The 72089-nt window shown below is 39.0% G+C and overlaps 1 protein-coding gene and 1 non-coding gene across 2 annotated transcripts; one reads left to right on the top strand and one right to left on the bottom strand.

Annotated features, from left to right (window-relative positions):
• The first annotated feature begins 34331 nt into the window (after positions 1-34331).
• Positions 34332-35619, top strand: LOC139727311 (uncharacterized). Its single transcript, XM_071638268.1, has 2 exons — positions 34332-34512; positions 35295-35619. The coding sequence occupies exons 1-2, from the start codon at positions 34374-34376 to the stop codon at positions 35504-35506; spliced, it is 351 nt and encodes a 116-aa protein (XP_071494369.1). The 5' UTR covers positions 34332-34373; the 3' UTR covers positions 35507-35619.
• An 8787-nt stretch (positions 35620-44406) lies between these two features.
• Positions 44407-44480, bottom strand: Trnat-agu (transfer RNA threonine (anticodon AGU)). Its single transcript has one exon. It is a non-coding gene; the product is annotated as a tRNA-Thr (tRNA).
• Positions 44481-72089: the final 27609 nt, after the last annotated feature.

Below are 72089 nucleotides of genomic sequence, written 5' to 3'. Positions count from 1 at the left end.
ATTGGTCAAACCGATGAGTTTATACACGCTACCAGTCAGCATGAGGATAATCAATCAAATCTTATAATACATTTTTTTTTCTGCCTCTCTTCCATCTAGCTCGAAGCATGATCAACCAATAGCTTGCTCATGAGGTCGATAGCCGCTGGTTCTATCTTCCGAAAGACTTCTGCGGAGGTGTGTGTAAAGAAAAGAATATGTATTGGTGTGTGATTGACAGCAATTGCCCTAATGCAGCAGCTACGCAACGCAGGAGATCTACCGACACTTGTTTTAACAGCGCTTTGTTATATCAACTTACCGATTATGGCTACTTGACAGTTTAGGCGAAGCAAAGAACACTGGATTTAAGTGGGGATATTTACACGACTACTGTAGCCCTACCTGGTAATTGGAAATACTTCGTAAGTTATTGTGCTCATTTCAATGAACTTTTCAGTTTCATAAAGCGCACTGCGTAATTTACTGCTGATAAAAAGATTGCTAAAACGGAGAAAGCGATCCAGGAAATGGTTCTTACACGTTAATTCCTACACACGTCACAGTCAAAACAACAATCTACTTTGTCCAGTGTCGCTTTTTTGTTGCTTTAGAAGAAAATTAAAGTGCAAGTCATCGGAAAGAGACATCACCTATTGACTGCCAGCATGAATTTCTTCTTTTCACCACTAACCTCGGCGATTATTTTCGGCATTTTCCCCTTTGTCACGTTGCCATCATCTGGTAAGTTGAAACAAAGTTGATTTCTATTAAGAATGACCCTCCTATTTTTTTCCTATGGAGAATCCCCTTTCATTCAAAACTCGTACTTGAAGATTAGAAATAAGGAGAAATTTAAGCGTTATTGAAGTAAATAATTATTGTAACATTACATTATGCGATATGAACGAATATCAGTTTTCTACATGATGATATGAAACAAACTTGCATGGTAAAACATGATAAAAGCATTGTAGATATCTATAACTTTATATGTATTTCCTTTCAGATTTCAGCATTTAGTATTCAAAATAATGGAAGCACATGAGCTTTGATTTCCATCTGTATATAAACACAGATTGTATTTTAGTGACGTAAATTGTCACGAAATGTTTACATTTGCATCAAATTGGTTTCTCCCTCCCTCTCCCTCTTATCTTGAAACAAATGAATGAGATTAATTCCAAGTAAGCTACATGGATGGTAACGGTTGTGTTTAAAAAAAAATAATAATAATTCGCGAGGCACGTTAACAATATACCATGGAAAAATTTTAGAAATACTTCAGGATACTGTTTGGAATTTTCAAAGATTTTACATTTGCGCTTCACGCACACACGGACATATAATTATCATATAAGTGCTTATTTTCATTTCCCGTACATGTAAGTGACTGGATGCACGCTTCCTGAGGACCTTGACAGTGATTTGATCGTTAGTGATTCGGGCAGCACCATCTACATATCATGTCCTCCACCTCCTTACATCAGCTCAGTTGGTACGACTGTTGCATTCTGTACAGACTTTGGGTGGGTGCCACCAATCGATATCGACTGTTATGGTAAGACAACCAATAAAGAACTGAAGTACTGAAAGTAATATTATCAGACATTATCTTTTTTACAGACCTAATCACTTACTTCCATAAAATGATTCTCTTCCGGGTTTTTCCCCCAATTCCTCCATTTTAGCGACACCTCTCAGATGATTTGTGTTGAAATATAGGTTTGGATTGATCCTGATGCCCTTCTTTGGTAGGTTTCGATAAACATGGTCATGTTTCTTCCGATTTCTGGTCCAACTTCTCCAAGGATAGCGGAGATTTATCCTTCAGTAGAGAAGACAAAAAAAAAGAAGAAATCATGCTGAAATCATTGTAAGACCGTGAAGTCTAGACAAGAGGTAGTTATTACGTAAACCTTTCGGGTATTTTGAAATGAAGCATCTAGTAAAGCGTTTTGATCACCATGTTCTGTGCACTATGGGCATAATTTACCATTTGCAGATGAAACAAAAACCCAGCATTAGTGTTTTAAAATAGTTCTAAATTGTGAGTAAGGGATAGAAACAACCACTGTAAAAAATTGAATGAGTATAATTGATGTTAATTATTGATAAACAAAATGTGAACAATAGTTATGATAAAAATGTTTCTAGACTGAACCGTCTACAGTTTTGGTTTATTGAGATAAATACTGATATCTCCTTATATTTTTGACTTTGTTGCGAAAAATATGATATATAAAAATATTTTTTGTGATACAACTTACCCACACATATGCATGAAATGTGATATCTTGATTTTTTTTTTGTAATCACTGCTCCCAAAGGTAAGAAGGACCTTTAATATTATGAGGGTCAAGTTGTGAATATATGCACAGACACACAAATACGTAGAGTGACATGATTTGATATGTGATTTGAATTTTGATACAGGATGATGATATAGCAGTAAAATAGAATTGTCATTATTCTTCATATTTCATTGATTTTGTGATTATGTACATGTGTCACAGAGTTCAGATGAAAACGATACTTTATTCAATAGAAACGATCAGTTTAAAGTTTCTATGACGCAATGTAGTTCTAATCTCAATTCTGCGTGTGACGTGTGGCAGATCATAAAATCACGATGTAGCCCTCACGGTCAACACCACACGTACTCTATAAAAAAAAAAAAAAGATAGCAAAGGCTTAAACGCCCCCTTTGCTTTCATCTCTACCAGCTCCTTGCAACCGATCGGAGGTGGCGGGTTTGTCATCGTACTCCTTGCAGTCAAGGGAGGATTCCAGTACCATCGCTACTGATCCCCAATTTGCACATGGAGATGTACTCGACTACACCTGTTTAAGTAGCTATGAGTCAGCTTCGGAAACCATGGAATGTGTCGACGGCACATGGGTTTCGTCACCTCCATGTTTAGGTGAGAAATAATGGTTATTGAATTCATGGAAGTAATCCTGTCCAAAAGTAGTACCTGCTGTATGGATGGGAACTGATTTCCTTTTGATCGACAAGAAATTTCAATCAAATCTTCATTTTACAGATACATGTAGGCCTACATGTAAATTACTGATTCTGGATACTCACAATACATAATCCAATGACCCAAAGGAATATCTACATGCTCACAAACACCAACTGGAGGTTAAGAAAGAAAGAACCACAGAAAAGAAAGGCTAAAATAAGGTATAAACCAGAAAGCAAAGTAGGCTAACAACGTCTGAACTGTGGACGTGAAAGCCTGCAGGTAAATATTCAGTATGACACACTGGGATCGCAAAAGAAAAAAAAAAAGGAAAAAAAAGCGAGGAAAAAAGAAAGAAAGAAAGAAAGAAAAAGAACATCGCAATATTCGTGAAAATATCAAGAGACTGACGAAAGTTATATGTTCATGTTACTGAAAATGACTCCATGGATCATTCCATTTTTAGAGTAAAACCCAAAGGGCACCGTTCAAAAGGCAGGCAAAGAATGACTTAATGGACAACAACAAATTCACATCGTCATCTAACATTCCTGTTAAAAATGTACCAATGCTCAGATTGTGTGGGTTACCATTGATAAGAGTGTTCACCGATGCTTTTGCGTAGTATCTTACTAAATACATATATTGTAACATTTCATTTTGTTGTTATTCTTTCTCTATCTTTATAAATGCCATAATATTGCTATATTACCATATCATATATGTGGATGATGATGATGTAGAGCTGTTGAAGGAAAAGATATCGATATATATTTATCTGGAAGTTGAATGATTGTATAAAATTGACATATATTGATTCATTTTGTTTTACTAGTTACCCTGTGATATGTCTTTGACATATTTGTAATGTATTACTTCCTTATTCTGTTGTAATATCCAATGTACGAAGAGTTTTTATTGCCGACAATAATATCAAATAATCAAATAGTTTGAAGGAAGAATGATTATATGTGACCGTGCACCTCAAAACGAACATAAAGTCGCACACACTGATTTTGCGTGAGGACTGAAAATAAGTGAAATGGGTCAACCTAGCCGAACTTGACTTTTTCATATTTTCTGAAAGAGCGGGTCTTCTTTTACATTATGTTAAAATTTGGTATCATAAAACGGGAAGGAAAGTGTGTTTTTTAGCAGTTTATCTCGAACATTTTTGGTAGAATAGTGTAATTAAGTGTGTCTTTAGAATCCCTTTTCTATTTCTGAAAAACCTTGTCCACACTCTTCATTTTCAACTCTAATAAGTTTTGAAAGGATAGTGCTACTGCTTTGAAAGTTTGCATTGATTATGGACAGAATGTGTTAATGAGGCATGCCTAATTTCAGTTTAATCTGATAATCCCTTCATTGTTGTTACTCTGGTGGTTTACTTCCTGCTTTTTGTCCCATTCATCGCACAGCCAGCACGGTTTGGTATAGATTAAGCGCTTGAATAGACATTGTACTTCGGAGCCTCTTTTCTCAGTTCACACTTTTCCTAAGTTTGTGCTTTCTTTCCAATATTTAGATAGGTTAGGAGAGTCCATTTGATTTGAGTTATACATCACTTTAAGCTTAAAGTCTGCTCTTTCAGAATATGGTCTTAAATAAAAATTAATGTCTGGCGACTTTTTGTTTGCTTTGAGGTGCAGGGTTATATATATATATATATATATATATATATATATATATATCTATATATATATATATATATATACACATGGATATATATATATATATATATATATATATATATATATACATATATATATATATATATATATATATATATATACACTCAAACAAAGAAGTAAGTTCCCCACTATCATTTTTGGATATATCTCAACAAGTATTTTACCGATTTTCATAATTCAAACGGGAATGGATAGGGAATTTTGTTACTCATAACTTGAATGGCATATCATTGAGACCAGATACCATTATCGGTGCGAACAAATGCATTTTATGTCAAAATGCATGGAAAAAAGTTGCTTTAGTGATTTGCATAGAGTTTTACACAAATAATCAAACACTCACTCATGATTCTGAACTTTTAAGCATGGTTTATTGCATATTTCTCTATCTCTTTTCATGAGCATACAGTGAAGTATTTGATAATTGATACGTCCACCATCCGCTTCAATGACCAGCCGGCATCTCTTCCTCATACTGTTAACTAAAGTTTGTACTTGGCGCTGCTCAATGTTGGCCCATGCTCTCTGCAAAAAGCACATGGCTTCAACCAACAGGTTCATATCAAAAAGGCCTATTGTTTCAAAAGTATGCATAACATCTGATTAATAGGGAAGCACATTGTACCTGAATAAATTCATGAGAATTACATAACAATTTAAAAAGGTAATTTGCTAACTTGCATAGGAAATGTACAAAAATATACTTCTTTAACCTTAAGTGCAACTTTTTGTCCAATGCATTTTGACATCATTTACACCAATAATGATATCTGGTGGCAATGATATGCCACTAATATCATGAGAAATAAAGTTCTTTATTTATTCCCGTTTGAATTATGAAAATCGGTAAAATAACTTTTTAGATATATCCAAAAATGCTAGGGGGAACTTACTTTTTTGGTTGAGTGTATATGTCATAAATCTATTTCTATTTATTATGATAGCCTTTATATTTTTGTTTCAACGATGTTTTGAAGAATTCGCTATCATAATATGATAGTACATTCTACTTATTCTCTTAGTTACTCTCAATTGCCTTGAGTCTTGATCCAAATTTGGATACCAAGTGTACATATAGATTGCATTTACATACAATATTAACATATATGTTTTGTAAAAATTGCTAACAAACTGCAATATTCTCTGCAATCTAAAAGCGTTTTTTGTTTTGATGTAAATGAATAAATAAATATATTACAGATATATTAGGTGTTTTCTGTTCATATGTAAGTAATTGTGAGATATTACAAAATCACATTTAACGTATATTCTCCCCCGATTGTATGAATGATTGCAGCACCATGCCCCGTTTCTGAACTGGGCCCACGCCTCTCGCACAGCGTGGTTACGGGCGAGTTGATCGATGATCATTACCGACATGGGTCGGTTGTTTCATTTACCTGCTCCAGTGGAACTCTTGTTGGAGACTCATCTGCAGAATGCGTGGATGGTTCTTGGAGTCCCAGCCAACCCACTTGTTCAGGTGACTACTTTACTGACTTGAGTTTTGCTTCACTCCTACAACCAAAACCCAGCAATAATAGATAAGATAGATAGACAGAAAGATGGATAGATATGATATAATAGAGAGAAAAACCGTTCAAATGGATGGCAGGGAACAAAGTGGTCCTAATAAAACATGGGACCCACCTTTTACAAAGATCAATTTGTTTTTACATATCTCAGCTATTTCAAAACCGATGTTCGTCAATTCATATAAGTCATTTCTAATTATCTCGCAAAAAGTTACAACCTGAATCTTCATCCCAACATGAACTATACCATCCCTTTAACATATCATTTTAACATATCACTATTTTTCTTTTCTGTTTTTTTTCTCTCTAGCAAAATGTGTTTCGTGTATTAAGATTAAGAGTTTTATGAGTACATAATGGTGTTGTATTATATTGGTATCACATCCACGTCAAGCTCTGCTTATGATGACGGTCCCCTGTATTGATTTCTCCTTTGTTAATAGATACAGTATGCCTGAATATGTTATTTTTTATTCATATGTCACTTCAGACTGATGTTGTTACGCAAATGATATTTTTTTTATGGATTTGTATGTATTTGTATCATTTTGTTTTCATTTGCAATTGTATTCGGAGAAAGAAAATGCAGAAATAAACCAACCAAACAAACAAACAAACAAACAATAAAGTGCGGAGTTTATGGTGTTTCCTGTTTCTAAGGGCTTCCCTGTTGAAATAAAACGTTGATGAGTAGATAAATGAATTTCTCTTCCCCTAAGTTTGTTTAACACGTGGCAATTGTGCCCTACGTGTAAAGTGCAGAACAAATTACCAACACTGATCCATGTGATGACACCCAGAGTATTATTCGTGATGGAAATGATTAATATCAGTGCAATCAAAGTTGGGCGTGGTAGGAAATATTATGCCCCCCCCCCCCCCCAAAAAAAGAGAAAAGTGGCAATGACACTCTGTTAATAAAGAGGGATCTGTGTAAACATTGCTGATCATTTCATATCAATATATCATTCATATCATTATTCCATCCCAGCGTAAAAAAACCCCAAACAAAAAAAATTCGCATGTCTTTCCCCGCCTTCGTCTTATCAATCTTTTTGCAATGTTGACTGAATCCCACAATAATATATTACAGGAATATTTATGAGATTCATCTGGCCTAGAATGTGTTATGTGGTAATTTCTTATGAGACCTTATATTCAAAATTAATTTCAATTCACATTACCTGAAGCTACGTAAGCGTTGTTAATGAGATCAAGTTGAAAAAAAAGACGAACAATACACAATGGACATTTTCTAATGCGGAAACACAACAGAACTATAAATAAAGAAACTGAAATGCATTCATGGCTGACCTAGAATCAATTAAAATAATCAAATTAAACTGCAGGGAATACCTGTTCTGAAAGAGAGCTTCCTAGCTGCGGACTTGTTTAGGCATGAACTAAGAAACACCTCGATTTTTTTTTATATATTCATTATCAAATTGTGAACATTTGTCGGTTACTGTCAGTGGTATAGGCAGGGGCATGAAGGAAGAATGTAGAATGTAGGAACAAAAGCCTGTAGTACAAAGTGAAGGCAATTTTCTTATGTGTTCTAGTCGGTATAGATACAAAGTTTGTAAGGGTCGTCAATCTTCAGTAGATATCTCTCCCCCTCTCTTTTCAATCTGCACTCTATCAGGATAAGAAAGAGAAACGAAATTGCAACAATGAATTGTGATTCAAGTCATAATCAGGGGATTCAAGCGCACCAGGGAAAGCCTAGGTTGACTTCTTGTACTCTTGTAATACGCTTGTTTTGTTTGTTTGTTCGTTCTTTGATTATTCATTTGTACTTTCTTTTTGAAATACCCAATGAATAATGATAATAATAATAATGATAATACTGTAATGATAACGATATTAAAAATAACAATAATAACGATACTAATAAGAAGAATATTAACAATAATGATGATAATAATAGTAATAGTAATAGTAATAGTGATAGTGATAGTAACAGATATAGTAATAATAATAATACAATGATAATAATAATGACAATAATAATTTGTTTTCCAAACTTCATAGTGGGGCATATTCAGACCCAAGTGTGGCTGTTTGTATAGTATGAAGTTATGATGTATAGTAACACAACAAAGAGAAATAAAAAATACGGGAAAGGAAGTTTCACGAAACTAAAATCATTCTAAGATTAATGACATGTTATATTTCCTCGTTATACAAGTCTATAAATCTAATCTTAGAGTACACAATTGTATTTACATGAATAGTGTGTCATTGGACGTACCAAGCAGTAATATATTTTGATACCGGATACTAATAAACAACACTCTTCACTGAGATATCGTCACCATCTGTGACATATAGATTTTGCCGTTCATTTTCTTACTTTTCATAGACAAACATGTAAATGTAAATGAGAGTATGAAGGTTTCCTGATCACCTTTTGGTCCTGCTGGAGCAAGAAATGGAAATTTTATGAATCATGGATGAACCATAGATATTCCAATTCCTCAGCAGATTATGCTTGTATGATTTGTTGAGGTTTGTATTTCGGTGACGCAATGACTTATAACAATATAATTGAATGGACCGTTGAAGGTTTGATTTTTCAACAGCAATGGAGCAAATCATTGATAGTCTATTCAAAGACACGATGTTTTGCAGTTATGTGACCGGACGTTGAAACCAAGTAAAGCGACGAGGCAACACAAAGGACAGAAGATGTGGGTATTTGATAGATAACCAAGTTTTGACGAATGAAATATCGAATGTAGACATGCACTTCGGCGAAAGTGTTCAAGACAGCTTTTATTCATTCATTAATTCATTTCATTTCCGCACAGATACTTGCTTCATTGAAACGCTGTTCTTTCATAAAGTACGTTCATCTAAAAAACAGTTAGCACTTGACACAGGAAAATACCCTTGATATAAAAAAAACCACCCTGAAATATACACGAGAAAATTTGAATCAATTTTTGAGATTACAAGCTACAAATCACAATCCCTAACCCCCTCACCCACACACAAACACACAACTCACCCTTCAAAAAAAACCTAAACAAACAAACGAACAAAAAGCTTTCACACACACACACACACACACACACACACACACAAATCTATATTTACAAGTCTATATGCATAAAATATTTGCGTTTAATGATACTACGACTAAAACCACTCTCATTGAATTACGACTACACATTTAACTTAAATCTGAAAGATATGTATTTCAGATCCCTGGGCAATCAGTTCCATTCATTCATTCCTCGATATGAAAAAACAAACAAACAACAACTCTGATTCTTACAATTGGTACGTGGCTTAGAATAGAACTGGAATAAGAACTCGAGGCAATTCAGAGATTTCAACATTTTGTTGTTGTTGTTTTTTGTAGATCCGACTACAGCAACCCCACCAGAAAGTCTCACAACACCCTCAGGGACAGAAGCTACCACAGGGAAGCTTCTTTCTGAAGCAACATCTAGGAACAGTGTGACGACAGTTGATTTCTGGACTACAGTGGAGAGTGATACTACGCCACATGCCGAAACTACGGTTCAATCAGTGAGCACGGCGTCTACACAATCTACAGAGAAATTCTCCACGGAGGATGCGACGTTTCACACTGAAGACACCGTTACGACCTCCGACCTCCCATTGACCACTTCCGGGTCAATGACGCTGACCACTTCCGGAGGCACTACGGGAGAGCCGACTCATCACGAAACATCAATGGAAGGTGACCGCATGATCACCGGGAGCAGAAAAGAAAGAAAGAAAATTAGTAGCACAATTCTATATCATAAGTGATTCATGTACTTACAGCTAAAGAATGAAGGTGCGATGCACTTTGAGAATTCCTTGAAATTTTCCCTGTTAAAGAGTTATATGGTTTTTGTAAGAGCGTTTTTTTTTTTGTTGTTTTTTGCAGAGATACACGAATGCAATTCAATCGTCAATCACGCTCTTCATATTACATGTATTTGTTGCAAATAAGATTTATATGACCTAACAATACACAAGTAGGCCTACGGATACTCAACACAGAGGACATGCATATCATAGTTTTAGAACACGATGCTCATCTTTTTTTAACAGAGTGGGCACAGAAACTAAGGAAGTAGGCCTAAGAAATATGTGAAATTTTACTTGATGCCGACTTATCATCAACTTGTACTTATTGCATTTAAAAAAGATACTATTGGAAAAACAGTCTGAGTTGAATTGAATATCGAATACTGGCATGCATTTAACGTTTCCGCCAAAGTGTTAAAGACAAGTCGTGACTGAACTCATTAATCTATTTCGATGAAAATCGTTTTGTATTTCCAGATTCGAGTACACCTAACCCATCAAACACTCTCACGACATCTTCAGGAACAGAAGTTACCACAGGTGAACTCCCTTCCGAAGCGACAACTACTAACAGTATGACGACGGCTGATTCCTGGACTACAGTGGAGAGAGATACTACGCCACATTCCGAATCCACGGTTCAATCCATGACCGCGGCGTCTACACAATCTACACAGACACTCTCCACAGAGGATTCGACTCTTCACACTGAAGACACCTTTTCGACCTCCGACCTCCCCTTGACCACTGCCGGGTCACAGACGCTAACCACTTCCGGAGGCACTACGGGTGAGCCGACACATCACGTAACATCAATGGAAGGTGAGTTGCATGATCAGTTGGAAGAGAGAGAGAGGAAAAAAAGGAAATAAGTTACACAATTCTATATCGCAAGTGATTCATGTACTACAGCTAAAGGAGGAAGGTGCAATGCACTTTGAGAATTCCTGGCAATTTTTTTCCTTTTAAATGTTTATATGGTCTTTGTAAGAGCGTTCGTTTTGTTGTTGCTTTGCAGAAATACACGAACGCAATTCAATCGTCAATCACGCTTTTCATATTACATGTATTTGTTGCGAATAGGATTTGTATGACACAACAATATACGAGATGGTAGGCCTACGGATACTCAACACAGAGGACACGCATACTAGAATTTTAGGACACGATGTTAATATTTTTAACAGAGTGGGCACAGAAACTAAAGGAAGTATGAAATGTGTGAAATTTTAATTGATATCAACTTGTGTATAACGTATATATATATGTATATATATATTCATTAACTTGTACCTATTGTATTTAAAAAAAGATACTATATTGGAAATCAGTCTGAGTTGAAATGAATATCGAATACTGGCATGCATTTAACGTTTCCGCCAAAGTGTTCAAAAACAAGTCAAAACTGAACTCAAGTTAACCCAGAATTTCGATGAAAATCGTTTTTGTATTTCCAGATTCGAGTACACCTAACCCATCAAACACTCTTACGACATCTTCAGGAACAGAAGCTACTACAGATGAACCCCCTTCCGAAACGTCATCTATTAACAGTATGACGACGGCTGATTCCTGGACTACAGTGGAGAGAGATACTACGCCAAATGCTGAAACTACGGTTCAATTCATGAGCACGGCGCCTGCACAATCTACAGAGACACTCTCCACAGAGGATTCGACTCTTCAGACTGAAGACACATTTTCGACCTCCGACATCCCCATGACCACTGCCGGGTCACAGACGCTAACCACTTCCGGAGGCACCACGGGTGAGTCGACACATCACGTAACATCAATGGAAGGTGAGTTGCATGATCGGTTGGAACAAAAAAACACACCAAAAAACCAAAAACAAAACCGAAATAAGTTACACAATTTTATATCATAAGTGAGACATTTATTTAGGCCTACAGCTACTGGATAAAGGTGTAATGCATACTGTTCTTTGAACTTTGACAAATGATGCACAGGCCTATTTCGTGGATCGGTGATGAAAATGGGATGCTCTGGTTTAACTGTGGAAGCAATCTAAATCCCAATCGCGACGCTCGTGAGTTTACTTACAGTTCCAAAGCTAAACTCGCGCATCTAGTTCTCACCGATCCACTCTGTTGTGTGCATTATTTTATATACTGACATGCATTCAACATTTTCGCCAAAGTGTTATAGACAAGTCAAGCTTGAACTTAGGTCCCGGACTCAAGATAACCCAGAATTTCAAGGAAAAACGTTTTACTTTTCTCTTTCAGATTCGAGTACACCTATCCCATCAAACACTCTCACGACATCTTCAGGAACAGAAGTTACTACAGATGAACTCCCTTCCGAAACGTCATCTATTAACAGTATGACGACAGTTGATTTCTGGACTACAGTGGAGAGAGATACTACGCCAAATGCTGAAACTACGGTTCAATCTATGAGCGCGGTGTCTACACAATCTACAGAGACACTCTCTACAGAGGATTCGACGCGTCACACTGACGACGTCTTTGGGACCTCCGACCTCCCCTTGACCACTGCCGGAGGCACCACGGGGGAGCCGACACATCACGAAACATCAGTGGAAGGTGGGTTGCATGATCGGTTGGAACAGAAAAAAGAAGAAATAAGTTGCACAATTCTACATTATAAGTGAGGCATGTACATACAGCTATTGGAAAAAGGTGTAATGCATGCTGTTCTTTGAACTTTCACAAATGATACACAGGCCTATTTTGTGGATCGATGGTGAGAATGGGATGTTCTGGTTTAAATGTGGAAACAATCTAAAACCCACTCCCGACGCTCGTGGGTTTAAACAGTTCCAAAGTTAAGCTCGCGCATCTAATTCTCACCGATCCACTTTGTCCTGTGCATTTATTTGTATACTGGCATGCATTCAACATTTTCATAAAAGTGTTTGATAAAGACAAGTCAAGCTGGAACTTAAGTCTTGGACTCAAGTTACCTCAGAATTTCAAGGATTTTTTTCTTTCTTTTCCAGATTCGAGTACACCAGCTAGCCCATCAAACACTCTCATGACATCTTCAGGAACAGAAGCTACTACAGATGAACCCCCTTCCGAAGCGTCATCTATTAACAGTATGACGACAACTGATCTATGGACTACGTCGGAGAGAGACACTGCGCCAAATGCTAAAACTACGGTTCAATCCCTAAGTGCGGTGTCCACACAATCTACAGAGACACTCTCCACAGAGGATGCGACTCTTCACACTGACGACGTCATCGCAACCTCAGACCTCCCCTTGACCACTGCCGGGTCACTCACGCTGACCACTTCCGGAGGCACCACGGGCGAGCCGACACATGACGTAACATCAGTGGAAGGTGACCGCATGATCAGTTAGAACAGAAAAAAAACCTACGCTTTTCATTTTACATGCATTTGTTGCAAATACGATTTATATGACACAGCAAGACACAAATAGGCCTACGGATACTCAGCAGAGAGGACACGCATACTAATTGTTTTCGATGACATTTAATTTTCTGATTTTTTTTATATAGCAAATACGTAAATTCGATGGAAGGTAAAGACAGGTTATGATGGTATATATACAAACTACCGATAGTCCACATCATTAGTAGATTTTGCATGTATGATTGATTGAGGTTTGTGTAGCCGTGCGAGAGTTGTGTTGACAGTATTTTAAGACACGATGTTTTATACATAATAGAAAGTAAGTCTGAATTGAATTGATTAACGATTGCCAACACTGCATTCAAAATTACTGCCAAAGTGTTCAAGACAACTCGAGACTAAACTCAAGTTAATCCAGGATTTTAATAACTTTTCCCCCAGATTGGAGTACAACTAGCCCATCAAACACTCTCACGACATCTTCGAGAACAGAAGTTACCACAGATGAACTACCTTCCGAAACGTCACCTAGTAACAGTATGGCGACAACTGATTTGTGGACAACATTGGAGAGAGATACCACGCCAAATGCTGAAACAACGGTTCTCCCCTTGACCACTTCCGAAGGCACCACTGGCGAGCCGACACATCATGTAACATCAGTGGAAGGTGATTGCATGAACGGTTGGAACAAACAAACAGAATTTAGACTTAAAAAAAATGTCGCACAATTCGTAGTGATTTTAGATCACTCTGGTGATACTTCACTATTTTTATTCATTGAATAGGTTCATTGGATTCAACATTTTCAGACACTTGTATAAGTTACACGATGTGTAAAAGTCTCTACGTTCTGAAAAGGTGAAATAATGCAGCTTTAGTAATCATTTCATACGACTGTTGCGAATGTGGTTCATATGACATAATACAGAAGGAGGGAAACCCAACAAAGAGAACGCGCATATCAAGTATCCCCTTGTGCCTCATTTTCTAATGGCTAATCAAGGAATGTACGTATATCAGTTAAATTACCGAAATCTTAATTGAGAGATTTGATTTTTATCCCCAAAAGTAAGAAATACATCATTATAATGATTACATTGAAAGTGAAAAAAAATCCAGATCATTCTACAAACGATGTTGGCACTATCAACACTTTTTAAATGTGAACGAACTGCCAATTGGTGTCCGTTCTGATGGCATCAACACTTCGTCATAGATGTTCATTAACACGTTTTTCTCTCCCCATCCCAAACCACCTTCTGCATTATCTGTTCAAGTCTCAACATTGGAACCGAATACATCACCAGTGCAAGACAGGACTTCACTGGATCCCTCCCTAGCATCTGAAAGGACAACCTTGAGAACCAAAGATTCAACCTCTCCTTCTACCGAGACTTCTTCCTCTCAGTCAACTGCAACAGAACCTCTCCCTGACATCACGACTCTCCCGACAGATTCTCACAGCTCTTCTCGTTCGCAAACAAGCTTGTCAACTGGTACTAACGACTACCCTTCTAGTCAACATGTAGAAACAGCGTCACCTCTTGGTTTAACGAGTTCATCGACAGATAGTCCAAGCACAACTGACTATGAAATTAAGCGGACAACAGCAACTACTGAAACCGTAACAAGTCAGGAATCCACAAGTTCTTCCGCAACATCTGATCACTCAGTACAATCGGAAACATCATTAAGCTCTGACAGAACAGATTCATATTCTACACACTTTGCAACAACGAAACCTTTACGAGAAGCAACCACACACTCAACAGAACTTCAAAGCACTGGTACTTATACAGAACCAACGAGTTCTGCACGTGAAATCTCTTCAGCTCACTCTACACTGACGGGAACTCCTCGTGTTTTGACAACTACGCCAAGCGACAGCCAAGGCACAACATCCATGGAAACAGATTTTACATCTGCTACAACGGACCTATCCACGTCTGAGTCCGCAACAACTGCACGTCAACAAGATTTGACGACGTTGATGACAACTGATCCAGGGACAAGCCCCTCGTCAACGTCAGATACAACAGAACTCTTGTCCACTCAGCAACGCACAACTGAAACCCTCACAGAACATTCCACTGGTGTACAACACGTGACCACCTCTTCCCTTCCAGCGCTTACAACGAAGAATGAAGACGGAGCTACAACGGCGGACGGTGCTACAACGTCACAGGTTCGCGAAGAAACTACAAGGGCTGGTATGTCAGAACAGAATTATGAGTCCTAACTTCACCATTGACAAGAACAAAGAAAGATGCAATCCTTCTCCCTATTAATTCTAGATTTCCTGATTTCATGGATGTGTTAAAATATGATATCAACAATGATTATGAATTCACCATAAAAGCTGCACTCATATTGCAGGTAACTTGCATGTCATATCATGCTAATAAACTACTTTGTCATGATAAAAGTCCTTGCATTCCTTGAACAACTAGTATAGAAGTACAGGGCCACCAGAATCAAATACTGGGAGGCTTTTTACTCTATATTTCCTTCTCTTAACATTTCAACCCCGAAGAACTTGGCTGCGTACTCCCTGACGATCTGGATATAGACATCACACTGAGCTCGATCAAAGCTCGTTATGACGTCGAAGACTTTATTCTGCTCTACTGCCCTCCTCCGCCGTACATTCAGGTGGGAAACATCTTCTCCTCGTGCACAGAATTTGGTTGGGTGCCGAGCATTGCCGACAACGCCTGTTATGGTAAGAAGCTTTGACTTTTATGATTTAGAGAGAATATTGTACACTCTTGTAGTGTCTTTAAGCATTGCGTGTTGACTCATGTTCATCATTTACAAGAAATACATAGAGACGATTACGTTGGGTGCAGATCTACTTCCCAATTGGTACAGGACTAGTGATTCCAATCAATCACTTACTAAACTAGTTGCCAAGTTTTGCCTTATCACTCCCAGAGTATGCTATAAGCTTTAATACTAATGAAACAAAATGAAATCGTGGCCATGTTGGTTCGTGATATTGCCCTGGAAAATTAGGTTATTGAAGTCAGAAGAACACGCATTTTCAGGCTCTTAACTGATGAAAGTTACAATACAATGACCACCATGAAAATACCGATTTCTCCATCCATTAAACTTTCTACACAGAATTTGTCAGGACATTTTTGTCTTATTGTTCAGTTTGCCACAAAGTTATAGCTGATGGCAAAAGTTTACTCTAAGGTACACTAGACGTTTATTCCTTATTTTGAGAGATGTTTGAGCTAAAGTACTATCAAATCCAATGTCAATTTAAGCCCCCTGCTCAGCCCCGTCAGTATCGGCCGACATAACCCACACCGACTCGGAGACCGGAGAAACCGACACCGAGTACGAACACGACGTCATACTGGACTACGAATGCGTCGACGAGTCCCAAACGATCAGCGTCGACATCCACCCCAAGTGCATTGACGGCGTTTGGGACAACACAGAAATTCCTAGCTGTGAAGGTGATTAGATACAAGATAGGCTTGGCACAAATGTGAATTGGTGTATATTCCAGCGTACCCCGCGCGATTTTGGGGATGAGGAACGACTTAATGGGCACACAGCCTGCAACGTTGTTTCTTTTTTGTTCACGTGTGTGTGTGTGTGTGTGTGTGTATGTGTATGTGCGTTTTTGTGACTTCAAAACGAATATGCATTTTATTGTTGAAATCGATGAAAGTTGCTTGCCTGCAAAAAGTCGAAGAATGGACTATGATATTTTGGTCATAAAAAAGGAAGGATTGCCTGCGTTCATCAGAGTCACACGTTTCCTGCACCTACTGTAAGCAACCTTATATTTGCAAAATTTGAGCAAAAACATTAAATTAGGGCCTACTTGTTTCGATTCATCACAGTAAAATGGACACGTGTCAAGACACTTGTGCGACACTCCTTTTGACTGAAAAGCTCAAAGAGACGCACACCCTTTGAAAAGAGGTTATACTGTAGTTTTTGTCGCTCATGAAACAACTGTATTAATTAATACTTTCTATACTATACTAACCCTAGCTCTGCTACTGAATAGAGCCCGGCGTTCACTAGAGCTCCGACAAGACGCGGAATGCAAATCATTAAACTCGTTTTCATGGAGCAACCTCCCCTCATGTTCTTGCAAGATCCCAGCCGTCCAAGTTGGTCTATCATTCCTAAACACTCCCCGATGCTTTTTGTTGCGCTTTCGGAAGAGGACACGATTTCCAAATTTCATTTTTTTTTTTCGGTTTCAATCCAAATTTGGAAAGCCGGCGGAAAGCTTCACCAAGGCTGTAGCGAAAGTTAAACGAAATGTTATAGCCAGACGAAATGTTTTGAGCAGCCGATTCGGATCTCTATATGCGAGTGTGCGAAGCCGCTGCGGACATTTGCGATCAAGACATGGAAGGGTGAATATACTAGGTGTTTCAAAAAACATTTTCCACTTTTGATCATTAATAGCTCAAAAACTGTTCATCCGATAAAACTATCATTGATATAAATAATAGCTGAATAGTGTACAATTTGGTTGGAAGTAATTTGAATGTGAAAGCATAAATCAGTTTCATTAAATCTAAGATTGATTTTGAAGTAAGGTTTCAGATTTTGATCAAATTTTAACCCTCTGTACAAAAATGAACTTTGCACAGGAACCAATGGTGTGTATGTGAGTGTGTGCTGACAATGGCCCTGAACAATAGACATGCCTGAACCACCTGTTGACTAGGCGTCAGTCTCGTGCACCCAGGCACATGAATGCTTAATCAATAATTCATGTGGATTGCCCTGGGCACTGCTAGTCTGGATTCATGCACAGTGAAGGGTAAACTGCATGCACATGGGAAAAGGAAGCACACGTTTCCATGTGCTTGCAAACACTTTCAATTTTTGCTTCACATATCACTAAATTTGGGATATAAATAAGCATAATTTAATGATCTAAAGTTCCTCATTTTAATACAACTGTCTACTAATCAAATAGTCAGACAAATTTTTCGCTTTTTGATAAAAAGAAATCATTTTTGGTAAAGAGTTCAGCAGCATTTATCATTGGGGCGATATGTTTCACAGTAGATTTATTTAAGGCTCCTTTACACGAATGTATACTCTAATTGATTTTCTTTGCTTCCTGTCACCATTTTACGATAGAACAGAAGGTATTCATTGTAATTTCGTTTTCAGAAATAGGGAGAGCACTGTCGAGACCCAACGACAGTATCAGCAGGCGTTTGACTTTACACAGATACTGCCAGAGGCTGAATAAAGACTAGTTGTGATAGTGGAATTTCTCATGAATAAATAATGAAGCATTCAAACCCTAACCATTGTTTAGGACCATTGTCAGGGTGTTAACCACACACTCCCATACACACCCATTGACCCCTGGGCAAAGTGAAATTTTGTACAGAGGGTTGAAAATAGAGCAAAATCTGGAACCTAACTGTGAAATTAATCATGGATTTCATGAAACTGATTTATGTTTTCATATTTAAACTACCTCCAACCAAATTGTACACTATTCAGCTATTACTCATATCAATGACATTGATATCTGATATATAATAGTTTATGAATTATTAAGAATCAATAGTGGAAAATGTTTTTTGAAACACCTAGTATATATATATATATATATATATATATATATATATATATATTCTGAGTAATGGAAGGGTTAAATACCCACTTAAGTAAATTCATTTTTATTCAAATAAAATAGAGGATGTTAAAGAAGGGAGGGAAGGCCGCCATCCTGCCCCGAAGCTAACATTTCTTCCTCTGGTATAGTAAACCGATGAAAACCATCATTCTCCAGATTCCGATGAAATAGGCATAGCCAAAGAGGAAGCAGACCTCTTCACTTATTGGTAAGTGTGTGTTTGTGTGCTTTTTAGTTTATTAACTTTAAGATATATATCTTTTTGAGTGATTGTTGTAGTTTTAATCATGTGCTCTGTTTACTAGTTCCAATCGTTAATTTTTTTTTTTCATTTTTTCCGTTATGCATTAGATTATTTTTCTATTTGACATTCTGTATCTGACATGACGACTAGCAGACAAATGAGAAAAACCTGAAGTCGGTGCCGAATTTACAACAGTATTTCCTCTTATTGTCCGCATATATACCTAAACAGTTGTCGGAAAGTCATCCTGGTTGATCTAGTCCATATTTCCGCTTGATCTCTGATCTACGGTATGTTCATGCTCTCTTACTTTACGATGGGCATTTTCCGCGGCATTTCGCGCCCTTTGCGATATAAACCCTAGGACATTTCCAGGTATGCCTGTAATCAATACGCAGAGTTAACTGATATGTGATAGGAGACGACGATTAACTCACCTTGTCCGCGTCTGTAAGAATGCTCTAGTGAACGCTAGGCTATAGGAGGAGGAGGAGGAGGAGGAGGGGAAGAAGAAGAAGAAGAAGAAGAAGAAGAAGACGAAAAAGCAGAATAAAACTTGTAATGGTACAGTGAAAGACCAAAATGACTCTTTCATCTCCCAACAGCCGCATTCTGCAGTATTCCAGATGATTTGGACGACGACATCTTCCTCAGTCCCGTCAAAGACGAGTACGACGACCAAAACGTTCTGCTCCTTTACTGCCCACCTCCGCCTTATACCTCAGAGGGAACGTCTTTCTCCGTTTGCAGGAATGGCGAATGGGAACCAAGCATTTCTGAATCTACGTGTTACGGTAAGATACACTAAATTCCGGCAACGCGGTCCCTTTGGACTTAGGTCTTAAGTTGAGATGGACAGCATGTGACAAGTCAGCGTAGAAAAGTATTGTCCGATGGGAAATAAATATTACTTCCAGGGGACTTTCTGTAAATATAAGGAATGAAAGTCTTTCCTGCGTAAAATCTTTCTCCAGTCACTGGCTGACTATCTCGAAAATAGAGGAGATTGTCAACGAACATTAAATGTTCGTCGGTCACAGAAATGGGTAGTCACTCAAACAATTATCTTACAATGTTATATAATGAGTTTATTAGACTACTTTTCAAAAATAAATGCGGCATTGATTAGTTGATTGCCGGTTGATACAATAAAGTATGCTAGTGTGAGTACAACATTAATATATTAAGAATTATAGATATTCGCCTCTTCTGAACTTCCCCTTCTGAGTTGCTGTTTTGACGACGTTCTATCTTTGGTCCTTAATAAAACCTGGTATCCAGTTATTGTTTGACGTTAGACCTGTTCCCTCCCATGTAATATGAAGTGATGAAGGTTTGCCCTTTATTCTATCGCAGGACATTATAAAGTATTGAGTCAATGACAACGATATTGTATCATCTTAATACTTTTTTATATATTTGTCCATCGGGATTTTATATGGATTTTTTTTCTATGAATATATCTATACACATAAACACACACATTTACACACAGAGACATTTGCAGATACACATGTTTGTGTGCATTAATGTATCTATATATTCATTTATTTGTTCCATTTACTGATTAATTTATCCATACATTGTTCACGTCCCAGCGCCATGCGATCCACCAGAGACACCCGATGAGTTAACCTACACTCTGAACGACGGCGGTATTTTCTACAAGGACCAGTACGAGCACCAATCTATTCTTACCCTCTCCTGCTCGGAGGGCCTCGTTCTGGACGGTAACACGAACATGGTCTGCGTGGATGGCACGTGGAGTCCTAAACAGCCGCCTGTATGCCAGGGTAAGACGTTAAATTACTTACAATGGGTTCCATTTTGTAACCACTGCACCACCACCACCACCACCATCATCATCGTCGTCATCATCATCTTCATGGTCATCACCAATAATGATCTATAATCACTTTAAGATTTGAAATTATAAAAGTACCAGTGTCATTATGATTCTTAACATTATTGTTTTTTGCACTACTTGCAAGACATATATTATTGAATGCTCGAATTGTAAGTAGATAAATTTGGATACACATGAAATATGTACAGTATATTTTTCCAAGTGATCCACGATTCAAACGGTCTCCTTTTATGTATCCCTCTTTTCCGTTGCTATATTTATTTTTGTGACCATTGCAAAGTAAGCATCGTTTTTATTATTCATTCCTTCATATGATTTGTATTAGACATAAGATTTGTATGTCTTATGATTTGTAAATAACGTGTTGTATCAAATGTATACTTTATATTTGTACCATAAATTGAATTGGATTGAATTGAACAGTTAAGACCACGGCGCGGTCAACTACCTTAGAGAAGAGCACCTCGGCCGATCCCACCACCATTATGACAGAGTCGCCGACTACGTTGAATCCGTCGACGGAAGGCCCACGCACAACCCTACCTCGACAAATGACGTCTACAGCAGTGAATGACGTCACATCGCTCCCGCAGTTTACCGAACGGGGCACGACGGCTCCAACCCAGGACAGTGCTACCACTTTTCAAGACTCCCTTACGACGAATCGTGTTACTGCGGCACCGCCAAAACCGACCACAGAATTGATAGGTATTTAAAGTGGAACCTGTTGCGGAGCACAGATTGTGCGTCTGTTCAATATGCGTCTCCTTAAACATGGTAAAGTACATGACTAGACTTATGTGTTTTTACAGTGAATGATAGAAACAATGGGAGTGTTACGGAAGTTGCATTATTGCCTTATGTACTCTGCATGAGTTTTTGTCATCTAACATGGCTAATGTGATTGTTTTTGGGAAAATCGAATTGTTTTTTATTTGAGTGCTACGAAACAGTCCACTGTGCGACTTGTTTTACTTTACTCATTTTATTATAACAAAGCACATCATGCAGCGAGGTGTTCCTTTTGTAAGTACATAATTAAGTCCCGTACAAACATACTGCATTCATTTACTATTTTAATCACTCCTTGTCTACAGGATGTAAACTGCCTGATAACCTCGACCCTGACATCACAATTAGCGATGTGAAATCCCGCTATGACGTCACTGACTTCATTCTGCTGTACTGCCCTCCCCCGCCTTACATCCAAGAGGGAGTCGTTTTCTCGTCTTGTACATCCTTTGGATGGGTTCCAAGCATTGACAACAATGCCTGCTACGGTATGAGTTATGTCCATATCAGTTCTTGGCGTAATCTCTCTGAAAATGTAGTTAACAAATCGAAACCACATAGGTCACACTGCAAATTATCTTCACACCGTAGTCTATTTCCCAAACAATTATTCTACAGCCGACTCACTAACAATAACAGTGAAGCTAACTCTGTCATATGCTTCTCAATCTTTCACTACAATAAACGGAGTTTATTTCAGTAAATCCGGTTTCCAAACATCGATGTTGATAAGAGATAAGTTGAACCTGTATATCAGAAGACTTATTACTAACTATAACAGTGAACCTAACTCTGCCATATGCTTCTCAAACCTTCACTATAAAATAAACGGAGTTAATTTTAGTAAATCCGGTTTCCAAACATCGATGTTGATAAGAGATAACTTGAACCTGTATATTAGAAGATTTATTGCAGCCTGTTGCCTGAAATGATGAATCAAACATAAGTCAGGAAAAGCAAACATAAATCAGATATCAGCCACTCAATGGTGATAATTGGAAGATTTATGTTTGATTTTCTGACTCATATTTGATATCAACCATTATTCAACTGGGCGCTGGTGAGTTATTAAGAAAAAAAAGAGAGAAAAAAGTCTTTTCACGTTTGCTACTACTTGTAGACCTAGTTTAAAAAACAGTGTCTTCGACTATCGTCTAACTTTCATTATTGAGTGCCTATTCTTCTGGACTGACATGTTGATAAGAGCACGAAGAAAAACAAACCGAATTGAGCAAACATTCTTATTATAAAACTTAAGGAACTACAACTTCTCCACTACCGTCCAGATATGTCTGATGTGTAAGCTTGCTAATCACCTGGTTAACTGTCTTTGTAGCGCCCTGCACAGCTCCATCAGTTCCAGAGAGTCTCATCCATTTTGAATCGTCATCGGGGGAAACCCTTGAAACGTACGAGCACGAAGACGTTCTCGAATTCGCCTGTGCGGACCCTTCAAAGGATGTTGACGTCATCATCAACCCGACCTGCAATGACGGCGATTGGGAAGGACTCGTGTATCCTTCATGTGAAGGTTAATGCAAAGGAAGACCTCGTCTTTGTAGATATTGGTTCTGAAGTTATTTGATACTTCAGATAGCTTGAGATGTGACTAGAAGGGTGAAAGAGATGAATGCATACTGTTATTTCAAAGGGAGCCTCAATACCCTCATGTCTTAAAAACGGATAAAACTGTCTGAAACTGAGTCCTTTCCAAAATCATAGCTACAAGTCGTCATTTCCTTCTCAGACAGGCTTTTTATGACGCTTTCCCTAATGGAATTTGTTGTCCCACATATCACCAACCTATATTGGTGTACCAGCTGTCTTCAAAGTTCGTGCCTTTTCTTTCCTTTTTTGAGTTGTCTTTCAGTCCAAACACGCCAAAGCGATAGTTTCTCCACAACAAAATGAATGTATAGATATAGACGTGCATTACAAATAATGATGTAAATCATCATTATAATAAGAAATGAATAATGTGATATATATGGAATTTGGTCTTCATTTCAGACCCTGTTTGCACCATTCCGGATAATCTCGATCCCGACATCCTTCTGAGCCCCGAGGAGGGCGAATTCGTGGAGGACGATGTTCTTCTCCTTTACTGCCCTCCACCTCCCTACACCAGCTCGGGAACATCCTTCTCCGTCTGCAGGAATGGCGTATGGGAACCAGATTTGTCCGAGAACGCCTGCTACGGTGAGGAATCAGTTTGGTTTCTGGCTCTCTTCAGAAATGCTCTACTTTTCTTGTACTTACTCCGCTGTCCTCGTGAAATTTAATTTCCCCATACAGATTTCACACGTGGATCAGGTGGATTGTAAGGTTCTGGGAAAATATGATTGGATGTTCATGCGAGCTGTATGATATGTTAGTATAGAGAGGTTAATAGAAATTCAACCATTTTATACTTAAAAGGCCGTGATTCTTCATTGGCTGTTAGGCGCTAATGAGGTCATGAATTAGCAGAATCACAAAACTCAATGAATGGGTTATTGTTAAGTAAAATATAACGCACAGTTATACTCAGGAGAAAGTGTTCTTAAAATAGGATAAAACTAAACATCAATCACTGTGAATGTATCAAGATGAACTATGCATTAGTAAAAAATTGAGCAAAGAAAATAGGATTCCATCTGGAATCGAACCCGAGAACTCCGGATTGCCAGCCCGGTGCTCTACCGACTGAGCTATAGAAAGCCCTGGTTCAGTGTTCGTCCCAGAAACCATAAATTCTCAATTCTCGTATGGTCAGAAGCTATAGCAGTGTGTTTGTGTGTGACACACACGTACACACTTGAACCTGGCATAAACCCGAAGGATGATATTCAACTTGGGGATAAATGCGAGGGATCACTGAAGTGATGCAGCTTTTTGAGTATGAAGATGAACTATGATAAGCTGAATGACATGAAATGTTATAATGTACCTTACTTTATACAGCCCCATGTGAACCGCCAGAGGTCGAGGAGAGAGTCAAGTACTCATTGCAAGGAGGTCTGCTCTATAAGGGGCAATATGAACACGAATCCGTCCTCTCCTTCAACTGTTCACAGGGCGTCTTAAACGGCGCCACAAACATGGCGTGTCTTGATGGATCGTGGAGTCCCGCCACTCCGCCTGTCTGTGTAGGTAAGAAACACAATCACAAAAATAAGATGGGAAAAAAGCAAGAAAGAAAGATAAGAAGACAAACAGCAACAATAATATGAGATATGATACAACGAAAGCTGTTATAAAGAATTAGTGTATTGTACGATTTCACCCTGTCTCTTATTGTCTAAGGTATTCTATTAAATTGCTCTTTTCCCTGAAGCGACAGTGTATATGGTTCGATACAATACAATGTACATGTAAATCGTGTTCTAAACAATTAACTTTCAAGCTAGTGACCATTTCAGCAGCGTTTATCAGATAAAACGTGTTTCATTAATATGGTGTCCATAGTTTTCGAGAGTAATAAGTAATAATTCTGAGAGGGAAAAAAGCTTCCGTCTTGGCCGTACATTTCAGCATCGTTGAAAGTCGCTGACGTCTCAACAATAAAACGCATGAGTGTTTATGAAGGCTACTCATCAATGCAGCCGTTAATTTTCTAATAACTAGAGATACAATAGATTCATATTAGAATGGAGGTGATGCAGATGACGGTTCATCACGTTATTGGTTTTAGATGTAACCACACCCACCGAGTCTACAACAACGTTGCAAGAAACGACAGAACAGACAACAGTCGTGACAACCGCCACTCTTGATGTCACAACTGAGAGAGCAACAACGGCGCAACCGACAGTCCACACAACAAAAGCAACGAAGACGCTCCTACCACAAGCCGCAACAACTGATCTCACCTTCCCCACAACAAAGCATGAAGCAACGAAGGAGTCTACAACCCTTGCAGTACCCACAACTACAACTCCAGGTATCTTGCAGTGGCTGTTGTTGTTGTTGTTGTTGATGTTGTTGTTGATGTTGTTGTTGTGTGCATGTGTGTGTATGTGTGTGTGTGTGTGTGTGTGTGTGTGTGTGTGTGTGTTCGTGTGTATTTTGTATTGCGTCGTACAGGGACAAAATATATGAGAAGTCACATACACCGGCTAATGATCTTTGATGTAATACATGTAATATGTATTTGGTTTCCATGTTTAAACGTGACTTGGTTTCCAAGCCACGTGTGTATTGCTGCTGCTGTCTGGACCTTTACTGGAAACTCAACAGTGATGCGTAAACATCTACTATATTGCTGCCGTCTAAATGTAGACCTATATCATAGAATAGGTATTATTTATTGTCATTAGGTTATTATTATTGTCATTATTGCAAAAAAACAACAACCCATAATTGTGTTTATTAACATCATTAGCATTACGTCCGCTCGTGTGAACTGTTTGTTTGCTTGTTTTTACAGAAGCCGGCTGCGTACTTCCCGCCTCTCTCGACACAGATTTTTCAGTAAGCATCGTCAAGTCTCGATACATCGTCGGAGACTTTATTCTCATGTACTGTCCCCCTGCGCCTTATGTTCAAGTCGGAAACGTCTTCTCGTCGTGCACAGAGTTTGGATGGGCTCCAAGCATCAGCGACAATGCCTGCTACGGTATGGTTGTTAACAAAATCAGTAGTCCTTGTTTGGTTGTATTCGGTATATATCAAGAAATTGCGAGACTGGGAATTGTTGGTATCAGACCTAGAGTTCGGCTGCACCACTGGAGAAGGAATAAAGTAAAAGGCCTGTCAGTATTGTGTGAGTAGTGTGTTGCAGCGGATAAGGCTCTCGAAGCTTTAACCGCTTATGTGATTTTAGTGCCGATTGTAACAGTAGAGTCTATAGCGTTGTGCATACTGTCCAAAGTCCCTGTCATTGAAAGAGTTAACAGGAGTCCGTGGGTTCAAATCTTTCCCTATGAGTAGTTGCATTGCAACATACCTGCTTTTTCCCGCCATATGTTAGTTGGCTCAACGGAATACTTCACAATCCGGTGATGGAGTTATGCCTGTGATCACTACATGGGCCTCCGGATCGCACTTTATGACAAAGTTTGCACTGTGCTGTCCAAATAGTTATTACGTTAATTCTCGTGCAGTTTTATTCAATAATTATTGAAGAGATTATGTAATATTTGGGCACACGACGACTGATATATCCTGATATTAAAGGAAGAGTACGTGTATGTACAAAAGTATTTGTTTTACAACTTTAAAGGTATTAGCCCACATTTGCAAACCAACAAAAATCAAAACTGCGTAAAATAGGTCCAATATGACTTCAAGTACAAGTTATAACAGTAACATACCTCACCTGTTGCTCTTTGTCTATACCATTCGATAAAAGAGAGAAAATCATCGTTTTAAAATCAATTTTCAAACCGGGTCAACCCGACCCAAAATCGAATTACGAGCGCGGGCTAGCTACGTACATGTAACTTACACATGTATCGCATGCATGTAGTACGTACGTGGACCGGAGCTAGCGAGCGTTATACGCATGCATACGGTGCATTTTCATTTATTTTTATGAAAGTAATGGACTAATTGGAACGAAATTTTGCACAGGTGTTACTGCAATCATACCCAAACTCCATGCTAACTATGAGACCAATTGCTGCAGGTTTACAAATGTGGGCTAATACCTTTAAGATGCTCCTTTTTGCTTGGTTTGGCTCACCCTGCAACCAATGGGTTTCAATGTATCATTCATCTATCTATCCATGTATGTATGTATGTATGTATGTATGTAGGCCCTATGTATATACGCATTTCTCTATCTATCTATCTATCTATTTATCTATGAATTTTTCTATTCATTTATTTATATATTTATTTATCTATTCATTTAGTCAGTCGTTCATTTATTCTAATTAATTAATTAATTAATTAATTAATTTACCCATCTATCTATGTACCTACCTAGCAATCTATCAATAATCTATCTACATAGTACCATTATGATTGCATTGTGCTTTGTATGTGAGAAAATTTCCACAGAAGCAAGCAAATATTAAAATTGCGACTGAACTGATTAACTTGAATCTCACTCTGAATCGGTCAGCTCCGTGCACAGCGCCGTCAGTTCCAGATAGTCTCATCCATTTCGATTCGTCATCGGGAGAAACCCTTGAAACGTACGAGCACGAAGACGTTCTCGAGTTCGCCTGTGCGGACCCTTCGAAGGATGTTAACGTCATCATCAACCCGACCTGCAATGACGGCGATTGGGAAGGACTCGCGTATCCTTCATGTAAAGGTTGGTGCATACAGCGATCCCGCCCCACGTTCTAGTTACATTTTGATCAATTTTCATCAGGACTTTAATCAGGCGAAGCAGTATTCAAACTGTATAATGCAGAATAGGTATTGAAAGTGTGTTTTTAGGCCCTATGTGTATTATTGTTTTAATCGGGTTATGTTCGTTATTTCTTATCTGTGAAATGTATGATTCTCATTATTTTATCTTCATCCTTTGTTTGTTTGTTTTTTATGGGAAAATATAACTAAATTATTTAACAATAATTACAGATTAGCTACCAACATCTGACTTCTCAAGAAGAGTAAGACAAACTTCTACCGTCGCCCCGAATGAAATACATGCAATCTTCAAATTCCCATTGATACACTAAGCAGAATAAGATACTCTCAACCTTGCTTGGAAAAATATTAAAGAGATTGAAAAAGACAGCGGGCAAAATGACGGAGGGGGGGGGGGGGGAGAGCTGGAAGAAGAGAGAGGGGGAAAAGCAGAGGGAAATACAGATCAAAAGACTATTGGAGAAGCTGAATGAAATGAAAGTGCAAAAGACACAAAGACGAAGAAATGGGGAAAAAAAGAGAAAAGTGGTAGCACGAGAAAAATTTTGTGCATACAAGAACATGACTAAGGCAACAGCTTTACTCGTAGAGCGGTGCCAGATTAAACGTACACTATCAATTCCAAACATATTACCAATTTAAGCTAACAGGCGCCGCCATCGGTAGAATGATGACACTAAGGATGTAATGAAAAGAGAAAATTACTTTTGTAGCACTTCCATTGTGCATCTTCAGATCCGACGTGCACGATTCCCGATGGCCTTGATTCGGACATATTCCGGAGTCCGGTTAAAGACGAGTATCAGGAGCAGGAGGTTGTTCTCCTTTATTGCCCTCCACCACCCTACATACAGGAGGGGATGATCTTCTCCGTTTGCTCTGGTGGTGTCTGGGAACCAGACGTCTTATTGACAGGATGCTACGGTGAGATTCTGTGTTTCTTTGTTTGTTTGTTGGGATGTTGCCTGCTTTCTTTGTTTGTTAGCTGTTTAAGTGGATGTTTAATGAAAAAAGGTGGAAGACAAAAACCACCACCAACAAAGAAAAACAAAGAAAGCTAAATCACAAATATCGTTTATAGAAAGTTCTCTAAATCACCAATTCTTGAATATATATATATTTTTTTCTTTTGTAATGGACTCCTAGAGTCGGTGAATATGGAATCTTATGTGTGTGTTTAATTCAGTCATTCATTAGTACTAGGGATTATCATGATCGCATGGAAGTCTTTAGAAATCGTACGAAACACCATTTTTATTCTTTACGATAACAAGTACAGATTTTATGATAGGGATTTTCACTTATCTTCTCTAAGTGCGTATGTGTATAAACTGCCTCTTAGAGCGTCTGTATATGTGTTAATTAAAATTTATGAAGTGACTGGCTCCTGAACATTTTCTCTAACAGCACCATGTGACCCACCAGTGCTGTCAGATGGAGTGAACTTCACGCTGACAGATGAGAGCGCCCTCTCAGACGGCAGGTACAAACATGAAGCGGTAATCACTTTTGGCTGTATCTACAGCAACGCCCAGCTGGACGGAGAAGAGAACATGCTGTGCCTTGATGGCGTATGGAATCCAACTGACCCACCGGTTTGCCTGAGTACGCTTCCGACACTTTTCATTGCATCTCTCTCCCCCCGTCTCTCTCTCTTTTTCTACCGGGAAACCGTAAGCCGTCATTTTACGAAGGATTGATCAAGAGACGCCTAGTGTAAGCAGAAAAAAGAAATAAAGATTGGGACACGACTTGTTTCTTGAATTGATCTGTATTTCATACGGCATTATCTTATCGTAATTGTAAGAGGTTGTTAGATTGTTAGATCACATTATTAAAATGATGTTTACCTCTATAAAGCAAGTCGTTTACATAGAACGAAAATTGGACGCACTATGGTTTGTTTAAAGTGTTTGTAAAATTCCATAATATAATTTAATAGTTTTATTGCAGCATTGTAAAACTGACGAACTATATGTCATTGCTTCTTTCTATTTACGCGCATTTATGGCCAGAGGTGCATCGTCATCTGAATTGACATCGTTTTATCTGTCATTCTTCTATCATCTCTTTCTTCTCATCGATGTTTTTTTTTTTCTACTTCCTGTAAGATACGAAGCCCCTAATTGTATCTTCTCTGGACAGTCTTTCATTTTCAGTGTACCCTCTTTTCATATAATATCAAAGAACCAATCGTGAGGTGATGTACCAAGATAGGGCACACTCTCTCAGTCTGAACGCTGATACCACTTGAGTATTTTACCCGTGTGTTCGCTTTGTTTCAGACACAACGACAGCTCCCCCTACGGTCATCACGACTGACGCAATAACGTCAGAAGCGACAGTAACTCTGACAGATACATTCACGCTTCCCGCCACCACGGACATACGGACAACCGATGTGCCCACGGAATTAATGAGCACGCTGTTGGCAACGTCGGAGATTGAAACAGATGTTGCCACAGATTCCCAGGGTCCATCGACTGAAGTATATTACACATCCCTCCAAAATACTTTTGAAACTGATATAACCGTGAGTTACAATCCATCGACCGAAGTGTATTACACATCAGTTCCAAATACAATGAACACTGATACCTCTGAGAGCAGCAGCTTCGCACCTTTGACGGAACAAACAGAACAATTGGCCACTTCAGCTCGGTTGCCAACCGTCGTAACTGAGATGAATCCTCAATCGACTCTGATGACGACTGAAGATTTAACAACCCAAACAGCTACGGACGCCATCACTACACTGATCTCCTGGCTCACCTCAGCAATCAGTTCTTTTGCGACTACAGAGGCAAACCCAACGAGTGTGGATATCAAGTCAACACCTGATGTCACCCCAACGTCAGAAACATGGACAACCACATTGGACCAGACCATGACTACTGTAGGAAACCCACAAACTCAGAGCGCCTCATTTTCGTCAGTAGAGCAGACACGCTTATCGTCCATGTCGACTCCTATGAACTTCAAGTCATCAACTGACCGTGCGGAAACAACTCAAGTCATCAGTAGTTCGCCTTCCACCTCTTCGTCTCAGGCCTTTACATCAGAACTTAGCGATGACTGGACGGCCTCTGAGGTGACTAGCGCTAGTCTTTCAACAAGCTTTGCTCCCACCACCGCCACCACAACAGATCTGCTTGTGTACACCTCTGAAGAGCTAGTAGAATCATCAGAACCATCTACTCTACGATCATTAAGCACAGCAACGACGCCTGAAACATCAACGGTGGACGCCGATGAGTTCACAACTAACTTCGGAAGTCCAACCACGGAGACTCGTTTGCTTACGTCAGAGGAAGTGATACATGCTACTTCAGAATCACCATCGCTGGAGACGACGCCCTCTGGTAGGGAACGGAGATCCTCAACAACCGATGAAAAGGGCACGACCATTAGACTTCCTTCGACGGGTGGTACAGACCCGACGACAGGTGTGCCCACTTCGGCGCACACTACCCAAGATGGGATCTCCACGAGCGATGGTACCACGTCTCCACCACAGGGCACAACCTCACCACCAGAACTCACTGCAGCTGAATCTACGATGCCAACGACAGAGCGGATGTCCACTACGTCGGCAATAGGTAGTAACAATCTCTGTCAGGCTTTGTATGCAAAGTAAACGAGAATAACGTAGGATAATGATAATGGATTAAAAAACCTGGCATTACTTGAACAATATTGTTTAAGTAAATTTTGAGACCAGAATACACTTGATTTCACTGCGAAAAAACAAAAACAAAAACATGACGTTAGCCGAAATCCATTATTTTGAGTCGGCATGAGACGGCTAGTTCAATTCATTTTGTTGAAAACATTACAGAGTAATTTGCATGATTTTTGGTAGCCTTGTGCTCTAAATCTCATCATATTTTCCTCCCTGGAACTCACAATGATTAGGAATACCTCCCCATGCTGGTATTTCGTAACGGTGTCAGAAGCCGATGTCGAACTGGCCAAAGTTCGCGAAGTCAAGTTTCTCGAAACTCCACGAAATTTAAGATCCCGAAGTTTTGCAAGTGTGACCTCGACAAATCTGTGTTCATTTTATTTATTTTTTATTTTTTTCTTCAGAAGAGCCCGGATGCGCATTACCGTCTGACTTTGACTCTGACATCACTGTCAGTCCAACTAAGAGCAGATACGAAATCAGCGACTTTATCTTACTGTATTGTCCTCCCCCACCGTACATCCAAGTTGGCTCCTTGTTTTCGTCGTGCCTTACCACAGGATGGGGACCAGATATTTCGGACAACGCGTGCATCGGTGAGCAGTGGCGCGCTCGAATGAATGAATGAATGAATGAATGAATGAATGAATGAAGAAACCCAGAAAAAAGATATTCACACCAACACCATGTTGTAGCGATGTGGAAAGAATTTGTCAATAATGTGGCAAACTGATTCCTGTACGTAAATCTATTATTGTTTTTAATCTAATCGTGTAGTCTATCGAGCTACTATGCTATCTGTACATCACAACTGAAATTTAAAACGATAGTTAACGAATCCTGTTTCATATTTTTTTACGTACGCAGCTTGTATAGAATAATGTTATACTAGTTATGTCTCAAATCAAAGCAGATTAAATGGTCGATGCCTGTGTAAAACTTATCGTAACTTTTTCGAAAGTGAACATTTTCTTCGTTAATGTGGACAAACGTTAAGAATATGATATCTCTATTAACTCTTAACTACTATGTGCTCATGCGTCTGATGCAGGTGTTTTTTTTTCTCCATTAAAAGTATGTTGCACAAAATGTTCACATCATTGCTGTGAGATTAGGGCAGAAACTAATATTTTCTGTGCAATATTCACAGCTCCCTGTGCGGCTTCCGACATACCGACTAACTTCACGCATTCTGACGAATCGACGGGTACTACGTCAGAGAGTTACCAACACGGCGTCGTGATAACACTGACCTGCGTGACAGCGGGCAAGGTCCCCAGTGAGAACATCTCCCCGAACTGCTCCGACGGAGAGTGGCAAGTTTCCGCATGGCCTACGTGTATAGGTTTGTAGGATCGCACAGATGATCATTCTGCCATTGTATATCATTAGTGGGCACTGACATCACTATAGGGGACACTGTGGCATAGTGGATAAGATTCCCGACTCCCAATCGGAGGACTTGAGTTCGATTCCTGCCCTGTGCGTACGTCCTTGGACAATATGTCTTACCTACCATCTCCCTCTCGACCCATGAGTATACATGGGTACCTGGTAACGCTAGGGTAATAACAATGGCAGGGCCCTCTGAAGTCTGGTAGCGCAGTGGCACCACTGAAGAGGCTCTCCTGGATAAAGAAGACCTAATTATTGTTATTATTATCATCATGAAATAATTAGTTCATTACTGAATGTTATGTCCTTTCGGTTTGATTTTGATAAAGCAAATGTATATGAATGTAGCATAATTTTAGTAGACAATACATTGCGTTGGACGAGAACCCATAAATATGGATGGAAGGAGAAGTACCAATAACGACTGAACGTAAAGCAAAGCCTACAAAATAAACATGACGTATATGAGCTTAATATGCATTTGTACCTGGAATTGTGAGAAACAAGGACATCCACTACTCCCAAGTTCAAAGCATGCATGTTGTATAAGTTTAGATTCTGGACTACCTTAATACACATATTTCCTTCTTTTTTTTTTCAATCGTAAAGGCGCGGTACGCGTTCCGTGAGTCAAGAGGCGTGTCGCACGCGAGATTCGATCCGACATTTCATTTTCTTCGGACAGATTCTCGGGATTACGCGAGTACATCGCTTGACAAATGTTGTACTTGTTTTGCATGACAGAATTATACTGAAAAAAAAAAGGAATGAAACAGTCCAGAGTTTAAAATAGCGTGTTAAATGTGCACAGCGCTTTTCAATATTGAACTCTGATATTGAGGACACTCGATTCAACATCTTTGCCATAACATTTTGCTTTCAGATTTCAGTCAAACTGCCACTTAAAAAAAAAATCGATCTCACTCTGTTCATTGAAATCATCTTCTAGATAGAATTTCCCTTTAACAGCGCAAATCCTGTAACTCAGTGCATCCTCTCCTGGTCACAATTCAGACCCAGTTTGTAGGGTTCCGGACAATTTCGATGAGGACATCATCATCAACATGGTGAAAGACGTGTACGTCGAGAACGACTTCATCCTGCTGTACTGTCCTCCCCCGCCCTACGCCACCGTGGGCACGGCCTACTCGGTGTGCAGAAGTGGCAACTGGGAACCTGACATATCGGGCAATGCATGCTACGGTAAGGATGACTTTTCTCCTTCAAACGTAGTGATCAAATGAAAGACATTGCGTTTTATTCTTAGATCATTAGACCTAGAGGCATTTCATTGACCTGTGTGCAATTGTTAGACCTAGTTACTGGGAGTAGTTGTTATCGTTGTGGCAGCATTGACCGCAGCCGGCCGGGAAACAACCAGTCAGCCTAAAGCCGAAACGTTATTGCATTTGTCATTATATTCAAACGTCTTCCTGAATTGGGCTCACGATGTCATAGGTCATCATTTTCTAATCATGTTGTCAAATCGTCCATAGTTAAATCACCTTCATCGTGATTTGCATTATTGTTTCACATGCCTTTTTCTATCATTGGAATAATTCGTATCTTTACCAATACTGTGTAATTATGATAATTCAGGAGCGAGATGTCTATAAGAAAAAGAGACAAAAACCATGCGATCCTCGGATAATCCAATGAGATGAATAGTCACAATAATTACGTGGATGTTAAAGAGCCCACTGCTATTTGGGAGAAACGATACTTGCGCATTCTACGTGGAAAGCGTTTGTAAAACGAAACGTCTGCGTTTGTAAACTTTGTCTTTGAAGAAGAAAAAGCGAATGCATACCTTTACCCATTGGCTAAAACATAAAATGACAGTCACATAAGTGGAAAAGTTACAACATTCGCACCTTGAAAGAACTCACGGCAATGTAGGCAAAATGGAACTTGTCGCGTACAATCTGTAAAGCGTATGTTAAATAAAAAAGACTGTGTTTCAAACGTTTTGTTCTTCACGGCAGAGCCATGCTACCCCCCTACGGCGGGTAGCGCCTTACAGTACACTATGAAGGAGGGCTTGGTGACAACCGGTTTGTACGTCCACGAATCTATTCTGTCATACACCTGTTCCATTGGGCAGCTATCTGGAACAGACGAAGCCACCTGCGAGGATGGGGATTGGGACCCGGATGTTGTCCCCATATGCTTAAGTACGTGTGTTTTCATATTTTAATAGTGTCAGTTTTCTTTGGCACAGTATGTAAGCTAAGATGTTGGCACGCGTTGAATAGGTAATAGGTATTTGTGATTAGTTTCATGCCCTTTTTCGTTGCTCTACGTTGCTCTTCTAATGATAGGCTACCAATAGACCTAAAAAGAATTAATTGTAGGCTTAGCATTACTTGGCACGAAAAGAAAAATGTACAAAGTATAATTATGCATGACCACACAATAACACATCTTGACACATTTATCTATCAATTATCGGAGACTCATTCGTTCACTGCAAATGTGCTCTGATGATTTCAGTTTGCAACATTTTTTTTTTATTAAGTCAAGGAATATTTCCATTTTTTTTTTGCTGATATGAGTGATACTCAATAGACTTTTTCATGTGACCAACGACAGAATATGATGACTTTTTTGTGACCTGTTTTGTACCTTTCGATTACAGCATCCGGATCGACATTGGAACCAAATATGTACACTCAAGAAGAAATCATCTTGCCCCCATATGGAGAAAGTAGGTGATACTAGTTTTATAATCGATCCTCTCATAGACAGTAATTCTGTAAGGGCTCCTTTCAAAGGTCCGAAAAGTGTTATACAAAAAGATGTCTGCGAATGGAACAACATGGATTTAAGCTTTGTAGACAGTCCATTCAGCATCGAACGGGAGAACGCACACTGCAGTGGTGATGTATCACTTGATCTACTTCCACTTCGTCTAATAGACATTCAGTCTCAACCCTCATGGTCTAATCCTGTTTCGTCTACAACTAGTTCGTCTAATGACCACTTAGCTAGTCCAGTTGCCACCTAGCCTCATTACCAGTTCGTCTACTTTCCAGATGGGCTATGCCCATTTCGTCTAATACCCACAGTTTATTAGGTACAGTGGGAAAAATCCGAGGACACAAAATTGGAATTAGACCATCTGGTCATTAGACGAAACGATAATTAGTCAGACTGGACATTAGACCAAGTGAGGATTTTATCAAATGTGCATGAGACGAAATTGATAGTAGACCAAATGAGTTTAGTCGTAGTGGTGTTAGACGAACTGGGAGGTACACCATTTGATAGTAGACCAAGTGGCAATAAACCCATTGTAGCTGCAGAAGGTGTCGTAAGGTGCACGTAACCCAAGATAAATTGTTGGAAAAATTAGTCAAACCTCTCGCACTGTGAGCATAGTATTAATATGACCATTCATTGACAAAATGCAATCATAATAAATTTGACCAAGGTTTTTGCACGACATGACTGTCTCGCTGTAGGGTTTTTGCGTTGTTTTATAAATCAGAAAGTTCGTCTATATGACTGCTCATTACAGTAGACTCCCGTTATAACGAAGTCCTCGGGACCGGCAGTTTACTTTCGTTGTATAGAAATTTCGTTGAAAACGAAAAAAGAAAAAAAAACCAGACCAGATCATGTTGCAGCGTAAATTTTTACTTCTTTGTAACCGGAATTTCGTTATAACCGTGTTTGTTATAAGTGGGAGTGCACTGTATGTGTTTGTATGTAGATTGCACGTCGTATCCCACAATTCTCGACGACGACCCCATCGTCATACCTCAGCAAAGCAGGCCCGACAACCATTTCATCCACGGCGACAGCTTCCTACTCTACTGCAATCACACGATCTCCACACCGAGGATCTGGTTCACCTTCTGCTGGGACTCCCGATGGTTTCCCGACCCAGCCGAGAGATTTTGCTACAGTAAGAACCTTTAGAAAAACATTGTGTATTATAGAAACATTATTGATCATTCTTTATGACCTCTTCGACTGGGCCAATGGGATAACACTGAGACCTGTTTATGATAGAAGACATAAAACCTGATTAACAGAAAAACCTGATTAACAGGAACTAAGAACAGTAAACATAAACAACAACAACAGCAGCAACAGCAACAACAACCTGTAGAAATAAACAGTGTTTCGTGATACGTTTCATAATATTTTGTTTGCTAATTAGTTCGGGCATGATTCGTTTATCCTCTTGGATGTTACTTGTCGTATTTCTTTCCTGATCATTATGTTATTCTTGATTTTTCGTATTTCTTAAAGAATATTGCGAGCTTCCCGCGGTTTCATCGAATGTTGTGCATTCGTCAGACGGCGTGACGTCAACCACATTTTACAAGCATCTGACTGAAGTCAATTTCACATGTGCGACACCTAGCAGGCAGGATTTGACAGATCCCCAGAGCGCGCTCTGCTACGACGGAACTTGGGATCCCTCAGACACGCCCACCTGTGAAGGAACCTCCACTGCTGATGCATATACTGGTAAGGCGATTTATTTCAGTAAAAGCATATCGTCTACTCGATTGCAAGCAACGTAATGTTGTGTATTAGCGCTGCTGGGCGCCATGTGGGATCGTTGAAGATGCCATGTGTTGTTACATTGTGTATAGCGGTGAGAGGCACAGATACAAACATGCAATCACGCTGAAGTCATCGACGAAATAAAGAAGTTGTGGAGTCCAAATATAATATGCAGTCGAAGTACGTTTATTACTGAGTTCCGAAACTCAGACAGCAAAATAGTAAAAGTGTAACATAGGAGTTACAAGAGTTACAAATATCTCCAATGCCGGTAACACAGATAAGATCACGACATGTTCAAAGAGCAGATGAAATGCAACATTCTCATCTGGCTGAAGCCTGGAGTACAAGTCTCTCGATTCCACTTTCAGAAACTTGTATCTCTAAAACTTGGGGAAAATCTCATCCTGAGAAGCACATGGTCCATACACAATGTGATTGGCCAATTCAACGTGGGCATGGAAACGTAGGGTGTGGTCTTACCGTCTTACTCATTTTTGGGCCTGAAACAAAGGAACAGTGTTGCGGTAATGGGAGATGGATTTGTGGCATGAAGGGAACTGGATAAGGGGTGATAACTTTCTGACCACGATGGGAGTGGATACTTTGATGTGGGGTTGTTAGGAGGAAACTAACCTGGGGAAAGCCTTGGGGGTCAGACATAAAGACTCCTATTGACATGAGGGGGATATTAATGATGGACAGGTGTTGGGATTACTGTGCTATGGGTTATTGAACTATTAAGGAGAGGACTAAAGCACGAATGGAAACTATATTACAATACATATAGTTAGGGAATGGAGAATTGCCTAACTCTATGTAACAGTAGGTACCCATCTATCAATTGCCAGAATCTGAAGCAGTAAACCAAATGAAAAACAAAGGGAGACAAGTCACTAAGGAAACATCCATAGCAATTTACCAATCTTCTAGCACACAGTAAAAGCAATGAATTGTGAACATACTTGGACATTCACTGCATGCTTAGTCGTAGCTCGGAGCAAAATCACAGTTTCATGTTTGAATTATGCAATCATATGACTAGATTGTAGATTCCCATAACATATAGACTAAGTAGTATTATGATGATCACATACCAGTCTGCCCTTCCTACATACATTATCTTTCTTTTGATCTCATAGTTTTTGCTTTTATGTTTTGTTGTTCTTCTAGATGGATCTTCGGCAGCAACTGGTTCCGTAATGGAAACGACCGATATAGATACTCAAGGATCACCAACCCCGCCTTTTCTCACTACGATGACAATAGAACCCGAAGAAACAATGAAACCTGTTTCTCCAAAACAGTCCGTGCAACCGACGGATCCTACGTTTAATCCAACTACAGAAGGGACTAAAGAAATACCTTTCACTGCAGAGCCCACAGAGTATACTTCAGAATACGCCACTACTTACAGTCCAACTGATCTCCAGACAGACGCGCATACGTCAAGGACCACGGAAGAGTGGGTATCACCTCCGACAGCTTCTCCGACCAAGATAACTCCTCCAGCAACTTCATTCTCAACTACGACGCCGCAGGACGAGCTAATAACAAGTTCAGCATCTACCACGCCAGCATATTTTGCAACAACAAAAGCTTCGGAAGGGACTACAGTCAATCGCCAACCACAGACAGTCACAAGCGGTATCACCGAGTCGTCGACAGACTTACCAGAGACAAACTTACCAGATTTCACGACTCATGAAACAAACACAGACCAGTCACATATTTCAACACTTAATTCAGAAAGGACAACAATCTCGACATCAGAGGAACCAACAAAATTTGAGCCAGAGCCAACTTCAGTTGTTTCGACCCAGAGGACAACAACTCTTGGCGAACATTTTACTGTGGACGAGACGGTTTCCATGACAACCGCATCCACAGTCTCTCTGACTGAAACCCCGAATCCACCGGGTCTTCCTTGGTGGGCCATTACCTTGATTGTAACGGCCATTGCGGTTACCATTCTTCTTCTCTCGTGCTGGTGCTGTTTCTTCTGCATGGGCCTCCTCGACAAAAATCGTCGGAGATCGGACGAAGAGAGACAAAAGGAATGGGCAGATAGTAGCCATAGTGGAACGGTACGTATGCATGGAACCAAAGACAGTAATGAGAATGATATTGATGCTAATGGTGACAGCAATATAAAATGGCAACGCATGTAGCAATGATGGGTAGAGTAATAATATTTGCGTAATGATGACCAATTGCAAAATATTGTTCATGAACAAATAAAAAATGGTGTCCTAATCTTATACCCTATTAGATCACATCCTTTCACGTTGTCTATTTCCTTATCGTTACAAGTATGATGCAACAGTCAGTACAGTCAACAGTCCAGTCAGATCTGGTTCGGAGTGGCAAGTGCTATATACAAATCTGTATGTCCTAGATGATTTCACTGAAGTAATTCTTTTTTTTAAAGGATTCTGTACACGTAGTATCCTAAAGTGGAGATCTGTCTTTGGTTAGCTACATTAGCTATATTGGTTGCAATCCTAAAATAAAAAGAGAGAAACATATAATGCTCGTAATGGTGTGCTCACTCAAGAACTATGGTAATCACATTTGTTCACTCTTATGAAAAACGGAGTACTTGTCTTTTGGAGAGAGAGAGAAAGAGAAGGAGTGAAATAGGGAATGAAAAACATGATAACAATCTACTCTACACCAAGACAATCGTATCTATGCAGCTTCACTTTTTTATTCAATTAAACATCGCTAAACAATGTTTTTCTTTAAAGGAATGGTATCGTTTAGGTGAATGGGGTTTAAGTTTTCTAACTTTTTTTTGGTGGCATAATGAGAAACCTCATGTGAAATATGAAAGAGCATAATCATTTTTTGAGATGAATTTAAAAGTATATTGGATAAAGAATTGGTTTTAAAAATTCTGAGATATCAAAAAAAAAAATACCAAGAGATCCTAAAAAAGATCGGGTCCACATTTTATTAGGACCACATTGTTTACTTTGTGTTTAGATATTTTAGCCATTTCAAAACCGATTTCATTAAATAAACTTTGAATTCCTCCAAGAATTTCATGCTCTTTGGTATCTCATAAGTGGTTTCTAATTATGTCGCAAGATAGGCTAAATCTGAATTCCCATCTCAACCAGAAGTCCACCACCCCTTTAAAGTTAGTCATAAATTACATCGCTAATCCTGTTTCCGAATACGTTTATCTTTTCTTGCAGCGATCAACAAGTGTGACGATAAATCCAGGTGCCTCAACGCAAAGAGATCCGGAAACTTTAAGACCAAAACAATCTCCTTCATCACGGCGGTGACTGAACATAACTACAGAGACACGTATGCGGCAGAGTAACCTTTTTTTTTAAGTATGGAGCAAATTGTTTTAAAAACATTGCTGGGTGTCCTTTGTTTCTTCAACAGTAATTGTGAAAAATTTTGAAACGTAAACTGTTGTAACTGTTGCAGTGCAATTTTCAAATTCCTACAATATAATTTTCATTTCTCAATGTGGTTTGTACATTATGTGGTCATTGATCTCCCACGAAAATAATACATCTCATTAAAAGAGATGTTTTGTACGTAAGAACATTTATCAATGCAATTTTATTTAAAACTTTAAGAACGTCTCACTGATACCGGTTTATGTTTTTCTAAGCATAGCTATCAATGAAATTTTGAGTGCTTTGAAGTGTTGCGGCCGGGAACAATTTATGTGGGGAGATTGACCTGTCAGTAACAGCAGTATAAAACGAAAAAGAAATGACTTAGTGAACCACTGAATAATAGTGCTTACATTTTAATTGAAATAGACACTATGTTCAGAATGTATTATGTATTTCAAACAAAGAAAATAAATGCTAGGTGTTAGACCAAAATCAATAGCATGGAGAAATGGCAAGAGTATTACGTAAGACCCAAAAGCAGTAAACGGAAATCAAATTCCTTCGGCTGGACTGACAAGCTGAACTGCCTTGATTGAAGCCTTAAAACACGTGATGTGATTACTGTTCTTATGTTGGGGGATACTCATGACCTTTCTTTGTTTATTGCCTATAGTAAACACTTAAAACTTGCTTGTACAGATATGCAGATTTGAAAGCCAGCTTGGTTCACAATTTCTCAGGCCTCGAGCTATTGGGTTTTGAAGGACTATTCGGGTCAAAGCTTTTAGTGTGCCTACTCAGGAGTATTTGTTGAAATATTTATTTGCTTTACTCATCACTGAAAAAGTTGAACAATGAAATAGTTCAATTTGATACAATGTAACTTTCAGATATAGACGTACATCATACTTTCTGTCAGAGCGTTGCGCATGAAAAAAAAAATCTGAACAAATACTGTGTCAATAATCAATACCGATGGAAAACTATAAGTGCTTCTAATCAGCACACTTAACTATAGTGTCTATACTGACCAATTGGTCTATAGATTATTGCAGAGTACTATTTTGTGATATAAGTGTAAATATCCACTGTAATATGTAATCCATTTTTAATGTCATATATTTACAGTTAATTTCAAATGTTACTTTGCTTTCATTCAAATTACTACATAATTCTTTGGTGCCGAACATGTAACTATATTCCTGTTGTCTTTTTTTCATGCATTTCTTTAATGCCTTTTGGTGAGATATGCTCTGTATCCATTTTTAAGAGAGAGAGAGCTGTAAGTTTTTACATGTCGTATCGATATCCATTTCACACTTGTATTTTATAAGTCAGTGTTACTAAACAGAAACGCAGACAACCGCCAATGATATCTTCATGTGTGCATATCAATTTGATAGTGTACACAACTGGAATTCGGTTTTTGACTGTGGCATTGTAGTCATCCCAATTCGCTGAATTGTCTGAACTACATTTATATCAATCATTATAATAATATGATGTTAAGATTCCCCTCGAGCGTACTACATCGTATGCAAGGAACGAAAAAAAAAATATGATGAGGGTGCGGAATTGTTATGGAAACTCAGTGGAAAAATATCGCTACAGCAGGGATAATATGGTGCGCTTCCACATTTGGTTTTGAGGAAAAGATTGTTGCAATTTTCCCCCTGCACCATGACAATCTTAATTACAGGTGAGCTTGTGTCACTCCTAGCGTGTTTTTAGATCCCTGGAACAGAGCTAAACATGAAATGTGCAATCTAAGACCGCATAACACGAGACAGAGCAATGGGTTCTCTAATTAATAAACAGCACTGAAATGACAAACTTTCGTAATAACAAAGTGTTTTTTTTTTTCTTGTCCCAACTCCATTTAAAAACGTAATCCATCGTTTTACAGCATAAACCATTATTGAACGCCATAGCAACATAAATCAGGGACTTTCATGTCCCAAGGAGTTTGCATTGCAACAAGTATCCCTAAAAGCAGAAGGGTCTGTTCCGTTTATGTTGCTTAATAATTACTATGAACTATGCTCTTTCAAGAGAAATGGCAGTACTCATTAAAATTCAATTATAATTGATTTTACGATTGTCTTGTGCGTTCTGTTCTATATTCTTATGTATGGGTGTTCGAGTTTGTATTTGTGTGTGTGTGTGCGTGCGTGTGCGTGTGTGTGTTTACGAGTAAGAGGTATATTATAGGGAGTCCATCTTAAATATGTTTCACATTATTTAGTCAGCACTGTTGGTGTAAATGTGGACATTGTGGGAGTATTAATTTGTCTATGGGAGAAAAGTAACGGGGTACTCCCACAATGTACCAATTGTTATGTTTGCATGTGTGTTTGTGTGTGAGTGTGTGTGTGTGTGTGTGTGTGTGTGTGTGTGTAGTATATGAATAAAGTGACACTAAAGGCAAACTGGCCGTATTGTTAAGCTGTATTGAATGAATCAGTAATTATCACTGATATTGTCTTAAGGTCTTTAGCTCCTCCTTTCAAACACACACTGTAACACACCTAAAAAATCGGGAACAATGTCCTATAACGTGTATCAGATCTCTCGAGGAACAGAGGTAAAGACATACTAATGATATACTGACATGGCTTATGTACATATATCGACATACTTATGTAAAACACACAAATATTATATGATACATACATATAGGTATGTTTATATTATATATATGTGTATATATATACATATATCATATAACATGTATATCATATAATACAATATAGAATATGAAGTTATTATACAATATATATATATATATATATATATATATATATATATATATATATAAACAAGAAAGGGAAAACTGACCAGAAACAAATAATAAATGGCGAAAACTTTGAGCAAAGAAAATGGGTTTTCATCGGGATTCGAACCCGAGACCTCCGAATTACTAGACCGGTGCTCTACCGACTGAGCTATTGAAAGCCCTAGATCGGTGTTCGTCCCAAATCCTTAACTCTCTTTGCTCGTGTGGTCAGAAGCTATAGTGTGTGTATGTGTGCCACACACACACACATTAACCTGACATAGACCCAAAGGACGTAAATCAACTTTGGAATAAATGCGAGGGACCACCGAAGCGATGCAATTTTTTTATTTTTTGTAATATAAATTGAAACAAGAAAGGGAAAACTGACCAGAAACAAATAATAAATGGTGAAAACTTTGAGCAAAGAAAATTGGTTTTCATCGGGATTCGAACCCGAGACCTCCGGATTACTAGACCGGTGCTCTACCGACTGAGCTATTGAAAGCCCTAGATCGGTGTTCGTCCCAAACCCTTATCTCTCAATAGCTCAGTCGGTAGAGCACCGGTCTAGTAATCCGGAGGTCTCGGGTTCGAATCCCGATGAAAACCCATTTTCTTTGCTCAAAGTTTTTTTCTCTCTCTCTATATATATATATGCCCTATAATATTCATATATATTTTATAGAGAGAGTGATATGGAGGTGATTACATACATATTCAGGATTTAAATTTGTTTTAGAGTCTTTATATTGATGGGCTGTTTGCATGACGAAGTGTTCAGATCATGTACTGTTCAGCTCATCTGTTATTTCAGTACCAATGATAGCGACATTAGCAATTCCAAGTTTACAATGTAAACGTCCTTGTGAAAATAGATTAACAAAGATTAATGAATATGAAGATTAATGAATTTATAAAGAGCATGAACTTTGTATTTCTTTTTGCTGTTGACAAAGCAGGTGTAGATTGTACACCTCTCACAATGATTGATGCGCTCAAGATGTTTAACGGTGCCCAAACAAGCATCAGGAGGCTACGCATAAGTGGATGGTCAGTTTGCAATAGGTGTGTATATTGTGTTTGATTGATCTGACTAGTAAAAAAAAAAAAGGAAACTGTTTATGAGTGGACTTTGTTGCCAGACGACTAAATACCAAACCTATGATTGCATGGTATCGCTGAAGAAAGCTGACTCCTCGTATCGCCAACTTCATTATGTCGTCTGCAAAATGTCGTACAGGATGAAATCTGCAAAGGAATTTGACATGGTAATGCCGAAGAGTGCATCGGAAACATGGACTTGTATATAGTCATCGCTGTATGAGATGATATTTAGACGTTCATCGGACATGCATAGGGTAATTCTGTTTTTCGCTGTTCTTTGCGAGTGTTTCATCTGGACTTATACAGGTAAGAATTTTCTCGTCATGGCTAAATATATGTTGTGCTGCTTGTGGTAGAGGTTGCCATTGCTTTAATATGCAAAATACTTTAAGGAGCTGAAGTTGATTTAATACTTAGTGATAAATACTATAACGTTTCAAAATGATTGCGAGGTAACCGTTTAAATGAACGCTGTCAAGAAGTATTGAGGCAATTTGGGAATACCTGTCACATTGTAGGGAACATATTTTCAGCTGTTAAGTTAAATGATATGATAAGTTCCAGTTTCAGAATTACAGTAGGGGCATCAAACTAGACATCAGTAACTTTGTATAACATGCTCTCTACCATAAGTTTCATCTTTCACAGACGATATTGAAGACACAATAATTACGTTTCAAGAGAAATTCGAAAACGCATCGACCTTTTATTCATGTCTAGATCATTTTAGTGATTTAACCAATGAACCAGGCAATGGCATGTTTCATTTGCTCGAAGAATTGGAGTAGAGTCAATTAACAGTTATGCTGCAGATCGACGACTCTTGACATAAGTTAACGAAAAAACCTGCAAGTACAATGGCATTCAACGCAGTTAAAATCTTCGCTGTTTTTACCACACAATGTAGCATGTTCGCCACCCAACTTCGCTGAACCCGGACTACTGATTAACCCTGTTCTGAACGAGTATCCAGACTTCACACTGATAACCATCTACTGTGATACCAGTCTTTTCCTTGTCCACGAGGGACCATCTTTCAGCTTTTGCTTCTTCGGTGCATGGAGCGTCGACCCTGCGTTGGCAATATGTCACGGTAACGTGTGTAAAGCACACATTCATAATATACACATGTGTGCTCACTGTCACTAACTACAAGCTACAAACTCAGACACAAACATACAAGCACACATGTACATGCAAGCAGGGCCCTGTTTCATAAACCTGTTCGTAAAGTTACGAGCAACTTACGATCGACTGGTGATCAGTTCTGATGTCCTATATATACTTATCAGAATTTCCATAATTCAGCACAAGAACTGATCACCAGTTGCTCGTAAGTTCTTCGTAACTTTACGAACAGCTTTATGAAACAGGGCCCAGGAATGTTTTTAACGCACGTGCAAATAGAGTAGAAAATAATAGATTTGTCGTATAGGGATGTCTTACCCTGGTAGAGTAGAAAAACATCTTTGAAATACCGCATTATAGAAATGAAGAGTTTGATCTCAAGGCAGGTTGATAAACTAATAATTCGTATGCAATTTAAAGTGTAAAGTTTATCATCAGATAGAATATTTCTCCAGTGATTCCTCACTTGTTAGGTAACCAGGAATATTCTTGAAATTATAATTAAGAATATTCCGCATTTTCTTATCATTTTCTCTCTGTTTTTTTTTTTTTTTTTTTTGGATTTAACAGCCTTAATCGGAAATATTTCAAATTAACAAGAATGGGGCTTATTCATCTAATTTGATGATTAATACTAATACGAATTATAAAGATCTTGCTATTAATAGCTCTAGACCTAATAAAGAGGGGACTTACGCTTCATAGGGCATGTTTGTGTACGTTTGATTATGATGTATACGCATAAAAATAATATCTTAGCGTAAGATAAAAATTAAAGGGGCCTTAGATGTCTGAAATCTTGCATTTCATGCGTGTTTTGGTGAGTGATCGGGAGGGTGTGTGTATCAATTTTGTTTGTCCGTGAGAGTCGGTGTGCGTCACGTGCGTGCGTGTGTCTGGTATGTCTAATGTTACCGTTTGCCACCATTAATGAATCCCATGACTGCCCGTAGACCCATGCGTTGTTCCAGACGTTGGAGCGGACGTACTTCATGCAGACAAAACGTCGGGCGTTGCCGACTCTGAGCGCTACTTCCACAACACAGTTATCAGTTTTTCCTGTGCTGACGACCTTGGGGTTCTTGAAGGGGAATCGGAGTCCACGTGTGAGGACGGAGCCTGGACTACAGCAAGCTTTCCAACTTGCAAAAGTAAGATGGTCGTATTATTGTGTAAGTAAAAAAAAAAATCTACAAACCAACAAATTCAGAGAATGTGTATATCCGAGGCCATTTCCCCTGTTTCTATGAAGACTGTAACATATTTATACCGATCATGCGCTTTAATGCTTCTGACCGCCTTGGATGTTATTTCCTTCGCCGTCAGTAAGTTGAAAGTGCAGACTGAATTGAAGTGAAGATTGAAAGTGATGATATTGCCAGGGATGACGACTAAACACAAGAAGAAATGACAGAAAAAGAGAGAATAAAGGAAATAGAAGAAGAAACGATATCGAATGATTAATGGATACATTTCAGTATGCCATTAGCAAGGCACTGATTTCCCTTTTTTTTTACCAGCTATAACGTACATGATATCCATTTAAAGCACACAGCAGTCATGCATCTTCGTATCTATTTACATATCCAGGGGTCCATTTTAAATTGTAATTTTTCGTTAAATTCGAATTATGTTTTGACACAGATCCACATGCTGACATAGAGACAACGGTTCCCATCACCACTTTGGCAACTACACCACAAGTCGGTATGCATGCTGAGTGCTAATGTGTGTATCTAACACGTCCAATTGGGCGCTAATTTGTACATGATATATATATATATATATATATATATATATATATATATCATAACATATATATATATATATATATATATGTGTGTGTGTGTGTGTGTGTGTGTGTGTGTGTGTGTGTGAGTGAGTAAGTCTTTTTTGTTTACTTGTAACTTTATCAGTTTGCCTGTTACTGTAATGTGGTGTACGGGGAAAATGTTTTAAAAATGTTCCTCTTGGTCCAGGTGTATCATCATATGAGTGGCAATCTGGTTTTACAAAGATGGTGCTTTTATTATTGGACAAAATGCTGTACTCATCAATTTGTGAGAAAAATGTGTTATAAAACGTGTGTTTTTAATGATATAATTAGAAAAAAAAACGTTGGTAGTGCCTTTATTCTCAATTAGAAATAATGTAAGGTATCGATTTGTGTCTCATGATTCTTATATATTTTTCTGACATCTACTCTTCATTACCAACCGCACTTGATAGGATGTATCTTCCTTTCAGATTGCTTTTCCCCAGATTTAGGAGAACAGGAAGCTTTTATAGTCCCGTTTGAGTCCAGAGGCTACGCCGAATCAGACATAATCTACCTTTACTGCAATGAAACTATTCCTTACGCGGCTTACGTCGCCTTTTGCTTCGATGGAGGCTGGGTGCCCAGCGTTCCAGAGGAAATATGTCATGGCAAGTGAAAATTTCTACTCGGAAAATTGCGTATTTATACCACTATGTTAGTCTGTCTTTCCCTCGATTCAAAGTTATTCTTTCCCATTCTTCTTGGCACTGTACATGTACTTCATTCATTCCATTTATTACGTTTCCACACAAATTACATTGGTATGCATTTATAGCATAAAGATCAATCAATATAATGCCTACAACTAATTTAAAAAGTGATATGAACAGTGGTGTCATCCTCCGTACGTTTCTTCAATAATCATGTCATACTGTGTAATCTTGATTACCTATGTGATATGTAAGGGTGCTTTCTTAAGAAACTTTAATTTATTGATATTTCAAAAGCCCCTAATCAAGTGATGTAAGGCTGTTACTAAGATGCCCTTTTTAATAACTCGAAAGCTTTTATGTCAGAAACCATATGAAAGAAATACTTTAACCTTTACTTTGGTTGTAGATATGAATACCTCTCTATAGTAATATCATACTTCGAAGATACATAGGCCTAATGATGATATCAATTTTAATGAATATTGATGTTTCATTCATTTTGTCAACTAGAGCCCCCAAAAAAGAAGAAATACAATGCAGAAAAAGGGACTGGCTATCATGTAAGACTACTAGCTCTCACATAACAAATTGGAACTGCAATGGCATTGACCTTTATTCATCGTTGGTGATGGCATCCCCGTAATAGCAAAAATTTTAAGTTCTATAATTATCAATTCCTTTATCACTATCAGGATGCGTCATCAAAACAGAAGTAGATCTGCTGTTTTAACGTCCAACATTAGGAAAAAAGATTTTGTCAATTCAAAGCAGTCTCATCTTGTCTTTAGATGCGTGTCCGGTGCCCACGGGGAAGGGAATCAGTTACACCCTCATGTCTGGACTGCACAACGACGTCATCTTCACACATGGAAGCGAGATACAGTTTACTTGTGAGTTCGGGACAGTCAGCGGCGATTCGACGTGCTGGGATGGAGTCTGGACGCCACCACTGGTATGCCAAGGTAACGCAAGAAATGACACCGGTTTTAACAGATACCAGTATATCAAGTTCAATTCCAATTCATGTTCTTATGCTCTGATATTAAAAGTATACAAAGAGTGAATTCGAACAAAGATCAAGTTTGTTCGATTATTTAGCTTTTTAATTTGACCGAAAAAAGGTTTGCGGAATGAAAGAGTCTAGTTTGCTTTAAAAAAAATAAGATGATAGATCGCAATCACATGACAAAATCAGCGGAGGTACTGCTGGCATTGATCGTCTTACAACACTCGCTTAAGTTTGTACACGATTAGGAACAAACGAGATGGGAAAAATGTTTCAGGGCAACCATCTAGCAACGACGCGTCGCGACGTTTCCCGAACCCGGAAATCCATCGTTTAAACCTTATTTTTGCAGCACAAAATTTAGATTCATGTGATTCACTTATCATTTCTTGATTTTATGTCATGAGTCAAAAGCAAACCTGTACACAGACCAACGTGAGACCTGTGAGGAGACAATGTCTTCTAATGTAATTTGTCGCTACTAATGTAAGTCTTTCATGAAGACATTTGTAAGTCAAATAACGTGCTTGTTTCAAGTCCATTTTTGATGACATGCACACCTTAATGTTTTTTTAGTTTAATTCTTTTTACCAACTCAAGCTTAAGCATGGAATGGGAGTGTACCTTATGATAAGATCTTTGAAGAGCGATGGTATAGAATACATGAAACTTTCTATTTGTGGATGTAGTGAAATAGGCAGGCTGGCATGACTTATGAAATTTTACCATAAAGGAATAACATGGGTCTGACTGCTTAGTGAATGTCACCTACGTTCCAGGAATAAAGCGCTGAATGAAACTAATCATTCATTGTTCTTGGCACGTTCTTTGAACTTTGATATGCACTGCAAAATCATGACTACGAGCAAAGAATATTTTGGGGTGGTCCACTGCGAAATGACAAAAATAGATGGAGATGAAGACATGACAAAGATTGACGTTCCTAAAAGAAATCGTTTATTTGAGATCCACTTTAACGCAAGGGCCTATTCTCATGCGCAATTTCACGAAACCGTGAATGATGCATGACATGTAAACAGATCAAGCTGTTGCAAAACCTTGCCCCAGTAACCCTCTTCTAGAGCTGTGAATGCCTTTCTGTCTGTCAGATTCAACATGAATTTTCGCAGAACGACAGAATTGGCATTTTGCTGCCCACGCCGCCTTCCCCCAGATATTTTAGTTATGATGAGACCTGGAAGATGACACTCGACGATTTCTTACACAAATAATGAATTTGCATGTGTGTTATACTTGCTTTCAATTTTTTTTTTCTGGTTCGATCTCATTACTGTTAAACTGGATTTTAAACTGTACCGACGATTTGTCTTACTTTTGTTTCGATGTGTGTTTGCTATTTGTATTCCCTTCTCTCCCTGTGGATAGGGCCAACTACGCAAGACGTCACCACCACTTCGCATCAACCAGGTGTGACAGATTCGAGCGGAATAACAGGTTCTAGACAAACCTCAATAATGGTGGCCACACCTGGAAACGGAGACCATTCAACACAGACATTAGCATTGCAGACCACTAAAAGGGCTACGGGAATTTCCTCTTTGACGAAATTTGATGATATGCTCACTGTGTCTGAAGCTTCAAGTATGAGCGAGGCAACACAAGTTACTAATTTACTTACTGGGGTAGACTCAAGCGGACCAACCGAATATTCTTCGCAATCCACTCATGAAGGGTCGACAGGTTCTCCTAATGTGCTTTTAAACAAGACCGTTACAATGGCATCATTAGCGACTGAAGACGCATCGACTATGGTCATGGCAACCTTAAATACATTCCTCTCATCTTCCTCGGAAGGAACAACAAAGACGTCTCAAATGAGGAACGATCAGCAAACACATACTCCTACTATTCCAGACCAAACGGACTTTCGACAAGAACCACGGAACTTTGCCACGACAGATATTGTTACAATAATGCAAACAATGTCTGAAAGACCGTTAACAACCAAAAATGAATTATCCTCAGAATTAAAGTCAATATATCCAAGCGAGGCAGCCGTTACATCGGACGGGTTGTTTACTCAGTCTTACACAAAAGAAAATCGATTTAATTCAAGAGCTATAACTTCCCCGAGTGACAGCGATTTAACAGCTAACTCAGCTCAAACATTAGAAACACTAACGTGGACGGAACTTTCCCTCGATCTTAGCGAAGCTCCACCAACACCCGATATCGTGCCCAGTAAACCAACAACGTCTTCCACCGTAACTCCCTCAACTCTCTCTTCAAAGAAAGCTACTGATCCATTGCCCGAGTATTCCACTTACCAATCTGTAGCTGCAACAAATCATACAACTCAAGTAAATACAACAAAAGAGGAATATGGTATGGAAAGTACCCAAGCGACGTTATCTGTGACAGAATTAGTGACAATGGCGCCCTCTTCAGTTCCCACGCAAAATGTTTCACCATCGGCGCATGGAATGACAAGTAGCTACGGTACTGCTCAAACGCATTCTTCGCAAACACTGATGTCAATTACATCCGACAAGAGTACCCCTCCGGAGAGGATAGCAACATTTGATACGGAACCTGAGGCAGAAATAACTACAACATCCCCTCCTCGGACAGAATCTGCAACAACGGTAGTCTTTGATATTATGACGGATCATTTCTCACCTGCCACTTCGGGTAAACAATCCACCTCAAGACCCACATCACCGCAGATATCAAGTGGCAATAACGATACAGTTACTGTAAGCCAAACTCCAGACTATGAAATCATTACCAGTGAAAGTTCGTCGCCTCAAATAATGATATCTGAACAACAAAGTATGCCTTTGACAAATACCCTCCGATCCATGCCAGTGGAAACTGTATCATTCCTGTTATCTTCTGTCAAGTCACCAAGTACGGACGTTATCACTGTCGTACCTGACCTAGAGCAAACTGTTTCAAGAACCCAAGATCTGCCTCATGTCTTCACAAAGTTATTATCATCCAGTATAGCTGGAACTGGTCTTACTAGCAAAGGTTACACAGATACTACGTCCCCACGGAACTCGATGCCAGGGGAGCATAGCGTAACGGGTTATACGGCTTCCTCATTGCACTCCCCGTTTCCGCTCACAGTCCGAGAGAAGCCGAGAGAATCTCCTGTGGCAGGTAACACTGATATGACGATGAATAGTTCATCTCCTACGGAAACAGATAATATTGTGCTTGAAACAACGATGGATAGCTCAACGGCATCTTTCGTATCTTTGATCGAGACAGAACCTGCCGGCACTTCACTACTTTCAACCCGAATGGAAACTGAAGCCGCCTCATCTACCAGGTATGAATACGATACCACTATGCCCCACGTGAGTGAGTTGGCTTCTTCTGTCATATCACGTGCAACTTCAGTCAATGCATCCAGCAAGGAATCGCATGTCACGGCTGATATTTTCCAACCCTCATCAGGATCTGGTATACCAGGAACATTACCCACAAGTGATCCGCAAACGGATTTAGTGACTACTTTTACCATAACATCCACTCCAGGCAGTAAGATAACGACGTTAAACGGTTTAGATCAGACAGACCGTTCCACAACGTTGGTAGATTCTGTGACGATTTCAGATGTTTCCACATTCTCCCCGGTAAACAGTGTAGACGAAGAGTTAACAACAACTGCAGCAGTGGGGGAAACCGTGTTCATCACCAACGTTGATGTGGGTATTTCCACCGAAAACATCCAAACTGATACACTACCAGTAGCATCTACCTTAGACGGACATCCTTCTTCCTCGTCTAGCATTGCTTTCGAGTTACATTCATTTCAAACGGGAACAGCTGACGTCAATACCGGACCTGGTACCAAATTTTCAAACGGCATTGAGACTGACAAAACGAGTCTTGGACTTTCTCAGTCATTATCGCCTGTGTCAACATTGCATACTCCAAACGATTTAATCACAGGAAAATCAACTGTCACAGGATCTAGTTCTGTAAGCCCATCCACTATACCAATGACCACATACTACAGTGAAAGTCTGACCTCAATCTTAACGGACCGATCTACAAAGTTAGCACCAGCTCCTGTAAGTGATGAAACGTTTTCTGCAGGAGGAACAGACGGAAAAATACACGATTATTACACTGAACTCTATGACTATTCACTTGGTGCTAGCACTCTTCTGTCTCAAACAAATACAGAAACTGATTTCACCAAGGGTACACAGACCAGCATCAACGGAGGGGATTCACCAGAAGTATCTTCCGAAACAAACATTGCAGCTTACACTTCCACGGGGAAGATCACGGAAATGCGTCTTGGAACTACACAGCCAATTTCTCACACTGTAATTCCCGTTGCAACAGAAGTAAATACTGGCATCAGCTCGGTCAGCAGGATCACGGAAACAAACTTACCAATTTCTAGTGCGCCACCAACGGGCAGCAGTATGATAAGCTCTCAATTCCCCGTCAGTACGGATGAAAGGGCGGGTGTTCAACCTGTTACAGTGATAGAGAAAACAAATATCCTTCCGTCAGCAACATCCACAGAAGGTAAACCTACTTCAACCACGCATGTCGCCATGGAAACGGATATTTTTACAAGGGACAGACAAATCTCGCCCCTTGTTCTTTTAACAGAGTTACGCACTGTGTCATCGCGAGAATCGGAATATAGTACGGAAGGAACGGCATCCCTTTCTGATATGATAACAAAGTTTGATGACCCCAGTCATGCTGTTACGTCAGTCACTGAAATTGCATCTTCATTATCATCTTTAATTCCGGCGAATGAGGGTACGACTGATATAGCGCCAGAAGCGTCAACAGATGGCAAACCCACTTCATCCACACCTGTTACCATGGAGACGGTAATTCTCACAAGAGACAGACAAACCTCGCCCCTTGTTTTGACGGAGTTACGCAGTGTGTCATCGAGAGAGTCACAATCAAGTATGGAAGGAACGGCATCCACTTCTGATATGATAACAAAATTCGATGATTCGAGTGATGTTGGCACGTCGGACATTGATATTTCAACGTCATTATCATCCTCAATTCCTATGAGTGAGGGTACGACTGATTTAGCGTCAGAAGCATTAACAGACAGTACGCCCACTTCATCCACGCCTCTCGCTATGGAGACGGTAATTCTCACAAGAGACATACGAACCTCGCCCCTTATTGTTATGACGGAGTTACACAGTGTGTCATCGAGAGAATTACAATCAAGTACGGGAGGAATGGCGTCCTTTTCTGATATGACAACAAAATTTGATGATCCGAGTAATGTTGTCACGTCAGTCATTGATATTTCGACGTCATTATCATCTTCAATTTCGGCGCATGAGGGTACGACTGATAGAGCTTCAAAAGCATCAACAGAAGGTCAACCCACGTCATCCACACCTGTTACAATAGAGACGATAATTCTCACCAGAGACAGACAAACCACGTCCCTTGTTTTGACGGAATTACGCAGTGTGTCATCGAGAGAGTCACAATCAAGTACGGAAGGAACTGCATCCATTTCTGATACGATAACAAAATTTGATGATTCGAGTGATGTCACGTCAGCCAATGATATTTCAACGTCATTATCATCTTTAATTTCGACGAATGAGGGTACCACTGGCATAGGCTCACCAACATCAACGGAAGATAAGTCCACTGCAACCAGGCCTGTCGCCATGGAAACGGAAATTCCTACTACGGACCGACAGACCACACCCCTTGTTGTTTTAACGGAGTTGCGCAGTGTGTCATTGCGAGGGTCTGAATATAGTACGGAAGGAACGGCATCCATTTCTGATACGATAACAAAGTTTGATAACCCCAGTCAAGTTGTCACGTCCGCTAATGAAATTGTAACGTCATTATCATCTTTAATTCCGGCTAATGAGGGTGCGACCCGTATAGCGTCAGAAGCATCAACAGATGGCAAACCCTCTTCAACCATGCCTGTTACCATAGAGACGGTGATTCTTACTAAAGACAGACAAACCACGCCCCTTGTTTTGACGGAGTTACGCAGTGTGTCATCGAGAGAATCACAATCAAGTACGGAAGGAACGGCATCCATTTCTGATATGGTAACAAAGTTTGATGACTTCAGTCAGGCTGTCACGTCAGCCATTGAAATGACAGCGTCATTATCATCTTCAATTCCTGCAAATGAGGGTACGACTGATATAGCGTCAGAAGCATCAACAGAAAGCAAACCCTCTTCAACCACGCCTGTTTCCATGGAGACGGTAATTCTCACCAGAGACAGACAAACAACACCCCTTTTTCTTTTGACGGAGTTACGCAGTGTGTCATCGAGAGAATCACAATCAAGTACGGAAGGAACGGCATCCTTTCCTGATATGATAACAACATTTGTTGATCCGAGTGATGTTGTCACGTCAGTCATTGATATTTCAACGTCATTATCATCTTTGATTCCGGCGAATGAGGGTACCACTGACATAAGCTCACCAACATTAACAGAAGATAAGTCCACTTCAACCAGGCCTGTCGCCATGGAGACAGAAATTCTTACTAGGGACAGAAAAACTTCTCCCCTTGTTGTTTTGACGGAGTTACGGACTGTGTCATCGCGAGAATTGGAAAATAGTACCGAAGGAAAAGCATCCATTTCTGAAATGATAACAAGGTTTGACGGCCCCAGTCATGCTGTCACGTCGGCCACTGAGATTGCAACGTCATTATCATCTTCAATTCCGGCGAATGAGGGTACGACTGATATTGTGTCAGCAGCAGCAAAAGAAGGTAAACTCACATCAGCCATGCATGTCTCCATGGAAACGGAAATTCTTACTTGGGACAGACAAACTTCGCCCCTTGGTGTTTTAACGGAGTTACGCAGCATGTCATCGCGAGAATCGGAATCAATTACGGAAGGAACGGCATCCATTTCTGATATGATAACAAACTCTGATGATCCAAGTCATGTTGTCACGTCAGTCATTGAAACCGAAACGTCATTATCATCTTCAATTCCAGCGAATGACGGTCCGACTGATAAAACCACAACGCCGACTCCGACTTTGCTGCAAGACCTGACTTCAGACTTAACTATTGACGCTTCAACGTTTACTCCGCTATATCATTTCAACACTGAAAAACATGGCAGTTCATTTTCTCAGAACGTGCAAACAGATATCTATACGGAAACTATTTCGCACAAAAGTCCCAACCAAGACCAGACATCTGAAGGTATCCTTATAACTGGCCGTAGTGAACCAACAACTTCCGGCACGGTGAGCACAGATTCCACTAATATCCTGACGGCGAGTGTGTCCACGTTCACCGCAGATATGGAACCTAACTCAAAGCACGCCACCATGGAATACACAGAGTTTAGTGTATTTACAAAAACTAAATCTGATGAGGAAACAAGAGAACAGAATACACACACTGAAGATGCAACGATTCCTGATAGAAATGAGTACAGTACCAGAGTGGCTGAGAGTGATACGTATGTACCGACAAGAATCTCAAATGACACTGCACCGGCCGTTTCTAGCCAGTCAGACTCATCTACTGCGTCTCCGTTCTCATCCGAGACAAGTTTTCAAACATTTACAGAGTTCCTTACCAAGGAGCTCACTCAGAATACAGGCCATTACAAAACACATGTGGGGAACAGAGCCAGCCCAACCACTTTGACCACTGAAACAAGCACTGGTGGACCAATGCCGCTAACAGAGATGGAAGAAACTGACATGTCAACACGAACATCAGTTTATGCAACCACAGAAAGTGAATCAAGTACCTCTTCAGTTACAAAAACTACAGGACAAAGGGTCCCCGTCGAGCAGAGTAATGCCTCTTCAACAGTTGCCTTCGATAACCTTTCCACATTTCATAACTTGACAGCAGAAAGTAGCACTGGTCTACCCTCTCATACCACCACAGAAGCCTCATACGTCTCCACAGTCTCAAGTTCTCTTTCCGGAGACGGGGGAGGAAGTACACTATCTAGGCCGAAAACAACGCCTCTGAAAATGTTGACAATGATCCAAAATACGACTGAAGTCGAAGAACAAAGCTCAAATGACTATTGGACTGTTTTGTCAACAATATCTACTCGTGATGAACATACTCAAAGCAGCGTTTTAACGGACAAAGAAAACGCCGATACATCTTTTGCAAATAGAGTTACACCATTTTCAGATTTTGATTTGACCGCGAGTACCAATGAACTAAGTGAGGAACGTACATCACTGCCAACGATTCGTAATTTTACCACTGACATCTTTTCGTCAATTCGAGCTGAAGCAAGTTCCCAGGTCAACACAATTTATCATACGAAACCTCAAATCAATCTGCATACGGGCACTCCCGCCGAATTTAAGACTGGCACTAGCACCTCTGATACGCATACTCGTTTTACAGACACCTCTCATGGTCCTGTCAGTGTAACCGAAATCGACAGCAACAGTGTAACAAATTCTTCTACAACTCAAAAAGAAAATGAAACAGTTCCTGACATAACACACTCATTAACTCAGAGCTCAGTTCCTACACCCAGCAATCCAAATCAGCGTTCTGTGACTTTACCGCTGCGTCGTAACGACACTAAAACTGCCGCAGATAAAGATATGGACGGTTGGACAACATGGATTCTAACTACTTCTAGAGGTGATCAAACAGCGCATCCCGTCACTAAAGAGGATCTTAGCCCCGAGGAAACGACACAATTCCAAAAAGAAGATGACACAATCAATGATACCACGTTTTCACTCTCGGATTCCGCTACTGATTTTCCGGCTACAAGCGAAACTGCTATAACCCAATCTCTTGGGTCTGCAGAACCATTTACAACAGAGAGAAGTAAAACAATACGTTTTAGTGCCACCAACTCCGTCTCTTCTCCTCAAACAGCAGATGGCACAATATACACTCAAATGTCCAGTAGTAAGGACATCATGACGAACATTTCGTCAAATACTATAGAATTTACAGGAGGCGTTTCAACTAAGAAATCCGGCCTTACTTCTCAGACAGCACTCTCAGGAACAAGTTTCCAAGGAACAGACCTGTCAACGCCTCCCTTGGAACCTGTCCAGGCAACATCAACGTATGAAGAAATGCAAGGAACTACAGGAATTTTGCAATCTAGCCAGGAGCCTTCACGCACGATTCTCACCGATATCTTTTCCTCACCGATCTCAAACGGATTTGATTCTAGAGGTAAGGCGCGATTTATTATTTTCCCTTCATATCACGATATCATACTATCCAACGGCAGTCACTTTATTCTGATACCTTTTAAAAGGTACACACTTAGGTCTTAAGGATTGATTTGGATATTAAGAAAACAATGTCCTGAACGTTGTTTCTCTGAAAAGCAAAGTACAATAACCTTATCGTCTGAACTTGCAGAATATTTCCCTTCTGCTGATTATCGTAGCATTCACACACTATCAAGTACTTGCCCACTTGTGTGTGTCCGACACGAACTGGTTATTGAGTACTGGCATGTCTGTAATAAAATGCTTGTGTACACAAATTTATGCTTGTGTTCCCTTTTTAGAGATAGAGGGATTGTATGTGTATTTTAATGCTAAGATCATCAATAAAAAGTCTTCATAAAAGTAAGATGTGGCAGCCCCCAACGATCTGGGCAATACAAAGCAACGTGCTGATGCTTTTGATGTTAATCGCACTTGTAATATAGGCTTCTCTATCCTTATAACATGTTGTGATATTTTCCAACAAGGTAACGTGACTCCGTTGCTTGTCGTCCTTGCTGGTTTTGCTGGTGTCGTCGTACTCACACTATTACTGGCTTCTATACTGTGCTGCTTCCGACGAGTAGTCATTGTAGACCGAACTCGCAGGCAGAGAGCCCGATCTTCGCCCGACATTTCCTTTATTACGGTGGGCAACTATCATGCTATGGTAACTTATATACGATAGAAAGCTGCCATATAAACGCGGATGGTGGTACACATTTGTATAGTGTTAGAAGATTTATTTCCAATGCGATATACAGAGACGTTTGGTTCTGCAATGTTTTTCCTCTCCATACACACCGCAAAATCTGTAATATAATATTATTGTGTCATTTTGAAATTAGAAATCGCGATGTTCTCTCCCTCTTTATGTTAACGGGTGACGACAGAAACAAAAGTTTGTTGCATATTTCTCATGTCACCTTTGAGAGTAGTCTAAGCATTTAGTTTAGATAATTTCATACACACACGCAAACAACACACACACAAACAAAAATTAGTTGAAATGACGGTTTAACACTGCATCCCATGTGCGATATTCTTGTACTGTTGCTGGGCTCATGGCAAGTCACTTTCTCTTTGAAGTCGAAAATCTTCACTGTTAGTGTTAACCAATGGTCTGCTTGTATTTGTAACTTTCTTGCGTGTGACAAAATTGAAGTAGCACACACTTGCTTATTTTTTTTTATCAACGTATAGAAAACCAATAAATCCACTGATAATATAAAATGTTAATAAAAATGCTGTGTTAAAAGTGGCTGAATGGGCACATTTTGTCAAAAATTGGTTTAGGATATAATGTATTCCAGTCCTCACTAATTTCTGTCATTATCTTCTGAATGCAATAATCGTAAGTTAAACGATTAAAATCGCAAGTGATAGTTCTTCCGAAAGATGTTGAACAGTAAATCCTGTTTTACTTCTGTCTTAAAATCACGAGACACTTTGGTTGGCTGTTATATTTCCAGGATTTTCAGCGCTGTCACATCGGTTATAACCAAACAATCATCAACGCATTTATGCAAGACGGCAATGCTATAACACACCTTGTATCCAACGACGTAAAGGTATGAATTATTTTCGTCTTTTATTTTCTTGTGAAGAATAATGACCGTACTGCTTGCTCCTTTCTTATAATAGGCTTTGCCACGGTGTCGTTAAGCGGGGAAAAAAGCCGAAGTATGGTGATGATATTTCATCATTAAAATAATAGCTCTGAAATGTTCATAAAAAATGTTTTCATCAAAAGTGCATGATAACGATGCATATCATGACACACAAGCAGAGATAAAGCGCAGTACATCAAAATGAGTATTTTGTGAAAACAATTGGAACAATGATTGCCTTTACAGTATTAAAAACAACCCTGTGTGTACAAAAGGGAAGTCTTATTTACCGTTAAATATTTTCCCTTTTTTCCATGACTTCTCCTTTCTTTGAAAGGAAAATTCTGGATTTCAACCTATTCTCACCGAAATGTGTGTTGTGTCATTCTTATCTTCACAGATTGACATGGAGCTGTAACAGTGGTCGATGGTTTCTCTTTCTTAGTGTTGAAAAACTGGGACATTAAGTACTAACTGAACGCAAACATCTTCAGTCTGGACATAATAATGCGTTCAGATCGCCTGGTTAAGACATATAATGCAGAATATGAGCTCGCGTAGCAGTCTATGCTGCTTACTTTTTTGTGTTGCTTGGCAGCACAGCCCCTCTTCTTTGTTTCAAAGTTGTTGTTTTTTTCAGAATAATATCTATTTACTTCCATTCAAATAATACTATAAACAGCATTTCATTTGATATCGCTGTATACAACGTAATAGAATAATTCCTTTAACCTGTAACATAGAAGGCAACTATTCATTTTTTCAATATAGCAAATGAAATGTCAATAAATCAGCAAATTACAACCCCCCAAAAAGAAGTATATTACATCTGAAATAAAATACATCCCCAAAGCAATTCTCCGTACCTACCCTTCCTAACAATATACCTTTAAACGACCCAAAGCATAAAAAACCTCCATGTTCGTTGCATGCCATATTTCCGCCTTAATAAGGTCATCCTGTAAGAACTAGTAAATGCAATGAGTAATATATAGTTTGTATAAACACACACACACACAAAATAGCATACATACTTATAATACAGGCCGGCAGTGCACGACAAAAGTTATAGTGCACGCAAAATATAACGATTGCAAACGATAACCCACTATCGATTTGATATCGGTTTTTGCTCCCTCATTTTAATCATCGAGTACTTGAATCCCGCACCTTATCAACGCGATTGCGCCCCAACCGCGATATGTTTTGCTCGATATTATCGTTATTCTCAATTCTCGCAGGCTGGCTATGCCAGCAACATTTATCTGTGTGATGGGACTTGACTTTCAGCGGTAGATTTAAACATGGAAGCTGAAATGAACAGGTTCGCTACTTTTAGAGAGACTGATCTATATAAACAGTATCTTAGACAATAAGGACACAAAGGATGCCATCAAATACGCCCTACGAATTTTGGACTCCTACTGTTCTGAAAAAGGAATCAATCCGACGGATATTAGGCCTACTGAGCAAGTCAACCCAAGATTTGTGCCGCTTTCTCCGTACATTCTACGTGGAAGTGCGCCGTGGAAATGGGCAGCGTGTGGTGTGTACAGTATACGCTAAGCGCTCTTTGATCACGCTACGCTATGAACTTTTACTACGACATTCACAACACACTCTCGGAATCCGCATGTGCAGCAATGGGGCCTGGCACGAGCCTTGTGTTTAAATCCAGTAGATCCCTAATCCTACAAAACATCATCTAGTCCTGGTCCTGGACCCACAGTGCAGTAAGTAGGGCGTCTAACGTGTTACTGTTAGTTGACCTATTGTAGGGTCAAGTGTTAACTACTGAGTAGCTCTGTTCTTGCTCGTAAGTGACGTACAGTACAGTGTACAGTAGCCTGACTAGTAACCGCTCACTTTGATACTTTATTGTGAATAACTTTACCAAATTATATCCTTCCCGATCCAATCCTGTGGAATGTGGTTGGCGATATTGCTCTTTCTTATGTGTATTACGATCATCTGCTCACGAAGTCCTGTAACGGAATAAACGCGCGATACCTTCGTCGTTACATCCTGTACTAGTAGCCGCTCACCCCTGACTAGTAGCCGCTCACTATAATACATGGCGCGCGCGCCGCACATTACAAGGCTCTGAATGATGCTAAGTCCCTTTCTGAATGATGCTAACACTAGCAAAGGGCAAGTCTGCCAACACGTGTGCCGAGGCTGAGATAAACATAAATTTTTGGCAGCATATACGGTGTGGTGGATATTCTATATAATTGTATTCAATTTCCATGTCCGAATTCGAACAATCTAATATCACATTAATGTTCGGTTTGTTGTTGTTCACTTTCTTTATTGTGTAAGTATGCTGCATTGGACATTGTGTCGTTATTATCATTATGTGGAAGACGGGTCTGCTTATTTATAGTTGCGAAAATAGAATTTTATAGATGGGAATCCCGTTATAACGAGATCGTCGGTTCCGGGTGATTTTGCTCGTCATAATAATCCGGATTCTCGTTGTATCCTAACGCTTGTGGAATTTATACTTTATATATAAATGCTCTATTAAAATTGGGCTATCTGCATTTTATTATGACGACGTCATATTGATGAACAGAAAAACAAGAAATGCGACAGGAAAATGAGAGCATTCTCGCGATGATTACTATTTTTGTTCTAGACACATGTTATCAAATATTTCAGATTTGACAAATCATATAATCATATCGTATATGGGGCCTTCCTTTTGTTAGCCCTATGCTGATCAAGCTGCACATCTGAGAAGAGAGAGAGAGAGGTGAAGCAAAATTTATGCAACTACAGGTAAATAGTATCGCGCTATCAACGCTGCGTTTAGCGCAACTCGCGTGGATGAAAGCTGTGAGTAAAATCCGAATGTATCCTTCATTCTATGACAAATTACTGATATATCCCACGTGTACTATGGTGAAAGTTTACACCACAATTTACACTCTCATCTTTTATTTCTTCCAGGGAAACAGCTTCTCGGTTGTGATGCATGAGGTTGAATGCGTGCTTTGCGTGAATGTTTTACCCGATGACTTTGATGGGTCAATGCCGTTTTATAAGAAAACGAAAACCACGTATAGATACCGGCTAACTGTGGATTGCCAAATCGAGTGAAATATTAGTACTTGTATTTCGATAGGCTATATATAGTTGACTTAATTAAAATTTTATCATACGATCCCATCGTATTTTAATTTTGACATTTAATTCAATTCATCTTATCAAAGTTACGTAAATGGGTAATATAACTGTGCGGCCAATGTTTGCGAAAGCATGCAGCGAATAATGGCAGATTCTATACTTTCGTCATAGGGCTCGGTAAGGTTGCGATCAAACTCAAGAACAGTTTTAATTTTAACAAGCAGTTCTTTCTATCGCAAAGGATTTTTGAACATGTTCAAAGCTCCCAAAACATACAATTCGCTTTGTTCGCCGCTCACAGATATTCCCGTTACGTACTAGTATATCTTTGGAAACATTTAGGATAGTTCATACGTAAACATTATACTGTATATATACACCATATTTTTTCTTGTTTAAGCCATTAGATAACGTTAATTCGAATTGTAGAGTTTGTGATGACATTTCGGCATAAATAGCGAAGGCTATAGCTTCTACATATTCCGATGCTGTTCCATCACGGCCCTCGGAAAGAGACTTTATGAACTTGTAGCGCCGTTATCACCTTGATTGCTTCTGTTTGGCACTGGCATAATTATGTTAGTCTGTTTGCACGAAACGATAGTTCAAATAATTACGGAGAATTAACCTTTTCTGGTTTTGAAATAAAGCGTGATTTTGCCCATTGTTAAGTTCGGCTTAAAAGAGAATAAGTTGTCGTTGTATAAAAATCCGCACAAATTCTCTTTGCTTTTCTCCGTTTTTAGGCCGGAAAATTATCTCGCAATAGCCGGAACTCCAAATCTCCATATAGGCTAACATGCAAATTTGTTTGGGACCGGACGATTTATCTCGTTATAAACGGATTCTCGTTGTATCCGATCTCGTTAGAACAGGATTCCCCTGTATACAAGTTATGAAATAGCCATTATTCATAATGTACTGAAATGAATGATTCGTGAGGTCTTTGATGTATAGCGATCAATTATTAAAACATCTAAATAAAACGCAGAATAGATCCAATGCAAATAAATTTACGTGCATTATACCAGTGCCCTCCGCTGTTTTATTCTAATATTCCTTTTCTTTTTTCTTTTTCTTTTCTTGCTTTCTGTTTCTTCCATTTTTTTTCTAGGATCATTTCAAGTTGTACAAACGTGGCAAACAAGGAACTTTCCAAAAGAAATCCATTCAATTATATGTAATGTCAATGTCTCACAACTTTTTCAACAAAGCTTTCGTTATAAACATCATTATATCACCCATCCATTAAAAGCCTAGACGGCGTGCTCTGTCATTATTACCTATACGAGGGAATTTTGCAAGGCAATTCCAGTTGTTATTTTGCAGGGTTAAAGGTCAGGAGTTGTTATTTTGCAGGGTTAGAGGTCAGCAGTCAATATGCTTTTCGCCACGTCGCTGCGTGTCGGTTACACACACCGCACCGTACACAAAACAATGTGTGCAAACAGTGCAGTCTTCCGGTTTGGGGAGGTTGGAAGAGAGAGAGAGAGAGAGAGTGGAATCTCTCTCCCCACCTCCCTGCTTTAACCGTAAACATTCCGATCGACCACGAAAAGAAAACTTTCCACGACGTCCAGGGTGTCAGTTACACGCACCGCAGAAGAACGCTGATAAATCAACTCATACAAGGTCGACCACTTACAGCAGCACTAGGCAATGACTAGTCCATTTGTGCTCAGTAATTGCACAGTGACCATCAGTTTTACAACTCTCCAACTTTAAACAGAGAAGTAAAAATAAAGTGTAACTGTACTGTAAGAGCGCTCAGAAGTTTGAAGTTTGCCTGTTACAACTTCATATGTATCTTTGACATTGGAGTTGAATGATATACATTGATGAACAATTTTGCAATTATTCAACATGTTGATGGTCTACAGGTAGTCAAATGTGGCTTGATCTGTATCAGTGTATAGCCGTATTCACATATTTTCTTAATTTACCTATTAAGGGATAGGTAATAATTATGATATTGACTGGCCTTTCTTTCGGGAGGTACCAGATAAATATTGCCCGCACTGGAAACATATTGCCCTCGTCTTCGACTCGGGCAATATGCTTTCAGTTTGGGCAATATTTTCCGGTACCTCCCTCAGGGCCAGTCAATATTATATAAATGTCTGTCGGCCTACAGTATAGATTTCAGAACTGGCATAAATTGGTATTGGGCTCAAAACTTTCCATAAAACAAAAGGCTTATCGGTATACATCATTCTACGAAATACAGAAACATATAGCTTGAAAACAATAAATTTAACATTTATACCAAAGTGTGGACTTAGATACCACCCGTTTCAAGGTCACATAACTTATAAACTGGCAAAATCAGGGTGTTAAAATTCTTACACCAACATGGTGTAAACATAATTATCTTAACACCGTTGATAACGCAAGGATTCACTCAAATCGGCCACCATAGATAAAACGTAATGTTTAAATTAACCTCTAAATACCAAAGTGTGATTGCCTGGATGTCATGGAGTCAAACCACGCCCGTAACCAGGCTTTTTTTCCCTATGGAGGCGGGGGGGGGGGGGGATGCGTAATTAAGAAAAGAAAACTGACTTTTCATGCATGCAAAAATTATTGTTTCGTTAGCGCCGACAATCTCGCTCAGCGGGAGGAGGAGGAGGAGGAGGAGGTGGGGGGGGGGGGTTGCCTCATACCTTTGTGATCACACATTGATATAGTCTCTTGTTGATCATTGCATCCCAATTTCCATGGAATTAATTATAAGTATATGAAAAAGGACTATAGAAGTATACATATTTATACAGTTCACCACACAAGCTTTTAATTCTATATATATATTGAATGGAAAGTCCCCCTGACATTCTGGTCATATAGGGAATGCTGAAAAAGAATAAAAACATACCAGTTATGAGCACTTCGAAAAATGTTATCATAAAAAAAAATATCTGCAAACATTTCATAAACAGGCAAATCTACAGCAAGGCTGGTGATCTTTTCAAACATTGTATACCTTCAAACATGTAATACTTATGATAATAAATCTTACGAATGCAAGAGTATGTTTGTGCTTAAAATTTCGGTCCTATTAGTAATTTTCGTTAAATATGTCTGAAATAAAGATGCATAAAAACAAACTTCAGTGGCATAACTATATATATATATATATATATATATATATGTTTTTTTGTATATATTTTTCACAGCAAAAATATTATATGGGATATAGTCATAACAGCAATATCACTTTTGAGTCCTGTAAATACCTATATTTCTCAGCCGCTCGCTCATACGTATTATTTGTTTTATAATGTCGACGCACATATTTCTTCTGAGAAAAGAAAAAGTCAATATAATCTACACACACCTCAACACTATTTTGAATATACAGTTATTCAAAATATCATTTTGAAAATTCCATTTAAATACAATATGAACAAGATCATTTTTTTCCACTGGTACGCAAGGTTATCCAAAAGGAAGAAGGGAAGAGAGAGAGACTGCGATCATGCTCCCCTTTCAGTTCAGCAGAAAGGACACCGATACATGTATTTTGATATGTCTTCTTCAACCTTATTGTAAGTTCACTGCATTCCAAGTGCAACCATGTGTCGCAAAAATCACAAGAAACCCATTGATCTTCACGGCTTCTTCTTTCCTGCATGCTGACATACATATCTAACATCATCTGATTCAATTCCTTCCTTTTTGTTCCTCTTCTTTTTTTTTCTTTTCTTCTACGCTATTCTTCTTCGTAGAGTCATCTTCTTTGTTTTCTTCTCTCTAGTTTTACATTTCTTCTTTCAAGCTCACTTCTCTCTCTTTTTTTGCACTCAGATTCTTCAAAGTTCATTTCTTCCTTCTGTTTTATTTCTTCTAATATATGGTTCATTTCTTCTATCCTCATCACAATCCCATCTCTGTGATCTTTCTTTTTCCTGTACCCAACTTCATCTCTTCTATCTTCTTCTTTAGATCTTCCCTCTTCTTTCTCAATGTCTTTGTGCCTTCTTCTTTTTTTCTTTGTTTCTCTCTCTTTCTCTTCCTTCCTTTTCTTCAACTCTCTCTTCTGTTTGGATTTCATGTGAGTTTTGAAATCATCTCCTCATATTGCTTCAGTAGCTGCAATTTCCTTTTTTGACTTCCTGGAACGTGTACTTCGGGAAACTCGATATAATGTTCGAGAAACGGGGACATTTTTATTTGAAACCTTATTTCATTTTGGGACTAACGAACCTTATGAATAACGATCGAGTTGTAACCGTATATATATATGTATTATATATATAGTTATATGTATACATAATTCATAACAATGTCACAATAGAGGAATGCATTAAATGTCAATTGCTTTGATTATAATTCAAAATCTGAATTTTCGGGGGCCTCCCACTTCGTCGGAAATCCAAGAGGATAGTTAGCAGGGAGGAGGGGGGAGGTAATAAATCAGTGGTCTTAAAGCGCACGCGCCACATACTGTACACACGTAATTATAGTAAGGGGGGGGGGGGGGTGAGCGGTAACTAGTCAAGAGCCATCTCTGTGCGAGTTTCGAACTTTTTTTGTTCGCGTACGCAATTCCACGTAAATACGTACACTACTATCGTTCAGTTATTTGCCGACAGTAAAATGTTGTCAGGTCGACGACTAGCGCATATTCGTACGACTTTATCTCAACTTTGCGGGATTTTAACTAAAAAATCACGGCCTACTCACTAATTCCACTAACTTCAGTAGACGATACCTTTCCGGCCATCGGGAATCTCCAGATGTGGCTAATTGCATTTAAACATCATAAAATAGTCGTGAATACTTTGAATATTGCAATTTGTTTGAGCATCGAATTCTTAGCATTGCGCACACGCGTACTGCAGTGCGTGCAGTGCGTATTCGAGAATGTAGGGCAGATATTCGCGGTCATCATCAACTACACTCGTGCGCTAAGGGGTGAGCGGTTACTAGTCAGGCTACTGTACGTAGATCTAGTATAAAAACGTTAGGCCAGGACCCCTAGGGCCCTAGGCCTAACCTATCGTAGGGCCTAGAAAACGTTAGATATAACCACGTAGACCCTAGACTCTATAGTTGAATTTGGATCTTCAGGATTTTGTCTACACAGGTTCAAAGAAACTGGTATTATTGCTTGTGTAGACACGTGCAACTGTTAGAAATGATCTAGGCTTATCTTGACTGGGTATGTATGCTATTTTATATATCACATAGTGCATGACATCTTATTGCACTATAACAAGTACAAAGCACCTCCAAATTCTGAATTTGCCCTCAGGCAATTATATTCAATTCGGCCTGCGGCCTCATTGAATATAACTGGCCTTCGGGGCAAATTCAGAATTTGTCGGTGCTTATATTGTTATAGTGCATTCAGCCTCATGCACTATATATATAATATATATATATATATATATATATATATATATATATATATATATTATATGTATAATTATGTTTAACTGAAGAATTGCTGTTAATACACCTTAGAGTTATACATCACACATGGCACTGTGTTTGTTGGCACACCATGGTCAACAATAGATACACTATACTTTCCGTCACTGCGGCAAATTTACAGTGTCATCTTTGGCTGCCAAAAAGACGGATGTGATTAAGACACTTTCTTGTTCATTTACATTCGTTATTCTTCAAAGTATCTCTATTCAGAATAGTTCTATCAATATGCTGACTTTTCTGCGGTCTTGAGATACAGTGATTTGCACAACGGAAATGGTAAAATTTTGATTCTGTATAGACTTTCTCCAAATTTTTCGTAGATTTGACTTTGATTAAAAAAAAAAAACTAGATTGGAGTGAAAACGGCTTTACTATGCACAATAACACCGATAAAAAAACCAAAACACGTTGTTAACGATTGAGCGCTAATTGCGAAGGATTTTTTTTTTTCATCCACGGATATTAAATTAGACTGGTGAAAAGATCATAACAAATTACACTCGGGCTTTGATTTCAGAGAAGACGGGCCGACCAAGTTTAATTACATCTATACATCAAGTTCAGTGATTTTCCTTATTTCTTCTATAGTTGTGATTTTTATCAATTACCTGCGGTCTTTTTCTATTCCTTATCTATTTTATTGTTTGGGTTTTTTCGCCCTTTCTGTCAGTGTATCATTGCAAGCAAACTGAAATATTTATGATGATTCATGACTGATAAAGTCGCAGGAATTCAAATTCCTGAGTCAGGATTTTTCTGATATTTTAAACACATTTCATATTTCTTATTCTCCTACCAAATCCGCTTTCGCTACAGTGTGCTCTAGTTTTACAATTAACATTTCGAATCCGTCTCTAAAGACGTCTTAAATCGGTCATCCTCATAACGTGAAATTTAGCATAATTGCTCACACATGACAACATCGTAACCTGCACAGACTTGAATATCAGTACCAAGCTCAGACCACGTCTACGCCTGTATACATAATAAGCTACAGCAGGTGTATGCCATTTAAAAAAAAAAAAACGAATAAAGCAATAAATGTCAAGTTTCAGGTTCCTGGACCTTTTCTACGTGTAGCTTACATGAAAGATAATTCTTTAGAGTGTATATTTGGCTATTTTCTTTTTGTGTATGTGTGTGTGTGTGCGTGCGTGTGTGTGTGCGTGTGTTTTTTTTTGCGGGGGGGGGATGTTATAGCCAAATTTGTCGCACGCTTATCGATAATTTGTTTTTTTTCTTCAACAAGATTGATATTTTCTACTTCTAGCACCCTGCTACAAAATAGCAAGAAATCAGCCCATTTAATGTAAAATAAGCACAGCATTTGAGAATTATCGGGAGTGACGAAAAATTCAGGCAGGCATGCATGTAAGGAGACACGTCAAACACAACGTGCATTATTATAACACACATACACACACACACACACACACACACAAACACACAAAAAAGGGAGATTCACGCAGAACAAAACAGCAAAACATTGCAAGACTTTAATGTCAACGCGATGCCGTTATAAAGGTCTGTTTTTTTTTTTTTTTTTTTTTTTTTTTTTTGGGGGGGGGGGGGGGGCTTCGTAATCTAATGTCAAATGTTATCATTTAATGTATTTATTTCAGCGTTCATGACTGATATTGTGAATGCGTTAGCATGTTCGATTGCATGATAACAATTTCTGTGATTTTGTAACTTTGCATTTGTTTCTATAGCTGATAGACTTTCACACAACATTTTTGTTACCATCAACTTTGATTTAAAAAAAAAAGAACACATTATGTGATTAGAATTCTGTCAATGCGGAAACCATTTGACATCTCGATTATATTATGTCAGTCTAAGAATGAAGGGAAAAAAATCTGAGGCAAAAAGAGAAACCAGGACAAGTTGGCTGTAGTCCTTATGTGCAATGAGGAGCAGATAGAAATATTAGCTGAACTTTTCACATTTTAACGGTTGGCGATGCATATTTTATGATCTGGTACTTTGGATTTTGATTGTTGACAAATTTAGATCATAACATATGATCGATGAGTTACTGATGTGTATCGATGTACTTGAAATCATAAATGTAGACTTCTGTGCCAGGGTAAATACTCGGGTGGAGCCAGTTTTATTAATCATACTTGACCACTGTATTTCACTAATAAGATTAGATCAGTGGTTTTTTTTTTGTTTCTTTTTTTACTTAATGTTTAGTTTCGTATTTGCTTTAATTTTGATAAAAATGGGGAAATGAATATAACAGTGACTGGCTCCGCGCGACACAAGCTTTCACATTACTGCTGACTAAGTAAACATTGTGTTTTTTTTTTAATTTCTGAAATGTCCACCAAGTATTCACTTCAGAAAAGGACTGTGCTAATGTCAAGTTAAAAAAAGAATATCATATAAGTATTGATAATGAATGACGACGTGATTACTTATCCACTTCTTGATTTCCGATGCAAGAGTAAATAAGACCAACGACGCTTCATTCTTTGGGAAGCGGCCTGGCCTCAGGATTACTGTGGTTTATAAAGAGAAATATCAATATCTTCGGGTTAGAAATAAGAAAAGCTCTCTTAGAACTGATTGAACATCGACCTTTGATTGTAAAATCAATTCTGGAAGTGTGACATTTCTCTCATTGGTGGGCCTTTTGATGTGAGATCGGTGTGGTTATAAAAGGGGTGACGATACCGCTATCACCCTTTCACGGGCAGAGGCACATACACCTTGCATATTTCCATTCATACGAAATAGTTTTATACCGTTAAAACAAAGACTCATTAGTGTCGGCACGTCACCAGATCAATAAGCAAACAAGGTCTGACATAACAGCAAACAGAAGTGGTGATCCTGGTGCACTTCGACTTATTCATTTGTTGTCGAATTTTTTTTCCCTTAGGAAGTATGCCAGTCTTGATAGCAGGCACCCCGTGGATTCTCTCACAAATTTCATGACCCCCTAGCTTAAGCAGATTAGAAACTGGTTATTGTGAGTACGCTCTTCAAAGACATTATAAAGCTGGGAATCAT

Source organism: Diadema antillarum, unplaced genomic scaffold (assembly GCF_040938485.1).
Source record: "Diadema antillarum isolate AM-2024a unplaced genomic scaffold, OU_Dant_1.0 seq00000124_RagTag, whole genome shotgun sequence".
Taxonomy (NCBI): Eukaryota; Metazoa; Echinodermata; class Echinoidea; order Diadematoida; family Diadematidae; genus Diadema; species Diadema antillarum.
The sequence above is the reverse complement of the archived record's forward strand: the minus strand, read 5'-3'. Positions and strand labels throughout refer to the sequence as shown.

Bases quoted from the DNA above. Each gene is read 5' to 3' on its own strand.
- LOC139727311 (XM_071638268.1), top strand. From the start codon at position 34,374: ATGGTGAAAGACGTGTACGTCGAGAACGACTTCATCCTGCTGTACTGT. The intron at 34,513-35,294 runs GTAAGGATGACT...TCTTCACGGCAG, and splicing joins ATCGGGCAATGCATGCTACG to AGCCATGCTACCCCCCTACG.